Source organism: Amphiura filiformis, chromosome 12 (genome assembly GCF_039555335.1).
Source record: "Amphiura filiformis chromosome 12, Afil_fr2py, whole genome shotgun sequence".
Classification (NCBI taxonomy): domain Eukaryota; kingdom Metazoa; phylum Echinodermata; class Ophiuroidea; order Amphilepidida; family Amphiuridae; genus Amphiura; species Amphiura filiformis.
In genome coordinates this window covers 55583906-55655994 of record NC_092639.1, presented here as the reverse complement: position 1 = coordinate 55655994, position 72089 = coordinate 55583906, and the positions used below count along the sequence as shown (strand labels likewise).

At 37.6% G+C, this 72089-nt stretch overlaps 4 protein-coding genes across 4 annotated transcripts in view; 2 read left to right on the top strand and 2 right to left on the bottom strand.

Annotated features, from left to right (window-relative positions):
* LOC140166446 (interferon-induced transmembrane protein 1-like) overlaps positions 1–4273 on the top strand; it is an 8749-nt gene extending 4476 nt beyond the window's left edge. Inside the window, exon 3 of the mRNA XM_072189922.1 lies at positions 1730–4273. Within this exon, the coding sequence (XP_072046023.1) occupies positions 1730–1882 (153 nt within the window). The 3' untranslated portion in view covers positions 1883–4273. The remainder of the gene's footprint in view (positions 1–1729) is intronic.
* Positions 4274–11958: 7685 nt separating this feature from the next.
* Positions 11959–14829, top strand: LOC140166928 (uncharacterized). The gene is made up of 2 exons (XM_072190412.1): positions 11959–12408; positions 14773–14829. Exons 1-2 carry the CDS (start codon positions 11959–11961, stop codon positions 14827–14829), a joined length of 507 nt encoding a protein of 168 aa, XP_072046513.1.
* A 30246-nt stretch (positions 14830–45075) lies between these two features.
* On the bottom strand, positions 45076–47688 carry LOC140166927 (uncharacterized). Its single transcript, XM_072190411.1, has one exon. The coding sequence runs from the start codon at positions 47686–47688 to the stop codon at positions 45076–45078; it is 2613 nt and encodes an 870-aa protein (XP_072046512.1).
* A 15274-nt stretch (positions 47689–62962) lies between these two features.
* Positions 62963–65086, bottom strand: LOC140166925 (uncharacterized). The gene has a single exon (XM_072190410.1). The coding sequence runs from the start codon at positions 65084–65086 to the stop codon at positions 62963–62965; it is 2124 nt and encodes a 707-aa protein (XP_072046511.1).
* Positions 65087–72089: the final 7003 nt, after the last annotated feature.

The following is a 72089-nucleotide window of genomic DNA, read 5'->3' as shown; positions in this document are numbered from 1 at the left end:
AGAACTTCGCGCTTCCAGGGTAGCCCCATCCCTTTTTGTATTAGTTTATTGAATAATTAGCGGTTTTTCATATTACATGCCCAGGACTGTCCTGCTAACTTAATTCATTCAGCCCCCATCATTGTTTTTATATGCCACTGTGTTGACTTTTATGAAATTTTACCCCTTTTATAATTTTTATTTGCATGACTTATTTACTGCTCTGTGATAAATTGTGTTTTGAAATGTGCAATATTGTAATTTTGATTGTTGTATATACATTGTAATATCATATATTTTTGATGTGTTTTAAAATTGTAAGTTTCCATGTAATTCAGCCTTAGGGCTGCGATATGAAATAAAATAAACATTACTACTTAAAAAAAACCCACCTGAATACGATAATGCAATGTGACCTTAGAGAGACAGACAAAGCCCTTCTACGCTACTGTCGCCTTAGACTATTCATTAGAAAAGATTGGAGGATAGGCAAAAATTACATATTCATGAACTTTTACAGTCATAGCTCATTAGCTGTATTGATTATTGATATAAAAAAGATACAAAGAAACTATGTATACATTTATATAGGCCACCCTATGGGTTACGGTTCGCTATCTCTAAGGTTCGCTATCTCTAAGGTTCGTTATCACTAATTACGAAAAAGGTCCGCTATACCTCTAATTTTGAAAAAGGTTCGGTATTTCTAAGGTTCGATATCACTAATATTAAATAAGGTTCGCTATCTCTAATTTTAAATAAGGTCCGCTATCACTAATTTATTGAAGGTTCGCTATCTCTAAGGTTCGCTATCACTAATTTAAAATAAGGTCCGCTATCTCTAATTTTCACAATCCCTGTATCCCTAAGGTTCGCTATCTCTAATTTTAAATAAGGTTCGCTATCTCTAAGGTTCGCTATCTCTAAAGTTCGCTATCACTAATTTCAAATAAGGTTCGCTATCTCTAATTTTAAATAAGGTTCGCTATCTCTAATTTCAAATAAGGTTTGCCATAGCGGTCCTTTTTAAAATTAGAGATAGCGGACCTTATTTAAAATTAGAGATAGTGGACCTTATTTAAGATTAGTGATTAGGTATAGCGAACCTTAATCGAAATTAGTGATAACGAACCTTAGAGATAGCGAACCTTAATTAATTAGGGATAGCGAACCTTAAACAAAATTAGTGATAGCGAACCTTAGGTATAGCGGACCTTGATTGGAATTAGTGATAACGAACCTTAGAGATAGCGAACCTTCAATAAATTAGTGATAGCGGACCTTATTCAAAATTAGTGATAGCGAACCTTATTTTAAATTAGTGATAGCGAACCTTATTTAAAATTAGTGATATCGAACCTTAGAACTAGCGAACCTTATTCTAAATTAGTGATATCGAACCTTAGAAGTAGCGGACCTTTTTTAGGTATAGCGAACCTTTTTCTCTATTAGAGATAGCGGGATTCTGATCTCCATAGACTTTACACGTTAGTGATAGCGAACCTTAGAGATAGCGAACCTTAGAGATAGCGGACCTTAGAGATAGCGGGATGTCACCACCCTATGTCCGGTTTGCTTCAAACAAAAGGCATATTGCTGAAACTGTCATTGTGAGTGGGCACCCCAAACCGTGGCACATTACATACCCGTCTGACCATCAAACAGAGACGAGAACCCAGTCCCACTTGCTCTTATGCCGGACCAAAATTATTTTATGGTGGTGTTTTACTTTCTTCTTGTATTTTCAAAGGTTGATGATCACTTGAACAACAGGAATATGGTGGCTGCACAAGCGGCTTCAGCTACTGCTCGGACGTTAAATACCGTCGCTACTATCTGGGGAGTACTAAACCTGATTGGAACTATCGTTGCAGTGATAATACTATACGTGCCACAAGAGTAGTGTCAGGATCAGGATCCATGGGAGCGATGGAAAAGGAGCTTTAATCTTATTTCATTCAAGTTTAGCCTCTCAGCTCCCGGTAATTTGATCATTTAAAAAAATTCCTGATGGATCCACTCCTGTGTATGAACTCTTATGATCCTTTCTTGAATACGTACAGTTGCAGATCGGCAAACATCAACCAGTGTGAACTTTATAATATTTCATCAACATTGCAATGAGATTAAGCCCTATAAATTGATTTATTAGGTTAAATGAACTGTCATGTAACAAGACTCTAATAGAAGCAGCTTATTACGTGAACTGAAGCAATTAGTGCCTTAAACAATCGAACCAGAAAGACCTGTGAAAAAAATCAAAATCACACTCATGTCATATATATTCGTCATCCTAATCTTTCACCTGTTTTAACCAGTCAATAACGCACTAGGACTTGGTTCTCAATGTGCTATTGACTGGTTAAAAATAGGTGAAAGATTAGGATGACGAATATATAATTATGACTTGTGGGTTTTTTTACAGGTCTTTCTGTTACGAATTTTTAAGCCACCGTCCACGTAATGGTACAGAAATACAGATCCAACTTCGACAAAAAATCACCAATTTATTAACTTTACGCTGAAATTATTTTGTCCAAATTTTACATGTTATTATAGGAACGATATTAGATAAAATAAGCAAGAGTGCGGAGAAACTTGGAAAAACTACCCTAAGTACGAAAGAGCTCCAAAAACATACCCTTTTACACCAATTTTACATGAATTTGATACCCTATTCACGTTACGCACGTAACATACCCTAGTCTGAAAAAATACCCTTTTTACGTGAATTTACGGACGCGCCTGATACCCCCTTCACCATTACAGTGGCCCCCGGGGGTAACCTTGGAGTAAATAATAATTTTAAGCAGGAACCACTTGTCAAAGAGGCCCAGCAATGTAACAAATAATGTATGGATAATTAATTATTATTATAATATTACAAAGTAAAGCATTACTTTCCAAATTGAAGACCTCACAGGAAAACCTACATCAAGTCCTACATGTAACTCGACAATGGGACTTGATGGTGTTGCTGTAACTCGCTTGCAGGACTTGATGGTGTTGTCGTAACTCGCTTGCAGGACTTGATGGTGTTGTTGTAGCTCGCTTGTGGGACTTGTTGGTGTTGTCGTAACTCGCTTGTGGGACTTGTTGGTGTTGTTGTAACTCGCTTACGGGACTTGTTGGTGTTGTCGTAACTCGCCGATGGGACTTGATGGCTTTGTCGTAACTCGCCTTTAGCTTACTTTGTGGGGGTAATTGACAAAAACCCCAATCTCTGTGGGGGTGACTCGCCTTTTTAACTCGCTTTTCTATAACTCGCCTTTTTTTAACTCGCCTAGTTACAGCTCCCAAAATTCGCAATATATCTAATTGTTCAACTTAATTTCTTATACTTGTATATTTTATATAATGTAATGCAATAATCTGTGTGTTCTGAAAATGTGTGATTTAATGATTTAAATATGTATAATATGTGGTTTTCGTAATATGTATAATAAAGGCTTATGCCTGACAACTCGTCAAAAAAATAAAAGAGTGCGGAGAAAAATCATTAGTTAGGGCCTTTTGGTCCAGTGCTCCAAGTCGGCGAAATTTAATATATAGTTTAATACTTGAAAGTTACGCCAATTTGGCGTGGTGAGGACTTTAATAATAATAATAATGATCTGCTCCTCTCATATTTTGCACTTTCACCGGGGGAAGACAGGTTTTCATAAAAGTAACGAAAGTTATCTGAAAATTGTGTTTACATAAATTATTTAATAATAACCTAATGATTAAAGAAAAAAGTATATAAGAAAAAACAACATCGTAAAAGAAGTTCAGTTTTGCTGTTGCCTGCAAGGCTATCGTGAGTGACACTTACGAAAGGTTTATATTTTACTCTCATTTTATATATGTTGAGTGCAAGATTATTATAGCTGCTGCACTTACATTGCATCGACCATGAGGAAGGGGGGGGGGACACTCAACTTAAAGTGGGTGTGTACTCTAGACATTATTTCTTTGGCGAAATTGAGCTTTTTTGAAATGTATTGGCTTTGTTATGTTTTTTATAAATACAAGGAAAGAAAATCCAGATTTGTTAACTCTAACTGCTCTATTATTTCACTATTTCACTCGTTTTTGCAAATTAAAACGGAAAGAAAATCTTTGTTGTACCATCGGGTACACGCGCGCAACAACGCATCGCGTTTTGTAGTCCCGCAATTTGTTAACGCACAGATACGCTACGCATACGCAACGCGTATCTGCATGCGAGGCGCACCTTATGGAAGCACTGATTTCACAAAAACCTAGTGGCATAGGCGTAGATCCCGGGGGGATGGGGGGGGATTTATCCCCCCAATATTTTGCCAGGGAGGGTGCTCCATACAATCATCCCCCCCCCAATGTTGACGCCTGAATATAGGTTTCTGACCAAATTAACCTCATATTTGCCCATTTTAGCCTCCAAAAGTGCAAATTTTCGCGCGCTTCGCGCGCATTTATTCCACTTTTGCACCATATTTCATCAGTTTAGCTTCAAAATAGCAACATTTTTCGCGCGCTTCGCGCGCATTTGTAACATCAACTTATTCTGTCGCCAAAAGGTGCTGGATTCACTATTCTTCAAGAATTGTTTTCAACACCATGTGAATTTTTTCAAGTTTTTTCCCCCCGATTTAAACATCAAGATATGAATAGATTTCGCCCAAACTTCTCAAGGGGCTGTGGATTTACCCGATGTTCACGTAATGTAAGGTAGAAAAACGAGAAATGCCGCATTCTCCTGTGAGCTTCAAAGTGCAAAATGTGACCACTTTAAACTTCAACGGCCTTTATTTCAATGTTCATTTTTTCGGTAAAATGACGATTTAGGTAAACGATAACTCAATAAATACAACATCTACAGGTAAGCAATTATGCTCATCATAAAAAGCATGATCGACTTAAGAAACGGTTTCTCATTTTTTATGTATTGGTCAATTTCCGATTTTAGGCATCATTTTGTGCAAATAGGCGTTTGTGAACTTTAAAAAGTTCATTTTGATACCTTATATGGTCAATATCTCAAAAAATAAGGCCAATATCAAAAAACTAAAAAAAAAGTTTTTGGAATGGTGCCTCAAGACTAAGAAAAAAACAAAAATTCAAAATTTTTTGAAAAGAGCTATTTGTGATTTTCTTCATAATTGTTGTTTTTACACCAAATCTGTATTTATAATGAGATTCATTGATGTCTTGCCTTTATAAAAATGTATACTTTTATTATGCCTTGCGTGAATAATTGCAAAGTTATGGCACTTTTACTACATGCATGTCTGAGAGTACACAGCCTCCTTAAAATGAGAGTAGAATAATAAGACTATCGTAAGTTCCACTTACATCAAAAACAAATTTTCGCCCATAACCTCACTTACGATGGTCTTGCATTCCCACGGCATAATGTTTTCCCTTATTTAGTTTCCTTGGATCTTTGGAAGTATCTAAAGCAGAAAAGAATTACCAGACTTTGTTCAACTCCCATTGGTTTGCTCACACTGTATTCAAGAATATCAATACTTTGACTATATTTGATATTCATAAAGTACTTACGGGTTTATTCATATTATACAATTATACATTTAATCATCTTCCCGCAATTTGACCGATTATTTTGTTCAAACCTAATCACTTCACGGCTAATCTACGCGCATATCTCAACCGATACAATGTGTATCGGCCTCACAACTTTAATCTAACAAGGAACACAATCACAGACAGGGACCATTATTATGGATTTCAAATGATGTTACTTTAAGGGCTATGGTAGCAACATTTGCACACTATGTTTTGTGGGACATATCGAATTATATTCTGACTACGAGGAATGTCCTTTGTATCATATCGCGAATTAAAAAAAAAATCAAAATTATTTGATATAGAAGGACATTCCTCGTATTCTGAATGCAATTCGATACGTCTCATGTGATCTCATTTCCAACAAAAACTACGTTGCTACCCCAGCCTTTAAGGAATACCAAATTCCAATAACACCTTCAAACGTAAAATATGAGTTGATTCTTTTATCATCGAATACGCTTAAATTTATCCAATTCATAATTTTTTATTATCAATGTACAGGGTGTCCCAAAATGATTTATACCGCGTTTGAACAAAATGTAAAAAATATATAGTCAACAGCGTATCTAATTTTAGTAAGTGCAATACAATGCCACACATGTCTCCTACTTATTCTGTGACTTTCATGGAAATAGCTTGATTCGTTTTGGCGTGACATTGCTATTACTGAAAATGGACGAAACTGCATGTGTGTAACAGTGCAATGGCATCATGACACATGGATCCTTTATCACCATCGTCCAGCCGCACTGTGCAATATATAGGAGAAATCCTACATTCTTTGATTGGAAATACACCAAATTTGGCACATATGTAGAGTTTACAATGCTACATAGTTCTTGATATGGGATTAAGTGAAACATTTCAATATGACATCAGATATTTAGGTTGCAAAACATACTTTTCATGTGATTTTTACCACAATTTTTACCCAAAAATGTCATTATTACAGAGGATATAACTTCCTTAAGGATCCTCCGCAGTAAATTTTAATCTTCTTCGTTACGTAGCTGTGGGTTTGCCCATATACTGTGGACATAAATGCATGCTGTGACACTAAGGACGAACCTTCTCTATGCTTTTATAAAAAAATCCATCTCTGCCGGCATTTCAAATGATGAAACTCACACACCTCAATAATTGTTTCAAAACTACCGCCAAAGAAAGAATAGTTTAAGGTCACGCAAGCGTAGAAAATCCTTTATTCCATACAATGATTGCCTCGTAACATCATAAATAAACGATAGATATCGACTATTTAGTAGAAGTAAGAACAGGACACATCAATACTGCATAACATTACTTTGTGCTGAACGGTTAGTAATTTTACAGATTTTCAAAATAGGTTGCTTTGTCAAAGCTTGAAATTCACCATTTTTACGCAATCTTCTCTAACTTCTACTAGAAACGTCCAAATTGTAAAATTTAAAAAATCTGAGAAAGCTAAATATATGTAGAACTTAAAATGCAAAACAGCATGGCCAATAGAAATGCTGTTCATACCTAAAAAATTCTATCTTTCTCGGTATAAATCATTCTGGGACACCCTGTATTTAGTATGTAAGTTCGATTTCTCTACAGACATTTGTCTTGCACTCCTATCGTGTCTCGTCTGTCTCTTCAGTCATTTGTCTTGCACTCCTGTCGTGTCTCGTCTGTCTCTTCAGTCATTTGTCTTGCACTCCTATCGTGTCTCGTCTGTCTCTTCAGTCATTTGTCTTGCACTCCTATCGTGTCTCGTCAGTCTCTTCAGTCATTTGTCTTGTACTCCTGTCGTGTCTCGCCTGTCTCTTCAGTCATTTGTCTCGTACTCATATCGTGTGTCGTCTATCTCTTCAGTCATTTGTCTTGCACCCCTATCGTGTCTCGTCTGTTTCTTCAGTCATTTGTCCTGCACTCCTATCGTGTCTCGTCTGTTTCTTCAGTCATTTGTCCTGCACTCCTATCGTGTCTCGTCTGTCTCATCAGTCATTTGTCTTACATTCCTGTCGTGTCTCGTCTGTCTCGTCAGTCATTTGTCTTGCATTTATGTTGTGTCTCGTCTGTCTCTTCAAACATTTGTCTTGCACTCCTATCGTGTCTCGTCTGTCTCTTCAGTCATTTGTCTCACATTCCTGTTGCGTCTCGTCTGTCTCGTCAGTCATTTGTCTTGCATTTATGTTGTGTCTCGTCTGTCTCTTCATACATTTGTCTTGCACTCCTATCGTGTCTCGTCTGTCTCTTCAGTCATTTGTCTTACATTCCTGTCGTGTCTCGTCTGTCTCGTCAGTCATTTGTCTTGCATTTATGTTGCGTCTCGTCTGTCTCTTCAGTCATTTGTCCTGCACTCCTATCGTGTGTCGTATGTTTCTTCAGTCATTTGTCTTGCACTCCTGTCGTGTCTCGTCTGTCTCTTCAGTCATTTGCCTTGCACTCTTATCATGTCTCGTCTGTCTCTTCAAACATTTGTCTTGCACTCCTATCGTGTCTTGTCTTCTTCGTTTGTAGCTTGTCACTATTATATATATATATATTTATATATATATATATATATATGGGTTGCCAGTTATTTCGAGCTTTGCTCCTTTTGGATTTCCCGCCATGTAATTACTTTTTTTTCATTCTTGTACTAAGCATTGTGAACCTAATGAAACTTGAAATGAAACTTGTATTGGAATAGGTAACTTATTAAGGGGATGTTACTTTTAAAAATCAATATAACTATTATAATTATATATTATAATTAGAGAGGGCGGGCTAATTATAATAAAAATTACATTGGCCGTGAGACATTTTCGAGAGAATAAAATCATTACATGTTCAATTCGCCGGTAGATCCGCCATGAGCTGTAGTGGCGTGTGGTGGTGAGCTATACGACATGTAATCGTTAGTGCACGCTGGTTCGAATCCGAACGGTTCTGATTTTTTCTCTCCTTTATTATAATGCCAGTTTGTCTGAGCCCCGTTTCTTTAATAATTATATATTGTGTATGTTAGCGCTGGGTATTAATAATTACAATCAACACATCCTCTTTGTTCGTTTGATTCGTGAGCTAGAATCCAATCACACATTTTCGTCCAAGAGCTCTCAAGCAAGTCGTGACTTATCTCCGCACAGTCTTTGATTACACTACACGGTTGAGTGTATAGCAATGTAAGAGCTGTGGAAAAAAAAGCTGAAAAATGGGCCTCTTTGAGTGTTTTTTGTCCCTTCATCCAATTTTTGGGGCGCCCTCTACGGAGACGCCACCATATAGGCATGGCTTTGTGAAAAGATTCTAATTTCACTCTTGCTAGATTGACTTCGCAATTGTTTTGCTAAAATTATGCCCAGCTCAGAAATAAAACCACAATTTGCTTGGATTTTATTTTATTATTGTTTTCTGATATGCACGGGATAAAATGGTGAGCGTATATTCTTTGTTTAAAATACAAAATTAGGATTTATAAAAACACCAAATAAATCCTGACCTTTGTATGCGTTCAACCAGTTTACCGTGTGCCTTAGAACCCGATACACGGTGACATTTGACCATACACTAGGATCCACAACATGCTCATCTATCATGGGAACAGTTCTTAAACCCTAATACAATTTTGTACATTCATCCTTTGAAAATTTGGGTACACAAACTCATACTCTGCAACTTGAGGTCAAATTTTGCACTATGATTATGTAATTGAGGTTATTGGACTATGCCATTGGGATGAGACTCTTGTGGTTCATAGTGATAAGGTCAATTAACGAGGCCTCTTAAACTGATGGCTCTTGTTTGTTAATTACCATAGAATCTATATAGCGGTTATTGCCAAAGTTGCAATATGGTGGCACAATTGGGCGGCAAACTGTAGGCCTATGCAAACAACACGGCATACTAATTATACATGTTCTACATTGTTGTTGTATTTTAAAACACTGAAGACCAAAATTGACGTTAATGCCATGATTGGATCATGGAGGTAGTACTAGCTACTACCTCCATGATTGGATTAAGTAAATAACTAAATCCTGTTATATACCCAGCAATGTTTGCTTATCTTAATAATTGTAAGAAACTGTAGTGTACTAAATGGTACAAGACAGAAAAGGCAAACATACAGAAATTTAGAGTCTTAAATTAGAGAGTTGACAGGAAGTTGTAAGAGTTAAATTGTTATGGATATGATTGGTGTAAGCGCGAAAATGTTGAATGTCAGATCAAAGTCATCCGAGGTGAATTAAGTAATGTCAATCACAAATTGTTACAGGTCATTTGAGGTGGACTAAGTTTATATTTGGATTATCAGAACACCTACCCCAATCAAACCCATTTCTCTTGCATTTGATCATCTTCTACTCTTCCCTAGAAAAATCATTATAATACCAAATCTACACACCATGGAATTCACCATATCACGTCCAAGCTCACATTGGGCGCCCCATTCCTTTTTTAAAGGAATTTTTATTTATATCAAACGAAAGCTAACACTTCCCCCTAAAAACACTTTTCGTCACTAGGTCGGTCACCAGATAACGCATTTCAATTTTATAGCGAGGCGAATGTGGAAAATGTGTTGAAAACTATACCTATCCAAGCACAAAATGAAATAGCATACTTATATTGTCCATATACTAGTGTCACTAGAATTAGCAATGGCCAATTCTCTTTAAATTGCAAATCTTGTGCAAAAAATAACTATTTTCGCCTGTTTTGTCATAAATTGTTTCGCTTGCCCAAGATCGCAATAGTCATGATAGTAGGAGAAAGCTATACACCAATCCGAGAAGCGTTTACTGTATTTGGCCCTCTATTGACGGCAACACAGATGTACCAGAGCGGGAGATTTAATTCGTAATTCAATACTCATGATTGTGTATTGAATATCACTGTTGTGTACAATTCCCGGGTACAATTCTGTAGAGCACACAATAAATAATGGATAGAACCCCCGACCTCGGGACACCGCAGTTTTACATCGGGGACACCGCAGTAATGGCGAAGTCGGATAGGTGTATAGTCGCCTGGTCCGCAGCCGACTGATGACAATGATGTCATACGGTTGTAAATTCAATGAACTATAACTTTGCTAAAGAACGCCTACAAATTGATATGAGTGACGTAGATTTCTTTCTGACATGGGAGGGATGGGGTTGGAAATTTTTTTTGAACTATAGTGAATCCAGCACCAGCGCGACAAATGTTGGGATATTGAAGCTAAAGTGGTTGCTTCAATAGTTTAGGAGTTATCTGGTCGAATAGATCAAATGTCAAAACTCTCATACACAGAGATCAAAATTTAAAAATGGTCCAATTTCATCAAAACTGGTGTCAAATTACTCCCCTTAACATAAGAAAGCTCAAACATATACTTAATTCACAATTTTGGTGCAATTTGTATTGTCATGTCCCCCTTCAGAGTTAATGCAGCCAACGCCCTTAGGAGGGTCAACACTTTTAAGGCCTCCCATTTTGCATCAGACCCCCCTAACAAGTATTTGTGAACGGTCACAAATTTTAAGGGATAGCACATTTTGCCTCTTTATGGCTCGGATGTTTTCAAAAGACGATTTCGAAGTTGGTGCAGTAATATATAATATAATTTACTCCGTCGCAAACTGATTAAGTTAACTTTACAATAATTATTATAACGTGCGTTTATAGATTAATACATTTTTGTGCACATAGCTTAATGATTTCCAAGACGATTTCTGTTGGCGCAGTAACATTATGCATAATAAAGTTTACTTTTGCAATATAATAACGTATATTGATAGAGTAATATGCATTTAGCGTAGGTAGTACATGGTTGAAGTACATTTTGAGTTAGCATTTTGTCTTGCTACATTAGTGGAACCAATGTTGAAGCATGTTATTGAGATACCGTAAAAGCTCGTCTACAAGCATAATATAGTGCTTTTCGTGAAAGCTAAATTAACCCTCCATCCACAAAATTATAACATTTTGGACTTTGAGCAAAAAAATGACCGCTACAAGCAGATACAAACAAGTATTATTGTTAGACCCATCTATTGTATTGGCATTTCTACGGCTGCTTCGTATTAATAATTTAGCTTTCATCAAAAACACTCTATATGCTCATAGACGAGGTTTTACCGTATACAATTTATTCATTTCTGGCCAAGTCAGACGTGAGATTATTGTGTGGTGGAATTGAAACAATATATAAAAACAGCGGAATAACGAAATTTACTCAACTCCAGCGGGAATAACGCGCAAAAAGCAGGCGAATTTATTAATGCTCGTGAGGGCTTTCAGATAAACTTTTAGATTAAGATGGTCTTTATTATAACGTACGTTTATAGCTTGATACATGTATTCATAATATACATTTCATCTTGTCAAAACCAAAAGTTATTTAGTGACCTGACAGTTTCGACCATCTTGGGCGATGGCCATCTTCAGAGTGATGTTTTTCTCTCAAACTTCTGTTTACCAACAGAGGAAATGCGTGCTATTCAAGATCTCAAGAAGGATGAATCTATACTCGTTCAACCAGCAGACAAAGGTAAAGCTACGGTGCTTATGGATACAGCTGAATATGAGGACAAAATTCATGCAATGTTATCGGATGAGCGTACAGATGAACTGTTGCCATCTGATCCCACTCAACGCTACAAAAGAGACTTGGTAGCCATACTTAGTAAGTTGAAAATAGACAAATATCAATATGATCTTCTGTTACCTACGGCGGAGAACATACCGCGAATCTATAACACGCCAAAACTACACAAACCCGGTAATAAAGTGAGACCGATAGTAGACTATACAGGGACCATAGGCTATCAAACATCGAGAGCCTTAGCGGACATTCGGTCGCCTTTGGTGGGAGGAACTGAACACCATGTCACCAATTTCAAGGATTTAGCAGAAAGTCTAGCAGAAGTCATGATAGAGGTAGGAGAAATCTTTAACTCGCATGACGTCGTCTCCCTTTTAAAAAAACGCCAATCGACGAATCGCTTAATGTTATCGCGGAAAAATATACAAGCGGCGATTTGCGTAAAAAAACCTTGGTTTTAATGCTAATTATTGCATTTTCTAGGGAAGTCTGATTATCTTTATAAAATAGCCGAGTGGGCGGGTTTTCGCTGAAATATTTTGTTTGTAAAGACTGAAGCTTCCTATGTATAAAGGAATATATGAATATTAACTACATAACATGTAGAACGATTCGTGATACCCAATTGTGGCACAGTTGGTGTTGTTTAGTAGGGGAGAATTTTATTTCTATTTTATATACGTCAAAATATTTTTTTAAATTTAGTGAAAATAATTAGCTCAAAAAATGATGAAAAATCTATGTAATTTTTACTTAAAACTCCGATAAAGATTACTGTATCGTTTTTATGGTAACCTAATCTTCCATTTTCTAAAAACATCTTAGTATGCGAAAATCTTGAATAAACTGGGGGAAACCCCGGGGATACATGGAACGGACCGATAAACCATGCACGATGCAGTCAAGATCGATATTATGTATTGTTGTATTTCTATTCTATACCCGAGAAATGTTGCAGTTGCCTCTAGCCTATATGTTTAAAATTCAATCTGGCTACCAACAAATCATGCGGTCCAATGGATTAGCGCGCTGGACTTGGGGATTCTGTATGTAGCTGCGGCGTGGGTGCGAGGCCCACCTCTGCCAAACTGAAATTCACTTTATTTAAATTTCATATTTGGGAAATGGGATTGGGTGAATTTAGGTATGGCGAAAGGAGGAGTGACCCAACAAAATCATGCGATTAATTGGAAAGATGCCCAAGTACTTGAGAAGGAATGTAATTCGGGAGCCCACCGTATCAGAGAAGCCATCTGGATAAGGAAGAGAGCACCGAACACAATGAACAGAGACGAGGGGTCCATTATCTTAGTCACGTATACGACCCACGTCTGGGCGCTGGTGCGCCCTCTGTTGGTAAACAGAAGAAGAAGAAAAAAATATCACTCTGAAGATGGCCATCTCCCAAGATGGTCGAAACTGTCAGGTCAGTAAATACCAAGATGAAATGTATATTATGAGTTTCTACAAACCTAATGAACCTCTTCAAGAATTGATACATCCGCATAGGTTAATGATTTTAAAGACGATTTCGAAGTCGGTGCAGTAATATTTAATATAATTTACTCAGTCGCAAACTGATATAACGTACGTTTATAGGTTAAGACATTTATGTGCACGTAGTATAATGATTTCAAAGACGATTACAAAGTTGGTGGAGTAACATTATGCATTTAGTTTACTTTTGCAATATTATAACGTATATTTATAGAGTAATATATGTGTATTTGCGTAGTTAGTACATGGTTTCTTGAAGTACATTTTAGCATTTGTCTTTAGTGAAACCAATGTTTTTGGCATCCTTACACCTCAAATTATAAAATAGGATCGGTTCAATTTATCGCTATGTTTATTTGTCTTATCATGCTGTAATATATCTTAAATTGCTCCTCTAATCGCTGGGAAAGTAACACACACTACGGTGCTTAGTTCCGTAGTTCAGTTCAGTAGGTCAAATGTCAAATATCTCGCACAGGGGATTACTTCAATCGTACACTGTATCAAATTACCCCTCCCGGCAAACAAAATAGGAACATGTTTTGTTTGAGAAATGTATAACCTCAGAATCTCTGCTCAGAATCTGTAGATATTAAGGGTCAAAGGTTACACTTGTACACATTCCAATTGGACTTTGGCTGCATTAATTGCGAAGGAGGACATGACAATAAAAACTGCACCAATGTTGTGAATTACGGTAGGTGTAATTATATTTGATATTGCTAATGTTTATGGGAGCGATTTGAGACCAGTTTCGAAAAAATAGGAATATGTTTAAACTTTGACCTCTGTGTATGAAATTTTTTGACATTTGGCCTATTCAATTTTATTCATAACCCCTGAACAATATGATAATTGACTTTGTTTTATTTAAAGCGATGAGAGGAGCAATTTGAGACACGTTACAACGTGATGGGGCCATTATAAAGTTTTGGCCCCATTTTAACCTTCGACTCATCCCAAATGCATAAAATCATACAGTAAATGATTTGACGATTTCGAAGTTGGTGCAGAAACATAATTATTTGTGCTATTTTTTAATCTATTCTAAAATTAATTAATTAATTAATTAATATTTATCAGATTATTAAGTCCATTCATAATATAATTTACTCCGTCAAAACCACGTGGGTTAGATTAATTTCATTTGTTATGTTTAAGAGACCAAGTTGATGTACAATGATAGTTTATCCCATCCACAGGTGACGAGCCTTTTCATTGAATCCAAAGGAGAGAAATATATAGACTCCTTGAAGTGAAGAAAACACAATAGCAATCCACCAGATGGCTTCAACATCTGCAGCACTTGCAAACAACATCACAACCCAACAAAGCCCCAGAACTGATGAAACCTGGATCAAAATGGTGAGACAAAAGACAAAAATATTTACTTTTATGTATTAAAATATGAACTCACATTCATGACAACTTCCAGGCTATGCTTAAAGCGCTGCACGCTACCCTTTGCTTAGGGTGGTACTGCTCTTACTGCATAATTCGGTGAAAAGCTGTTTGTACTTTTCTCCATATCTTGGCAGGGCTGTCGCCATGGGGGTGTGGGGATGCGACTCCACCCTGGCGATCCCTAAAAAAGGTAAAAGAGAGAAAGGAAGAGAGAAAGAAAGGGAGAAGGAGGGGAGAGGGAGGGAGAGAGAAAGAGGGAAAGAGAGGGAGAGGGATTGGGAGATGGAGAGGAGAGGTGGAAGGAGGCGAGGGCACGTACATTGCATGAGAGTGAGGGGAAAAATCATAAGTTCGTAATATAGTCCCCTGGGCATTGTGTCGGTATATTGGGCTTACAATGATGTTGGCCAGGCGCGTTGAGGTGATGCAGACAAAGAAGTAATGATTTTCCAAGATCGACAAAATATGAGCACATCCCATCACCTCCCCACACCCGCGCGGCCACGCCCATCATCATAGGCGTAGATCTCGGGAGGATGGAGGATAAAGCCTTCCAATATTTTGCGAGGGGGATAGTCCATAAAATTATCCCCTCCCCCTGTATGTGGGTTTCTGACCAAATTAACCTCTTATTTGGCCATTTTAGCCACAAAAGTGTCAATTCCACTTATGCTCCATATTTGACCAGTTTAGCTTCAATATGGAAAACCTAAACCTATTCTGTCGCCAAAAGGTGGTGCTGGATCCACTATACTTCAAGATTTTTTTCCAACCCCAATGTCAAAAAGAAATGTACGCCACTGTTTATCAGCACCAATTGATATTAGCCATAGGGCAGGGTAGCAAGTCACTCCCTCCCCTGCTCAGTCGACAGATATGTTGTGACAAAATTTACGATTTGCATCTTCCTTGTGGTGTATTTTTAGACACAAGTTTAACTCTGTTTTTGCCCATTTAGTGTCAAATTTCCACCCGCTACGCCCGCATCTATCTCGGTAAAGCTATTCTATTCAATATGGAAAACTTTTTCTCGCGTTTCTCTTGCATTTATAACATAACTTATTCTGTCGCCAAAAGGTGCTTGATTCACTATGCTTCAAAGAATCTTTTTCCAACCCCATGCCTCTCAATGTCAAAAAGAAATATACGCCACTGTTCATCAGCACCAATTGATAGATACGGCACGATTTAGGGTGTAAAAAAAATCGAATCTTTTTTTTCTACAGCCTCACATTTCTATACAACTAAAAGACTGTTGCCTCACAAAACAATCAATAAAAAAGCAGAAAATATATTAAATACATCAATGTAATTATGCAGCATTGGAAATGGTTGCGACATTGTAACCAGTATTATACAGGGTGTAACAATAAAATTTGTACAATTTTGAAAATAGAATGACACAAGTCGTCGGCTGTATTCCATAGTGGCGTATAGTGATTTTTGGTCATATTTTTGAAAATTGGCACATATGTTTTTAATGATGTTCTCTTTCATTTTTTCTAAGTCTCATCAATCATAATTAGCTAATTAATTAGTAATTAATTAATTAAATGTGGCGTATAGTTACAAAGTGACATTTTTGTATTCCATAGTGGCGTATCGACCATACGCCACTTTTTATACACATTTTATAATTATGAAATATCGGCAAAATGAAAAACATCGTATGTCATAGTGGCGTACGCGTATCGGACCTATACGCCACTATGGAATACGAACGACGAAATGTAACGCCATAGGGATTACACGGCGACCGAGGTGGCGTACGGTTAACGTAAGGTTAGGGTATTGCGTTTTGTTCGTTTTCCATAGTGACGTATAGTTTTATTGTCAGTTTGCCAGCAATAGTATGTATTTATTTCTTTTGAAAAATATATAACAATAAAATCTATTTAGTTTACTACAGAAATTTCACATCATTTACAAAATATAATGAATGTCTGATTTACACAACTCGATTTTAAATTGGCATTTCTTCAAACCCGATTTTCTCGAAAAGTTGTTTATTCGCGGCGCCCCACTATACGCCACTATGGAATACGGACGACGAAGTGTGCCGCTTATATTTTGGTTTGATATTTATATATCTGTCAAGATAATTTTTGTAGCCATCAGATAAGCTTTGTTCCAATAAAATCGGTGGCTTACAAGTGAAGATATGGCCAATTATGTAACCTAGTCTTAAAACCGCTTGGGCCACTTTTGTCTAAGTGTTACAAAAGTGACTGAATAGAGTTGAACCATGGACCAGTTGGACAGTGCTCTTGTGATAGGTAGTTTTAAACAATGGGGTTTTCGAATTGGTAGAAATGATTACATAATTGAGTTTTCGGAAATCACAACTAAGCACTGACATAACGACCTCATTTACTAGAAATCGTGGGTGCAGCTCAACAACTTCAACACCAATTCACGTTGGAAGAGCGTATTTTATCCCTTTTTATGGTTGTGACATTCGGTAACACATGGAGTCAACCAGAAACCATAAGATTGTTTACGGCTCATTTTCTAAACTCACGCCTCCCATCAAGGCATACAATTACATATAACTGTGAGAAGTATGTAGCATTTGTTAACAGAAATACTGGCAATAGTGGTCGCCCTAGAAAAGCTACAAGCCCAGCTGAACAAAGTTCAAAATTTTATTGTTTTGGATGCAAAACTGTTCTCAGTTTTACCAATGATAAATTATCTCAGGGTTATGAGAAATTACTTTATTTATAAGATTAATTGAAAGAACTTTCATGACTTCATTTATAGATTTTAAAGAAGTATCATAATTATAGTTTATGTTAAATATACATGTAAGTACAACACTACTTATAATTCTTTTGTGTCAGTTCTTTAATGTTTAATGCATGATTTAGCATATATACGCGGTTCAAACTTGATATGCGCAAACATTGCAAAAGTGGCCCAACACGTTTTCTAGACAATTTAATTAATCGGACATAACTTTTGAACCCAAACTAGTAAAGAACTCAACTAAACGTCTTCTTTTAGCCAAGATATTACTGATTGTATTGCATATAACATTTGTGCCATAACTCTTTTAGTTTTTTCCTGAGAAGTCAAAATGCAATTGTATAACTTTTATTGTTACACCCTGTAAATCATAACAAAGACTGGAGGGAAATATAGTCCAGTTTCGATAAGCAAAAAGGTTTTAATGCCCAACCTAAATACATAGACCACTCACAAAATAATAGAAAACATAACATTAAGATTTTTTTCTTTTTCCTAAAAACGATCGCCTCACAATACAATATAAAATAAAAGATAGCCACTCACAAAGTAATAGAAAACATAACATTTAGATTTTGTTTCTCTCTCCTAAAATTGACTGCCTCACAAAACAATATAAAACAAAGAAAACTATTCACAAAATAATAGAAAACATAACATTAAGATTTTTTCTTTCCTAAAACGATCGCCTCACAAAACAATATAAAACAAAAGATATCCACTCACAAAATATTAGAAAACATAACAAATAGTGGTTTTTTACTCTTTCCTAAAAATTAGTGATCGCTTCACAAAACAATATAAAACAAAAGAAATCCAATCACAAATAATACAAAACATAATATAGTGGGGTTTTTTTTATCTCTCTTGCAAATGATCGCCTCACAAAACAATATACAAGAAAAGAAATCCAATCACAAAATAATAGAAAACATAACATAGTAGTTTTTTGTATCTCTCTGCAAATGATCGCATCACAAAACAATATGAAACAAAAGAAATCAAATCACAAAATAATACAAAACATAAAACAGTGGTTTTTTTTTGTCTCTCCTGCAAATGATCGCCTCACAAAACAATATAAAACAAAAGAAATCCAATCACAAAATAATACAAAACATAACATAGTGGGGTTTTTTACCTCTCCTGCAAATGATCGCCTCACAAAACAATATAAAACAAATGAAATCCAATCACAAAATAATACAAAACTTAACATAGTGGGTTTTTTTACCTCTTCTGCAAATGATCGCCTCACAAAACAATATAAAACAAAAGAAATCCAATCACAAAATAATACAAAACATAACAGTGGTTTTTTTTAAATCTCTCCTGCAAATGATCGCATCACAAAACAATATAAAACAAAAGAAATCCAATCACAAAATAATAAAAAACATAACATAGTGTTTTTATCTCTCCTGCAAATGATCGGATTTCTTTTCTTTTATATTGTTTTGTGAGGCGATCATTTGCAGGAGAGATAAGAAAAAACCACCATGTTATGTTTTGTTTTATTTTGTGATTGGATTTCTTTTGTTTTATATTGTTTTGTAAGGCGATCGTTTGCAGAAGAGGTAAAAACCCACTATGTTATGTTTTGTATTATTTGCAAGAAAAATAAAAAACCCACTATTTTATGTTTTGTATCATATTGTTTTGTATCACAAAATAATACAAAACATAACATATTGTTATTTTTATCTCTCCTGCAAGTGATCGCCTCACAAAACAATATAAAACAAAAGAAATCCAATCACAAAATAATAGAAAACATAAAATAGTGTTTTTTTATCTCTCCTGCAAATGATCGCCTCACAAAACAAGATAAAACAAAACAAATCAAATCACAAAATAATACAAAATATAACATAGTGGTTTTTTTTTAATCTCTCCTACAAGTGATCGCCTCACAAAACAATATAAAACAAAGGAAATCCAATCACAAAATAATACAAAACATAACATAGTGGGTTTTTTACCTCTTCTGCAAATGATTGCCTCACAAAACAATATAAAACAAAAGAAATCCAATCACAAAATAATACAAAACATAACAGTGGTTTTTTATCTCTCCTGCAAATGATCGCATCACAAAACAATATAAAACAAAAGAAATCCAATCACAAAATAATAAAAAACATAACATAGTGTTGTTATCTCTCCTGCAAATGATCGGATTTCTTTTCTTTTATATTGTTTCGTGAGGCGATCATTTGCAGGAGAGATAAGATAAAAATTCCCTTTAAAAGGGAAAGCCAGCCTCAATGTAGAAGAGGTCTTGTAATTAGTTTTGGTCAATGTGAAAGGCATTTTAGGATCACGCTTACATCTACATGACAGTCCACCAAACCATCAACGATGAGAACATGCACACTGAAACAGCAGAAAACATTAATTCCTAATCTCATGTCAACTCTTTTAATTCATTACATGTACTCCAAATTGTTCTGGTCTGTTTGTTTTGTTGTTGTTGTTGTTGTTGTTGTCGTTGGGTTTTTTGTCTTTTCAGCTTTTTACCCACGATATCTCAATTTCCAATTTTGTAATACCAGAACTTACGAACTCAATATCTTCGCTTAGGAATGTCCGATTTCACTGCTTTCGATATATACACTGCCGGTTTGAGTTAACTTACATGTACATTTTATTTTAAAATAACTTTATTAATTCGCAATGTATAGTTTAAGCCTACTATATTATAATAGATAGTGGCCAGCACATTTATAAAGGACTGGTTACTCACTACAATCTTCACTCTTAAACTGTGTTTTTCTGAATGTGCTGATCATGTTGATTGCTAGTCGGAAACTCCTGCGAAGCTATGGACATGGCATCTTACATACTCCATTCTATAACAGTCTGCCTAGTGCCTTGTGTGTTTTCTCTTCAATCATTTTGTTGAATGTAATTTTATGAATCAAATAGTTATGTGTCATTTTATTTATAATAAAGAAGTTATTAAATTAATAAAGTAAGACAATTTATTTATCTATAAGTGCATGTCAAATGGGGTACATTGTTCAATACTATATGCATAAATTATGCCCATATTATAGCTAGGCCCTAAAAACTTTATTTTGCATCGGATTTTTCCGTTGAAAAGACAAAACTGATGTTTATGATAGCAACCATTTCATCAATAACATTTTGAGTCATTTTTATCCATAAAACGACACAGGATATGATGGATAACTACTTTCACATCAATATGGTCCATATGATCACAGATTGTTGAGAATCTGTGATATGATCCGGGGATATGATGAAGATTTTGATTCTATAGATCTGTTATCAACATGATATCACGCTGTTCAGTGGTCAAGGAGTAAGGACCCCGGTCAAGGACACTGATATGACATCATAGGTGATGTCAGATTTTCTTCTGCTGACCATATGATGCTATATATATTAACTATTATTGTTACATTTAGGCCTTTAAACTTTTAAAGTCATAATTAATTAGTTCAAACATAACTTTGGTAATACTCACTCGTTTTCGTTCGTTGAAACGGCAAAACATACTTACTTTTCCTAACAAATCGAATTAAAATATTTAAAAAAAATTTAACCACAAAAAGTAAAAAAAAATCATTCCAATACCACTAAAATATAATCTCTTGAGTAAACTGACCCCAAACCTGAAACAGGTACCAGCCCCTGAATGGGCTGGCGAAAAAAAACACTATGTTATGTTTTGCTTTATTTTGTAATCACAAAATAATACAAAACATAACATATTGTTATTTTTATCTCTCCTGCAAGTGATCGCCTCACAAAACAATATAAAACAAAAGAAATCCAATCACAAAATAATACAAAACATAACATAGTGGGTTTTTATCTCTCCTGCAAATGATCGCCTCACAAAACAATATAAAACAAAAGAAATCCAATCACAAAATAATAGAAAACATAACATAGTGGTTTTTTTTGTATCTCTCCTGCAAATGGTCGCATCACAAAACAAGATAAAACAAAACAAATCAAATCACAAAATAATACAAAATATAACATAGTGGTTTTTTTTTATCTCTCCTACAAGTGATCGCCTCACAAAACAATATAAAACAAAGGAAATCCAATCACAAAATAGTACAAAACATAACATAGTGTGTTTTTTTACCTCTTCTGCAAATGATCGCCTCACAAAACAATATAAAACAAAAGAAATCCAATCACAAAATAATACAAAACATAACAGTGGTATTTTTTTAATATCTCCTGCAAATGATCGCATCACAAAACAATATAAAACAAAAGAAATCCAATCACAAAATAATAAAAAACATAACATAGTGTTGTTATCTCTCCTGCAAATGATCGGATTTCTTTTTTTATATTGTTTTGTGAGGCGATAATTTGCAGGAGAGATAAAAAACCACTATGTTATGTTTTGCTATTATTTTGTAATCACAAAATAATACAAAACATAACATATTGTTATTTTTATCTCTCCTGCAAGTGATCGCCTCACAAAACAATATAAAACAAAAGAAATCCAATCACAAAATAATACAAAACATAACATAGTGGGTTTTTTTTTATCTCTCCTGCAAATGATCGCCTCACAAAACAATATAAAACAAAAGAAATCCAATCACAAAATAACAGAAAACATAACATAGTGGTTTTTTTGTATCTCTCCTGCAAATGGTCGCATCACAAAACAATATAAAACAAAAGAAATCAAATCACAAAATAATACAAAACATAACATAGTGGGTTTTTTTATCTCTCCTGCAAATGATCGCCTCACAAAACAATATAAAACAAAAGAAATCCAATCACAAAATAATAGAAAACATAACATAGTGGTTTTTTGTATCTCTCCTGCAAATGGTCGCATCACAAAACAATATGAAACAAAAGAAATCCAATCACAAAATAATAGAATACATAAAAATGTGGAGAGACTGTAGAGGGCGGTAATGTGAGTGCGGCACAAAATCCGCACACAGAAATTACACCCTAAATCGTGCCATAGCTGCCAATTGATATTAGCCATAGGGCAGGGTAGTCACTCCCGTCCCCTGCTCAGTCGACAGATGTTGTGAAAAAATGTATGATTTGCATCTTCCTTTTGGTCTATTTAAGACACAAATTTAACCCAGTTTGGTGTATTTAGTACTTAAATACCGCGCATTATCTCGGTAAAGCCATTCTATGAGTATATCTACGAGACGTGCCCTTGGATATTCCTTTTTGTTTGATCTTGAACTTGAATAATGTATCTCAAAAACGAGATTTATATTCCATCCTTTCTATAATGTAAATCATAAATAATATGGTAATCAATCCTGTTACATCACTTCTTCTACTTCAAATGTCGAAAGACGAGTAAACGGGAATCATTTTCGTGGATTGTTTAACTTTGTGTATTAAAAACTTGTTGCCACAATTATGAGAAGCTATAAGATGTGATATGGAATTAAGTCTTGAGATTACTTCTTACCTTGCCAAACAGTACAAACTCTCTCCATTCATTTTCATTTTTTGACTTCTGTTGCATTACGTTTGATCGCTGTCTGGCTTTACGAAGCTGAATTAGTGTAAAGGTGACCATTATGATATTGGTAACTAGGCAGAGACATACTGGTATTCCAAATGCAAGCAGATTCACATTACCTACACGAAGCCAGCATGTAGTGTTGTCGTAGACCTGGACGGCCAAACTTGGTGGCAGACATTCGCAGAAATGTAGGATTACCGACAGTGCGACAATAAGCAGTGGTAGTCCCCAACCTAGCAGCTGCTGCAAGAGGCGAGACGTTAAACCCACGTCAGATGTATCCGTATAATTCAATGCAAACTTGTGGAGCAGAATCGCACCTAAGATGGTTGTCCACATGAACGTAGCCAGCCAATAGTAATGAGTTATAGCGCCAAATATAACGCAGTGTGTGTCCGATAGGGGTACAGTTTTTGAAAACACTGTAAATACTTGAGCCTTAAAAAGCGCAACGACAAGTGATATGATTCCGTATCCAAACATATTATTTCGAAGTTGCTTGAATCGCGTGTACGTAACAAGAGTTCCCAGAGACCCACAAAGCGAGAAACAAGTGGTAACCAAATTAACAATATCAAGTGGCTTCAAGAAAAGCGAATATGGCGTTTTCTTTTTGACCTCATCTGGTATTGAATCAATGCAAACTTGTGCCTTTCCATCAGGTAACTGCAAGAAGTCACCTTTCCTAATGTCCTGCTTCCTGTAGACCAAAACTGTCTTGTTAATGTCAACAATATATTCGTGTTTCTCCAGTGTAATGAAAACGCATTCAAGAAAGTTACGCACTTCTTTGCCACATACAAGCATCATCTTATTTGGCTGAAACAGATCACGAGTCTCTAGTCCGAAGCTTTCGTAGTAGATAATTGATTTTGAAACTATGTATATATCTTTGGTAACGTGATATAGCACATTTTGTCGTTGTGTAGTTGAGCTATCCCAAAATTCAAACGGAGTCCCTGAATACCAGCTATCTCTGCATGCATGTGTCGCATTAATGGAGCGTTTATCGCAAGATATGAATGCTTGTACTTCAGTAACACCGCAAAAGTACTTCTCTTGTTTAATGAACTCCGGTTGTATTTTTTCTTCAATCTTCTGCAGGAGCTCAAAACTGTATGTGTTACTAAATGTTAATACTGTCCACTTTATTCCAATGTCTTCAAACTCCATATGAGCGTAATCTAACATAATCTGTTTTCCGATATCTAAATTGGCTATTTTGTCTTTGACACAGGTACTGATGTAATTCAATGATTGACCTTTGAAGAAAATCATCATTTTTTGATTAATGCAATTCCAGTTGTTGGTAGTAGGTAAATTGGTATCGTTATTTAAAACACACTGTCCAAAATAAGACACAGAAAATCCAGGTCTACATGATACCTTGCGGCATAATTGCGTAGTCGGATCACGAAATTCACCCAATAGGCATGGGGTGTCTGGTGCTGGTGTTGTTGTTACTGCAGAGTAAGATCTGAATTTCCAACTGTTTGGAGATATGCCCATAGGAAAATAGCATTTTTCTTTTATGTAGTCCATTGGACGGTCTTCAAACTCTAATTCAAGCAAATCGTCGACAACGCATCGGCTACAATGATGATTTTTAAATATTCGGCAATCTTTGAAACCAACGTATAGCACACAAATGCATCGTAAAAGGAGATAGGATCTGCATGAGTTGACCAAGGATGAATTTGACAACGGGGTACAAGGATCAGCATAACACCACCGGATGCGATTGCCTACCACTGCGTCATTCTCTGAAATACGTAAAAATGTACCTCCAATGTTAAGTGATGATTCAAAACAATCCCGCGAGTCTAAAGGTATTTCATTCCAAGCGTGTATCATATTGAGTTCACGGTAATGACAAATAGCACAGAAAATGTTGCGAAAGTTGTAACCAAACTCGTCAAAAACAGGCATTCCGTCAGCCTGATTCACACATTGGAATATAATGAAAGATTCCTTCCATGACGATGGACAAGTTGAAACCAATTGCAGGCTGATACGAGGAGCATAAAGGTCCTGTGAAAGTAACCCATGATGTAATCCACGTTGTCTAAGAGCGAAGATAGAATGGCACTTGTATGATATGGGGTTAATCCAATGTTCTGATGTTATGTTTGCAGAAACTGCTGTAGGACAAACAGAGTTATAATCTACACAACAATCTCCCAATTGTAGGCATTCGATATCACATCGGCATGAATGGTGGTCATCATGGTTACATCGCCCATCACAACTCTCCGTGTACTCTCCAATAGTAGTCTGTATTCCAAATACATCATCACTTACACCTGAATCAAGAGAAACGATAAAGCAAATAATTTAAAAAAAATAAAGACGAGATTAACAATAATGGATCGATTAGAAGCGCAGGATCTAATTCCAATCTCGTGTCTCGGTTCATTGAAGGTCGCGGCGGCTTTAGACTTGTGTTCCGCAAGTCTCTTTTCCAACTTCCTGCCCGACTCTCTGATGTATGTGGCGTGACAATCTGAACATGTAATTTTGTAGACTGTTCCCGACTGTTTCAACTTATCTATCTTGTCTTTCGGGGAGACTAAGGTCTGACGTAATGTTTGATGTGGTTTAAATGCAATTGGAACACCTGGTGTGTTGGACGCTCTACGCAATTGTTCAGATGTGCTTTCATTGTAAGGCAAGGTGACAGTGAAAGCCCTACTCGCGGACTCGGACACAGTTTCCTGTGAGATGGATATATCTTTCTTTTCGCAAGCGCGTCCAATCTTTGTATCCACAACTACAGAACGCTGAATTAATGTACGATACCTCCTCTTCCTTATCCGAAAGATCCGTCACTATTTCACTTCTGTGAATCAGCGTTCTGACCACACTTTGTGTTCCAGAGGGTGGTACGACTCAAAACTCAGATATTGGTCAGTGTGCGTAGGTTTTCTGAAGATTTTAATCTTCACACTGCCGTTGCTAACCCGCACGATTAGAGTATCGAGGAAAGGAAGTTGCCCGTCTTTCTCTTCCTTCCTGGTAAATTGAATGTTCTTATCCTGCTTATTGATGTGATTCGTAAATTCTTCCACGCATGAGGTCTTTAGCACACAGAATGTATCGTCGACATATCGAAGAAAAAACCGCGGTGGCTTCGGTGACGTCATCAAGTGTGATATCCACTACATATGAGTCTGCAATTCTATGTATCTATTATATTTTAAATGAGTAATCTATACACTCAGAACGATGGTCACCTGTTCTTTTGTTATGCATAGTCGCGCTAAAAGTCGATCGACACATGTTAAAATCAGCACAATTCACCTTTTTGCTATGAAATTAATTTTCTCGGTCAAATATAAAGCAATATTTTTTTCCTTCAGAAATGTCAGTTAAAAACATAGTGCTTGGATATACATTTAAAAAAAAAATCCTGGTGTTGAAATCAGGCATAATATTGTGTCTTTTAGTGTGATATATTTTATTTTTATAATAAAAGTTCGCCCGCGATTTTTTTTCGGATTTCATTTATTAGCGCTTCAAACCTTTAAATATAGTTTGTTTAAGAAAGATATTACCCACCTCTGTAAGGCATAATGAGAGAACTACATTGGTAATGTTGGTATGGTATTTAACCAGATTTACCAACTGTACAACCGGGGAAACGAAAGTTAAGCGCCTAAGTGCCACCCTACTTGAGGTCATAGCGAAATACAGCAGGATGACAGTCGGTTGCCTCCATTATCTGATTATTACAATACTTACTTTTGCTGCGGTAGAAATGACTCTGGACTAAGCCAAAGTTTGAACAGTTTCCCGGCGCTACAGTAACATCGGCACGATCGGAGTATCTAGATCCACCCCGAAGCAGAATTGCTACATCTGTTACACTGGAGTTACTACAACCCGTTTCGCACACGTTCAACTCATGCTGATAATATGAAAAACGTTCTTGAAAGTTTGTTGCACACAACTTGAACCAATGAGTTGATTGAGTTTGAACTTCAACGGCAAATAAACCACCCGATTGGTTATTTATTGGTATTAGGCGTACCTGCCAGTCTGTCATTCTGACCAGATCATTTTCACCTTTATATAAAATGTAAAATTGGTTAGAATGAGCATTATTTGCAGGCAGGTGTCGGATTCTTTTTTAGCATAATTATAGGCTGTTTAAAAGTTTGATTATAACGCAGAAAAATGGGCCAACATAATGGTTTACATATATGTGATGCGATCAAGCAAAATCAGTCGGAACTCGGCAATAATAAATTTAAAAGTTTGATTATAACGCAGAAAAATGGGCCAACATAATGGTTTACATATGGTGTTCATACTGTAGTGAATTTGCCTAAACTGGTGGATTTAAGGAGGTTGAATTTGAGATTTGTGTGGGGCAAAATGTTTGAATTAATGGCAACATTCCTCTGTTATGATCCAATTCATTGGGGTGTGAGTGGATAATTCCTTCAACTTTAAACCCCAATAAGTGGTCGTCAGAACTGAAACACGGTTGTTTGATGGGATCATTTATTAATTTTTCAAACAAAACATCATGTTGAAGGAATTGACATTGGAATTTACTAAGTAACTTGACGTTCATGTAAAACCAAATTTTAGGCTTAAACAGCTAAAGGTGATATCATGCTAATGTATATAGATGCTTTTGAGTCATTCTCAAGTTTAATTTCCCCTCTTTTATAGCATTTTTATAGCTTTTTCGGATATAAAATGTATCTATTAATGACAAAATTGGTGGCGCTATTTAGTTACTGGAAATTACTCTTTCAATAATTCCTTTTATTGTTTGATAAAATATGTTTATAAAATTGCCTTTTTTGCCGTTTGGTCTGTTCAATTTGCTTGTTTTAATCTCGAGATATGTATAGTTAACAACGAAAGGGTAAAATCACAATTGTGCCAGTTTTATTAGGGAAGAGGGATGTACGTACATGTTAATCAATGATAGTTGATGTTAGTGCGTCTAATGCACTTCCCCTTCGGGGCTCGTGCATTAGACGCCCGGTTAGACGCATCAAAATCAGCCCGCGTGCATTATTTTGCGTAACTTCTTTCCCAAAAAGTAAGACGCGTTCATTAACCTATAAGGGTGCAATATTTGTTAGTCTTTTAACATGTCTTGAGTGACAAAGAAAACAGTATTTACCATAATAAAATCATTGACATGCACATGTATTTAATTTTACAGCAGAATGTATTTATCTTTTAATATGTTTTAAGTGGAAAAAGAGAGAGAATCATTGTACCTGGATCATGATAAAACAGTAAAAACAGTAAAAACAATTTTATATTGAATTAAAGTTTTAACTTCAACACTACACTATTTTTCGCTCACCTGGAACGTTTTCACTAGTCCGACTAGCGTCTTCAGCAGATTGTGATGCTGTGTTGATATCTTGTCTACAGTCGGGATATCTCTCACTGATGACGTCATATGATTGACAGAATGACGTCATAGGATGTTACGATGTAGCGCCGCCCCCCTGGGCATCAGCAAGTTATCCCAAATAGGATCTATTTCTAGTCCTTGGTCACGATTTAGTCTCGGTTTTTGAGTCCTTATTTGGATGGCTTCAAGAATTATCTTTTTGCTCCCGTTCGAGCACCTTAACGTTTTCCCAATCAATCTGGTGACCATTAGATCTCACTACATGTTCTCTGACCACTGATTTAGAGCTGCCGGCAGTAGACTTGTGTTCACTAAGCCTTTTCTCAAGTTTCCTGGCAGACTCGCCGATATAACTCGCATCACAATCAGCACAGTCAATTTGATACACAATCCCAGATTGTTTAACGGGTTCTGTCTTGTCTTTAGGGGCTACAAGTGCACTCCTCAGTGTATTTTGAGGTTTGAAGGTGGTTGAAACTCCCGCAGTCCTGAACGCTCTGCGTAGCTTCTCAGAAAGACCTTCTATGTAAGGTAAGGTGACAAAACCTTTGTTAGCTGTTTCTGTGTCACGGTTCTGAGAAGAACTGTCTTTTTCTTTGGGCTGACCACGAAAGAAAGTCCAGTCTTGGTAACCGCAGTCCTTCAGCTCTTCACATGAGCAATCTCCTCTGCTTTATCTGTCGGGTCTGTGACGACGGTTTCCGCACGGTGGAGTAGCGTTGTAACAACACTGAGATTGTGCTCCAGTGGATGATGAGAGGTAAAGTTCAAATATTGCTCTGTGTGAGTAGGTTTTCTATAAACCTTGACTTTAAGAGTTCCGTCCGGCTGGCGACAAACCAAAGTGTCAAGGAAAGGAAGTTTACCGTCTTCCTCTTCCTCCCGCGTAAATTTGATGTTAGGATCAATGTTATTGATATGATCGGTAAATTCCTCGATATGCACAGTTTTTATGACCACGAAGGTATCATCCACATATCTCTTCCAAACACGCGGCGGGTGGGGGGCAGATGTTAGTGCCTGGCTTTCGAACTATTCCATATAGGCGTCAGCGGAAAGCGGACTGCAAGAACTTCCCATGGCACATCCATAGCGCTGAAGATAAAAAGTATCACGAAATACGCAATACGAGGTGTCAAGACAGAAGCTCAGACAGTCAAGCACTTGCTCAGGCTCAAGATTTTCAGCCTCACCTTTCTTCCAGCTGGTATCACTCCTTAAAAGTTCACCGACGACTTCAAGTGTCTTGTCAACAGGGATGGAAGTGAAAAGCGCTGACACATCAAATGATACAAGGGATTCATCCGATTCCAACTTCAAATCGCGAATATTTTCCACAATTGAGTATTGGTGATATGGTGATCAGTGTTGCTAATGAGAGGAGAGATGATCCTAGACACAAACCGCGCAAGTTCGTAAGTAACCGATCCGATGCTAGAAATGATCGGTCTGAGTGGGGCACCGGCTTTATGGATTTTAATTAAACCATAAAATTTTGGTACGTCACACACGGTAGGATACAACTTCCAATAAGTTCTAGAGTCAATGGCACCTTTCTCCTTGAGATCTTTCAATAATTTGATGAGTTTGGTTTGATATTTCTGTGTAGGGTCTTTCTTTAGCTTTTCATAAACATTCTCATCTTGTAGAAGAGCATTAGCATTCTCCTCATACGCTGTTGCGTCAATAACACAAGTGGCCCCGTTTCACCTCCTCCTGTTCGCGACCTTCGACCTGATTGATGGACTCGGTCACTCGCTTCCACGCTACTTCCGGTAATTCCCCGCGAAGTTTACCTTCAACAATACGATGTTTTTCCTTCAAAATATCCAATGTAAAATTGGTCTGACGAATACACTCGTTAAGTAATGATCTTTCTGCCCGCTTTATGATATTATCTGCACGATATCCTTTCATTACATATGATGGTAAAAGTAGATATTTAGGTGTTACCTGGCTATTAAAACAAGTCAGATTAAAACGCAGATGATTTCTAAATCGCGTTAGTTTGAGTGATGTTTTCTCATGTTCTCGTAGTAGACGAAGGCAATCACTGCCAAATTCGTGTAAAATATACGAGTGGATATTCATACGTAGTGGTAGATAAAATAAATTAAAGTTTTAACTTCAACACTACACTATTTTTCGCTCACCTGGAACGTTTTCACTAGTCCGACTAGCGTCTTCAGCAGATGGTGATGCTGTGTTGATATCTTGTCTACAATCGGGATATCTCTCACTGATGACGTCATATGATTGACAGAATGACGTCATAGGATGTTACGCTACACCACTACGTATGAATATCCACTCGTACAATTTTATATTGTTGTGTAATTGATGCATTCTTTTGATTTCACGAAGAAACCTTTGATAAACTTGATACTATCATTGATTTACATGAACAGCCCTCCTTCCTAGTACCCGCACTAGTAAATGTGGCACAATTGTGAATTTATCCTTTTGTTGTTAACTAAACATATCTCGAGATTGAAACAAGCAAATTGAAAGAACAAACGGTATTTGAGAGCTAAGACTACGCCCTTGACGTTGGTGTAAGCATCATGCCACAAAGGTATTTTCTAATTGCCAAAGAGGGCACTTTTCACTTGCACAATTTTTTTTGAGACAGGCTGTATAGCTTCAAATTTAAAGATGGCTACTTATGAATCGGTGGACGACCGGTCTAGCGCATTGGTACTACTATATAATACTGAAATTAGTTCGATAGCTTTGATAGCGGCAAGGTGTGGCATGGGTTCGAGGCCCTCCCCCGCCAAACTAGGTTCCTTTTTTGAAAAAAATAGATTTTAGGGAAATGGTGCTAGGTGAATTTATGTATGGCGTAGGGTGGTATACCTCTGATGGGCGACTTTAGCCCCTGCCTTGGACCAAGGCTAAGTGACATGTTGGCCTTATCATAGTGATAACAAATTGAATAGCTAGGAAAGTGACGCTTGTACTGCGGCACCATTTAATTTTCGCCCCAGGAAATGACGAAATGTGGGCATTTTGGGAAGTCGAGAAGCATTTAGCAGATAACAATGGGTGGCTATATTTGGATTTCATAACTCGGGAAATATGTTTTCACTCACGGCATATAACACCGGCATTGTCGCTCCTGCAGTCACAATATATAGTCACCGGGTGTTTAATACAGGAATCAAGAGTGTTTTTACAATTATCCGTTGCAGGATTGTAAATCACTTCCTTCTGTTCATCTATTGGGCCTTCATAAGGAATGGTGAGGGCCACCAATGCCCCATCGTATCCAAAATGTCTACATACAATATCTGCATGTTTATGATTCCAATTTTCAGTACAGATTCTACCCCAAGATATGCCATTGGAGACTTCTACGATGGCTGTTTTGGTTGCGTTGCCGATTAACCTCAACGGTATGGTATCATCTACAAAGAAATATGACAGCGTCCTATTAATTTAAACTCACGGACTATATAATAATACCAGCGATTTTTAAAATTCTTAATACAAATGATACGTTTTTTTCGCTTCTTTGAAATAAATCAAGATGTTACTTTACATGATCTTTCAAGACAAAGGGGTGCCGGTGTCTTTCAAACCATCTCAAGGATAAGCAACCAAAGGAAAACCAAAGTAACATCGTTTACGCAATGCAATTCAGTGTCAAGACAGTGGATGCGAAGAACTGTATATCAGCAACACGAAACAAACGCATGGAAAACGGACGCACTGATAAATTTTTACATAACGTTATGTAAGTATAGAACGTCATAATAGTTAAGTAAAACGTTTCCCAGAACCAGAGAAGATGAGAGGAACTATGTAATGTTTACCAAATTAATATGTAAAATTTTATATCAATGTTATGTCATTTAAATCAATGTTAATCAGTTCTACCCAAATTGATTAATATTATATAGTTCTGAGGTAAATTGTACTTATTATTATGAGGGTTTATACTTTCATAACGTTATGTAAACATTTCTTTCAGCTGTTCTTTGTGTGCATATACCAGCATAGACGAATCAGCACTGGTTGCGGAGATTGGCTGTCTATACGCATTTGGACATTTCCAAACATTCTGTTGACAACAAGGATGTTAAAATATTGGATAACCATACCCTGCGCCTCATGGAAGAACAGAGGATACCTTAAAACATCCACTGAATCATGCAAATCGTGTTAAATTTGCTGTTTTTGGCAGAGATATAGTATTTATAGCGTTGATCATGATAAGCTATGGAGCATTTCAACTTTCCACCTTATTTGGTGGGTAGAGGTCATTGAACTTCAAAATCAGAGCAAATTTTATTTTCGTCGTCTGTGTGGGCAAAATTAGACCTATGACGTCACCATGTTGCTCTTTGCCCATTACTGCATTAATGTACGTCAAAGATGAGTCAAAGTATACTCTTTCTGAATCCTTATTGCTAGAAAATTACGATGTTTGGGTTTAGAAAATGTTTAAGTAATTATGAACTTGACCCTCTGTGCAAAGTTTCAATGTCTTTTTCCATCTCAATGGGGTGTGGGTGGGGGTGATACAATGCATCCATAGCCTAAAATGATCAGCTCTAAATTTGCTATTTTTCTGCCACATATCTAACATATGTGACCTGGCAGCACAAACGAGCCGTAAATTCCCTAAATCGTCGTATTTAGGTCGTATTCATTGATAACTTAAGCTGGCCCGACATCCGTCTTATTTTGATAGTCAAAAACTAATCAATAATCCTATTGTTGAAGTGGATAATAAGCTTCTACCTTAGATGGCCGGCTATAGAACTTTTAATAGCTCTGGTCTTTGTTTGCTTTTCCTAAATCCTGTTCAAGTGGTGGGTTACCAGGCATTGTATTTTGTACAGGTATGCATAACCAACAATTAACAATGAGAGAACTTTCTTAAACCTCGTTGACTTGGGGATGATTTGAAATGACCGCCAATTATGACTGTTTGATATATATTGCCAGCAATGTGGAAAAAGAGACACATGTAAAAACGTAAAAAGCTATAATTTTGTTGAAGGAGCAAAGTTTAACAAACCATAACCCCGCTTCTGGATATCGTTTGAAGTCAAATGATATACCATTTTTAAGTTTATGATGTTTATTTTTAAACACGAAATAAAACAAAATTGACCGGGGAGGAATTTACGGCTCATTCGCCGTGGACGGTCACATATGGTCTCTTTAACATGATTTGCATGATTGTAGTGACAGTTTGCGGAAATGAATTGCACTTAAAGAAATCAACTTACTTGGAGAACATAGAATGTTCAGTGGGTGACATTGCTTTGTAAAATCAACGTTCTTGTATCGTGTTACTATTGGAAACGATGACATTGTAGGACTCTCATATTTATTGTTTAAGTAATATGATAACAAAGATTTATATCCGAGATATGAGCAAATATTATCTAACAGGCCGCTGCTTGCCCACTTCTCGTATGGTGTATGGCAGGTAGAGCTCCAATCGTCTTCATCTTCAAATCTATGTTCTACTTGTCCTCCATATTGGTTAGTGCCATTAACAAGACGCCATTTCCCTACCCTTGAATCCCCTATCGTAGAAAGGTAAACAAAAACATTTAAACTTTGATGACATAGCTTAAACTATGAAAGACGAGTTTACAATATACTGGTGTATGTATTATTTTTGTTAAGCGTCCATATTGAAATACCCTTACGACATTGCCTAAAATGACAAATTGTATCCTCATGAAGGGGGTTGCACCACCCCCTAAAGGTTTTTCATCCGTCACCACTCAAGCTAATCGTAGCTCCATCCATTTAAGTGATAACATTGTTACCGGGCATTGTTACTACAGCACCTTTGCCGGGCCCGGCCTGTATGTGGCTCAATCACAAACATGCACGTCAAAATGGCTCAGAAGTATCAAAGAGGGCATTTTATCATTGGATTCAAAACGGGGACTGCCCGTGCCCAATAATATGGATGTGTGTGGGTAATTTCTTCCTCATATAGATGCCCAATCTTTAATTCTTCGTGAGTCTAGGATTTTTCTTGTCTTACTTTAATCACTTATTCACTTAATTTTATTTCATACATATAAATCTCACCTGGAACGCAAGCAATGTAGACTACACCTTTTCTTCTACATTGTGCATTCATCCAAGAACCTGAAAGATATCTGTAATGAATCATTTCACTTGACAAGCTTCCATAACTATCGGGCGGATAGAGTTCACTCCATATGACAAAGCCAGATCCCTGGCCTTCCCAAGCATATATGAATGGATTGTTGGATTGATATCCAAGAGACTTGCAGATGTTCTTTATCCTAATTATAAAGATCGATTCGTCTCTGCAGATGTCTCCCCATGGTCCCGAATTCCTACGTATTTGAAGTCTTCCATAATAAGATGGCTCGGAATCATTATTTACAACTCTCCACTGAAAAGTATCTTGCTCTGTAATTATTGGAAAAGAACTTGATGGTTTACTGATGAATGGTGATACTACAAAATATTTAATGAAAGCATAATTCAATAAAAATACAACATCTAATATCACGGACATTTGTAATAAATCTAATAATTGTCCACTTCTGTCCTATCCATGTATTGCATTCTTGCGCGATCAAATTATGGCATCAGGGAACTTATTACTATCCGGGAAGGGCGTATTCCAAGGCGGTATATCAAATCTATAAGGCAAATTGACATAGGTCAGTTCTTCCAGCCGGTCATATGTGTCATTTTAGGCTCATTTTGTTTGCTATATACCTATATGATATTATCCACTTGTTGTATTACCTAGATATAAAAATACCTTTGTTAATATAAACTCCTCAACAAAGGTTTGGAAAGTTTTTTCAAGCATCTGTATTTCAGATTATTTGTGACATGTTCATATCGTGCTGCATAGCAATAGATAGCTACTTTACTCCGCTTTACAATGACACCTCATTTGAAACAATCACCATTTTTACGCCTGAGTACACGTCTTGTGAATGTAGTGGGTCTCAAACAGAATTAGCCGAATTAATCATTCTGTGCAGACGCTGCAATTTTTTTGCAACCTTCCAAGATGATAACGCCCCTCCCCCGAGCCAATGTAGGCAATGTGAGTAGGGTGAATGGAATGGCCTGCCATCAGACCAGACCTCAACCCGATTGAACATTTATGGGACCAGCTTGGTCGTGCTGTGGGTACCAGAGTAGCCAATGCAACAACATTGAATGACCTGCGACGAATCCTGGTTAAAAAATGGAATGCCATCACACAGAAACGTGTGACCAGGCTTGTGAGCAGCATGAGGAGAAGGTGCCAGGCTGCGTATGGATGGCTTTTCAACCCACTAATGAGGTTTAGTGACTGGTGTTGTTTGAGAACAGAATAATGGTCAATTTGGTACATTGTGTTTGAGACCCCACTACATTCATAAGACGTGTACTCAGCCGTTAAAAAGATGATTGTTTCAAATTTGGTGTCATTGTAAAGGGGAATAAAGTAGCTATTCATTGATATGCAACACGTTTAAACATGTCACAAATCATCTGAGATATTGATGCTTGAAAAAACTTTCCAAACTTTTGTTGAGGAGTTTATTTACAATTAATTAGTAAAACGATGTGATATGGGGGTGATTGTTGGGCCCGGGTATGCCCTATTATATGCTTGATAGAATCCGACCGTCTATCTCGTGTGATCATTAGTGTAATGAAGGGCTATTCATCGAGCGGTACCTTTTGTTCAGGACAAAAGGGTTCCACCAATAAATCGGTTACTGACAACGCTTTACACGGCAGGCTACTGTCAATAAGTGATCAAGAGAAAGTCATGTGAAAGCGCCCACGTCAGCGAGAGTTACCCTTTGTTCTCATACAGCTTGCTCGTTGCACCTCCTGATCCAGATGGATCAGGGAGGGGCCAAAATTCTTCATCGTGAATGTAATAAGATTCCAAGATGGATAAGGGAATCAATCTGGATCAGGAGGCGCAACGAGCAAGCTATGAACAATGAGAGGGGCGCAGCTTATTTTCTCAGTCATACATACAACCAGCTTATCCAGGAAAAATCAACTGGCAACACTATAGATAAGACAGCAAGTGCTAGTACTGGATACAGCTCAGTCAAGAAGAAGCAGCCAGCCAGTAAGGTTGCGAAACGTCACTACTAATTGTGAGTACCTGGATTTGTTAGAGAACTCGAGTAATAATAAACTCTGATTACCCGAATAGCAAGAAATGTAAATATTTGTAGAGGAATCACATGCTGGCTGTGACCAATTGCTGATTGGAAAATCCTCTATTGAAGATGCGTCAGGAAAGGTAGCGTCAGTAAGCCCTAAAAACACCGGTAAAGATTCCGAATTGTCAGACTCTTTGAGTCCTATGCTGTGTGAAAGATATCCTCTGAATCCAAGAAGTTTACACAATGCTCTCATTGTATATTTCAGGTTCGCATGTGAGGTCAATTCATCGACGACACATATAGTACCCCATTGGCCATTCAGTTGTCGTACTTCTAATCTGCTTAGGTTCGAAGGGCTGGTCGTTTCGATTAATCTTACTTCAGGCGGCGCTGAAAAAAAAGTTTTGTCTTACTCGTAATTTAAATTTCGACAATATAATACAGGGTGTCCCAAAAAAAGAGGCCCTTCATTGTGCCATCTTTTTCGCCTATTTTTGACAAGTTGATCAAATATATTTTGGTATGTTAAGAAACCTTTAATTGTTAGCTTTAATAAATCAAAACAATTATTTCAATCGGCTCACAACTTTTGAAGATATGCTCTTTTAAAGACAATTATCCGTTTTTTACTCTGTCCACGGATAGCAAACAGAGTGGTTGGGATTGGTCATGCTGTGGAGTGGCCTGCAAGATCACCAGACCTCACACCACTTGATTTCTTCATTTGTGGCAAAATTCAAGATCTTTGCAAACGTATTACTGCTATATTCGCAAGTATCCGGCGCACAAGGTTGGTACGCAACGCAATTGATGCAATGAGGACTAGGAGGCAACCAGGTAGAGGGCAGAGCAACACAGTAAACTCACTTCAAAAGAACCAAAGACAAACTAACCAGCCCTTTTTAGGGTTACCTTTTATTCCAAAAAGAGAAATGACTTATGTTGTCAATAAAAAGAAAGCAAGAAACAATAAAGTAAGAAAGTAGGAAACATAATAAAACAAAAGGCATAAAATAACCGAGAAAAACATACATGACATAAAGTAATTGCAAGTATAGTAAAATAAGTCCCATCCCACATCAATTTCGCCCAAATTAATGACACTTAACAAAATCCATAACCCATAAGCCCACCGTTAAAGTCCATTCCCTAAATAAAGTTGTTATTTTATAAAGTTATCATCGAGGAATGTTTTATATTCATGCATGGTATATGCACTTTTCAATCTTTGAAGTAGCCAAACCTCCTCCTTTGACAGAGTGAAAAACGGATACATTTCTGTAAAAGGGCATATCTTCAACAGTTATGAGCCGATTTTAATAATTGTTTCGGTTTATTAAAGCTAACGGGTAAAGGCTTCTTTACATACCAACATATACTTGGTTAATTTGTCTGAAATAGGAGAAAACGAGGGCGCAATGAGGGGCCTCTTTTTTGGGGACACCCTGTATTTTGGTGAACATTAACTTTAATATACGTCGGCACGGGCACGGATTGAGCCACCAAAGAAAATCAGATACAATCGTCTTCTTCATCATCTTCATATTTTACCGACATACTGATTCTGTATTGAATATATCAGAGGATGATTTAAGGAAGCCCCATCATGCACTGCAAACGTGTTATCACTAGAGTTTCAACTGCCACTTTACTTTTCAAATCCCATTGAATTCTGTGCAAAAGATGTTGTTTAAGAATTGTGCGTGTGTCATTATTACTTGGTCGATTTCAGAACAAAAGTGATGTATGCATAAAGGATAATTCACACCTTCTGTAGGTAACATAAAATGTGAAATCGACTAGCATTTTGAATGCGTTTTTATTGTAAATATGTCAGTCCAAATTCAAATTTAACCATGCCCGTCAATGCAATGTGCGAGCAGTGGTGTCATGTTCACTCACACAGCTGTGCTAACCGCAAGTCAACACAGTGGCGTGGTGGGAAGTGCTTAAATCATCCTCTTGAATATATTATGCATTGGCGAGAACAACAAAATACTATTTTAATTATTCCGTTTTAAACATAACACAACCTTTTTCTTCACCATCTTCATGTTTTCACTGATTTATTTGTATTGAATTCATTATGCATTAACGAGGACAACAAAATACAGTTTTAATTATTTAGTGTTAAATTGAATGTAACCAAGATACCTTTTTTTTGCTTCTTCAGTGTGTTTGTTATTACACGCTTTGTTGGTGCGTGTTGGGGTGCGTCTTTTTGTGTGAGAGATGGTAGTGTTTGTGTATGTGATGATATTCCTATACTGATTTAATATATTTTATGATTTTTTAAAGCCTTAAGGGGGTACTACACCCCTGCCTCAAAAATTATAGCGCATTTGTGACAAGTAAGATATGTATATTATAGGGGCAAGAACTACAACTACTGCACTGGAAAGTTTATTTCAACACAGACAGCAGTTGTGGGGTTACAGTCAAAAATGAGGGAAAACCAATATTTGATCAATAAATCAATAACTACTTGCCTTGAGTTGCTGAATTTTCAATGCAGTAGTTGTGGCCCTTGCCCCTATAATATACATATTTTACTTGTCACCAATTCACTATAAATTTTGAGAAAAATGCAAAATAAGCACAAAATTGGCCAGGGGCGTAGTACCCCCTTAATGTACGATTTCCGTCAAATTTTAATTGTGTTATTCTTTATTCAAAATGTTGAAATAATATTAGTAATAACTGCCAGGAATGGTTGCTGTCCAATTTAAGTTGAAATAATAAGGTAAAGTGAAAGAAACGCCACTGGTAATTTTGGTCATTTAACATTCTGTTCTATGGAGGACATATTATCATAATTTCTTAAATTATGATAATATGTCGAACTTTGCTCTTTTGACCTACAAAGACAAACAAATTTGGCCGATTCCATAATAGGTGCAAGTTGGGACATGGGTAAACATTACAAATATGCAACAATAAAAAATCAGGTTTGAAAAAAATTAACCAATTTCATATTATAAGATCGTACTAATTTAATTTAATTTAATTAACGACCCATTCAGTGATCCCAGCGCAAGTGTAAAAAATAAAATTGTTTATAAATTGCTTAAAAGTGAAGGATAAGTCGTTCAAATTGTCATTTTGATTTTTTTTAATTAAAAATTTGGCAAAAAACGAAGAAAACAGCGGTATTGACAAAGTTGGAGCCCCATTCAAATACATAAAGTGTCAGTATATAAATTACTGATTCATGTAAAATGTGTCTTATTTTGTCTTAAATACACAGCTTCCGGCTGAAGCACTAGCAGGCTATGGTAGCAGATCTATGACAATGACAAAGGTACCAAAATATGAATTTTGATGATTTTTACGATCGTCCGGATGAGAAAATTACTGAATGGGCCTTTAATGTACCCCTTGCTACCAGCAGACTAGTCGACTCGGTGAATATCCAATCTATTATATATAATTCCACAAGTTCTTATGCTGGTTTCATACTACCCTGCCGCTTGCCGCTTGCCGCTGAGCGGCGTGGCGCACGCGCATTGCAGACAAACGGACACAATAAAGGCTTGTCATTGGTTGAAACGCCCTGCCGCTTGCCGCATACAGGAAAGTATGCTGGAGGCTTACCTTCCTGGGACGTCTGGTTAGTTGTGAATTATATAGAACATTATAGAATATTATAGAACATAGACCTCATTTTAATTGGTTTTGACAAATCGACCCTCCCTAGATTATGATTGATTTAAAAGTGTAAAAACATTTAACGAAGTGCTCAGGCTCATCAGACTCATTAAAAAGCCAAACGTCATTTTCAATCTTCAGGCAAATAAGGTTGTATAACAACTGAAATATGCATTTAATTAGAGCATTGATATGATCTTTTAATGCATTTTTCATGATTATGAGTGAAATGACTTCTGTAATACATGTGCTTTATGCAGATGATAAAACTAAATACTCGTACATCTTACGTGATTCGCATCCCATTATTTCAAATTTCACACCACAGTCTGTACAATGTCGTGGCAGGATTCGAATAACGCTGCTAAATACGACCTCATCAAATATCACAAGTGATGTTGAATTATTGGCAATACCATAAAATACCTGTTAACATGGTTAAAAACATAAATATAATTATACATTTAGGAACCACATCCAATTTGGTCCTATAGAACTATCGGTGCCCGGTTAAGTACCGATGCCTATTACCACCACTCCTTGGAGATGTAATAAATTGTATCAAGCATAATAATTAACAGTTGCATAGTATTATTGTTTTTCATTTAAGTAAAAAACTAAAACACTGTACAAATGTTCAGGGTACGATAAAAAGTGCCACAGTACCTCTTCGGGCACCGATAGCGCTACAGGACCAAAAACGATGTTGCGGTTTCTTTTGTGGTTTCTTAAATGTCTGGGTTTAAATGATTTTCACATACCAGTATTGCTACCAAAATCAATGTGTACGTGTCAGACATTGGACGTGCGTTTTCCGTCTTTGTAGGCAAAATGTATGAATGCCTCCTCACGTGAAAAGCATATTACGCATTGCATTTTGGTCCTGCGTTATATACTGGGGTACCCAAAAAGCTGGTTTTGTTACATTTTGATGTGCAGCATGAATTTCATTTAAAAACACTCTCTTGAAGATTCAATTAGGTCTTAAATTGAGGTCAATTTATTCTATATTGCTAGTGTAATATCATGTTTTAAAATAAATGACGTTTGAAATGAAATGTGTCAAGGGTGGTTGTGCATTAGGGGAGGCGGATTAAGGGAAAGTACTCGTATCGTAACTTTGATCTCCCCTTTAAATATAAAAAATTGAATCTAGTAAAGAAATGTCTAAATGAACTCCCAGACCTCTAGACCAAGTTAATAAAATACATTATAATACTTTCTTACAATGATTGTATATGGGGACAAAGGAGAGGAGGGGGGTTGAATATCCCTCTACTTTGCTATTGTTTTTACCTTTACTCTCTCATTTGGTAACCTATTTTCATAAAAAAGGTGTCAAAATGAAGGATGGACCACTTCAAATGAGACTTGTAAGTAAAAAGTTTGAAACATATAACTTTTTTACTATGTGACACAAAAGCACCCCAATTTATAGCACATAACCTTTTCCACGTAAAGGCTGCAAAACGCACCCATACTAAAGAAGATACGGTTGTATTTTCTTAAGTGTGGAAGGTATTTTTTTCAAAGGTCTAGAATATCATCATTGTAATTATTAAGCATAGGGTTATTTTCGCTAAATAATAACTATAACTTACTTTATGACTACTGCCCGTGGTGTTGTAATTCAGTGAGGACTCATTGATATACCGGAGTTCGTCATCATCGAAGTTGTTCACCATGACATAAAACGTAATATTTGCATCGTGACGGCATCCTTTAATGATGATTCCACTGAGGAGCTGACGTGTAGGAAAGGAAACTTGTATCCATGGGTCATAGTGGGATTCTGGAGGTAACCAACATCTTTCTGACGTAATTCTCGCTTCGGTTATTTCGTGATATTCTTCTCCAGGGTGTGATGCTGAGATCTGGTCATCTCTTATCATAGATTTATCTTTCATTCCAAGTTCAATCGAACATGATACTGTGAAATGGTAAAGAAAATACTGATGTTAATTAAAACAAGATCCTAACCGGGTCCTGAGCATTATATCCAACGTCCATTAGCAGTGACGTAGCTTGAGATATTTTCAGTGGCGGCACCGTACATTTTGTCGGGTGGATTGTGGGGAAAAGTGAATGTCAGGGTAAATGTGTGTAATATTTGTGGTCACTGTGTCTGGGAGTAAGAGGTGTGCTTAGGGGTGGGTGTGTGTGAGTGTGGTGTGATGGGGTGAGTGTGGAGATAAGCTTTTATAATTATGTGCAATATAATTCTGAATATTATATGTTTTTCTTATGTTTATTTCTTGTAATATGTATTTTTTTATGTATAATAATAGTAAATAATTTTTTGATGCTTTAATATATTGTAAAAAGTGACGCAATTTGGCTATTTGCCACGATGTTATTTTCAATAAATATGAAATGAAAAATGAAAATGAAATGAAATGAAATGAAAATGTGTGTAATTTTGGGGTTTTGCATTGAAAGTGTGGGGGAGACAAACATGGGCAGGACGAGATTTTTTTTTTTTGGGGGGGGGGCAAATGCCACCCCTTGACACCCCCCTCGTAGCGCCTCCACTGGTTATTTTGTTGGGAGGGGTACCAAACCTGATTTGCGGAATATCAATAACGACTTTATTTTCTCAAATAAGCAGCCATTTTCATTATCCTCAAAATATTAGTTTTCCAATGATACAATGTTGTCCGAGCAATAATGCCCTTTTAAAACCTTTTATTCAAAACGTTTTGATGACATTTAAATGTCGGGTTATAATAGAAGTTATGGAAACGTTTTTGAAACCTTTTAAATGCTAAAACACTACAAAAATTTTACAAATGTTGTCAAAGTGTTATTCTCGTGTATGAAATAGGTTAATAAATGCGTATCACTTGTTGCTCAAAAAATTGTACAAAATAATGCACTTGTACTGAGATGTTGGTGTGTCTAATGCACCCCTAAGGGGCTCGTGCATTAGACGCATCAACATCTCAGTACAAGTGCATTATTTTGTACAATTTCACTCCCAACAAGTGATACGCATGTAATAACCTATAAATCAGTAATATATTTGGTTCTGATAAATGGTGACATTATTCATAATTGCACGGAACGCGTTTTTGGTCTCGTTTACATGGTGCGTAAAAAGGATATTTATAAACGAAGGATTTTTCAAACGGATTCTAAAAATTTGTATAAACACACAAAATAATATAAAGCTACATCAAGGCGGCGAATGGCATGATAGCGCCGGCAACTTGCGAATCCGCCGCGCCCGGCCGTATGGCATTTTCCATATACTCGGTTAGTTTTGTGGGGTTCATTATCGTCATGACGGTTTTAGCATGTATTTATATTATTTATTAACATAGGCCTATTTGTTTGTGATATTTCAAGCGTTTTAAAATTTCAAAATAATCCCATTCAATTACACGGTTGACGATGAAAATTTACTGAATTTAGAGAATGCAATGCGACCACCACCTGGCTACATCCAACGCACCAACATTTCTCTCACTGCGATATTTAATTGCTGAGAAAACTTGATTTTAGAGAACAACTTTATACGTTTTTTATACGTTTCTATGTCTAACCTTAAAATGTTTTGCATCTAGTTATCAAAAAAAGTATTAGAACGTGGAATATTAAAACGTTTTATACCCTTTATATAAGGCGATAATAAAACTTTTTATATAAAACATTCAACTGAGGAGTGTAGGTGTGACAACACCTATACGCAACAGTTCTGTATTGAATGATGGTGTAAATATTAAATTCACTACATTTAAATATATATAAAACATTATATATTTTCTGGGTACTTACCCTTTGAATTAGGTATGAAGTCTAATAGAGACGCAACTTGTGGTAAATCAAACCATAGAGAGAAGAGCAACATTAAAATTAATGAAATCTTCATCATTGTTCCTTTTTCAGTAATTCCTCATATTGCTATAACAATCATGATTATGTGAGCTTTATCTGAAACAAGCAATCCAGAGAGTATTGACCATTTGGTTGACGTTACCGAGATTGAGTGTTATCCGGTTGTTCCAAGTGTCGGTGTACAAATGGACTCACAAAGCTTCACAATCAAATCAACTGTCAGATCTATGCAAAGCAATTAAACAAATTATTTTTGCAAGCTGAACGAAGTGGTATACAAGGACCGTTACAAACGTCAATCATCTATATCATCATATACAGTGAATAACAAATTCTGGTCATCACTTCAAGTACTTCAAGTATTGTTTTAAATTGACAGTGCTTCTTAGAAATTTAAGTTTTGATTTATTTTATTACTCGGTATTATATTAGAATATCTTGAAAAGAACGTTCCCGCAAACTGAACGAAGTGGTAGTTTTAAAAGAAACCATTTAGAAACGTCAATCATGCATATACAGTCAATAAAATTGTTTAATCTTGTCTTCATTTCAAATCAGTCTTGTTTTTCAATACTTTCACGTCCTTTTATTTTTATTATCTTTTTCTATAATCCTTTTATTTTTGCCTTTTCTATTATCTCTTTCTTTCCTACCTTTCTTTATGTTTTTCTTTTATTGATTGACACCTCTACCTCTACCTCTACGTAAATACTTGGCAAGGTCCATAAGTTTGGATGTAGTGCCAAGGAAGAAAACTTGTTGCTCCCCTGCAGTGCAGGTAATGAAGGTGCCGATATAATTATACAAAGTGCGAGTAAAAATGGACTTACATTGAACCAGTAACTGCTCCCCTGAACACCTCGTAAGTTGGAGAAGACAAGGTGCTCACTGGTAGAGAATTCCACCAGGCGACTGTACGCGGGAAAAACGAAGCTTTGAAGAGCTGGATACGGGCTGGTAGTGGATTGAATTTACTGGGATGGTAGGCTCTTGTAGAGGATGGAAGCATTGGAGTCATGTAAAGAGCTGGGTTGACTGCCACAAGGTTGTTACATATCTTGTACATGAGAATGAGGCTGGATGTTTTTCGCCTTTGCTCGAGGGAGACCCATTGTAATTCTTGAAGCATTGATGAAACACTGTCTTGCCGTCTGTATCGGTGGAGGACGAATCTTGCAGCCTGCCTCTGTATGTTTTCAATTTTATTGATGTCTTTTTGATGGTATGGAGACCAGACTGGACATGTGTATTCAAGATGTGGTCGGACCAGCGACATGTAGGCTTGTTCCTTCAACTTGCGAGAGCAACCTCTCAGATTTCTGTGGATGAGCCCCAGGATTTTATTTGCACGGGCTGTCACACCGCTGATGTGTTTGGACCATGACAGATTGGAGGTGAATGTCAAGCCAAGATATGGATAGTCGTTGTCAACAGATGTCAGAGCACTATTCCCTAAATGATATCGGCCGTCAATAATATTGCGACGTAGGGTGAATCTCATAGAATGACATTTGTCAGTGTTAAATTTCATTTGCCAAATAGATGTCCACTGGTGAAGCATGTCAAGATCTTTTTGCAATGCTAGTGTGTCTTCTGAATTGTTGATAGGTCTGTACAAGAGGCAGTCGTCTGCGAAGAGCCGGATATTTGAAGTAATGCCTGATGGAAGGTCATTTATGAATGATAAGAACAGCAGAGGACCAAGCACTGTGCCCTGGGGCACTCCTGAGGTGACGGGGACCCATTCCGATGCCTGGCCATCGATGACGACTCGTTGCGTGCGTTGTGTTAAGAAGTTGTCTACCCAAGCGAGTAATGAACCTCGAACTCCGTAATGTTGTAGTTTCAGGAGGAGGCGCTGGTGGGGAACGCGGTCGAACGCCTTGGAAAAATCCAACACAATGGCGTCAACTTGGCCTTTATTGTTGAGGGCACTGGCTAGATCGTGTGTGGTTATCAGAAGCTGGGATTCACAGGAGCGGCCTGGGCGGAACCCGTGCTGGGCGTCTGTAAGGATGTTGAAGGTGTCATAGTGGTCCATCACCTGACTGAAGATAATGTGCTCAATTAGCTTGCTACATATGCTCGTGATTGAAACAGGGCGGTAGTTAGAAGCTGTACTCCTGTCCCCTTTCTTGTATATGGGAGATATGTTGGCTATTCTCCAAGCATTGGGTACAGTACCAGTGTCTAATGACTGTGGGAATATAGCAGTTAATACTGGAGCAGTTTCAACAGCCAATTCCTTCGAAAAACGGGCAGGGATAAGATCAGGCCCAGTCGCTTTCTTGACCTGTAAGGACTTGAGCAGCTTTAACACCCCTTCGGTTGAGACGACAATGTTGTTGATAGATGGGTAAGCAGAGCCAGTCATCTTAGGCAAGTTAGATGTTTCCTCAGTTGTAAAAACTGACCTGAACTGGTTGTTGAAGGTGTTTGCTTTCCCCCCGGGCTTTCCCCTTGCTGTCGAATATGACCTTGGAGCCTTGCTTGAGAGAAGAAACGCCAGTAGAATCTTGCTTCTTGGACTTGATAAATCTCCAGAAAGCCTTGTTAGATTTATCCTCTGGATTATTGAGCATGTTATTTTGGAAGGACCAATAGTTCTGACGGACTTTCTTTGGGTCAACTTCCTGTAATCCTTGTATGCTTCCCAATCAGATTGTTTTTGAGTCATTATAGCCTTATTGTAGAGGCGCTGTTTTTTTCTGCTCATCTTCCGCACCCCTTTAGTGATCCAAGGGTTTGTATGACGGGTAGCAGAAATCTTGGATGGGATATGATTCTCCATAAGCTCAAGAATTTTGGAAGTAAACATGTCCCAATTTGACTCCACGGATCTTGAGTTAGGGTCGCTAGATAGGAACACTTGCTGAAAATTAAGCATGTCAGCTTTCAGGTTGTTAATGTCGGCTTTATCAAACATGAACACTTTGCGGGGAATTTTCCTGTTCAGCTTTGGCTTAGTGTTCAATGTGAAACAGACTAACTCATGGTCACTGATCCCGGAATACACCTTACACTGCTCAATGAATGCGGGATGGGTGGTGAGAACGAGATCAAGGATGCTTTTGGTTGCACCCGAAATGCGTGTTGGTTCCTTTACCATTTGGTCCATAAAAAATTCATTGCACATATCAAGGAGAAAAGCACATTTTGAAGGTTCTATGGCATAAGGTTTTACCATTCGGTCGATCCAATCGATATCGGCTAAATTTATGTCACCAGCAACGACGATGATTGCGTCCTTGAATTTCGATTGGATATCGGACAGAGAGTTTGCAAGTTGTTCAAGATTGGAAACAGGAGATTTTGGTGGACGATAAAAGGAGCCCAGAATTAACGGCTTCTGATGCTGGATGTGGATCTCGATCCATGTCAGTTCAGCCTCAGATTCTATAATATTACACTCAGTGGCAATTATGTCGTCTTTGATCATGATAAAGACACCGCCTTTCCTCCCATGGGCGCGATCTTTCCTATAAGTAATGAAGCCAGGAGGGGTAATTTCTGTGGTGAGGATAGCACTACTGAGGTTCCAATGACAATGTCTGCATTATGATGCTGAATCATGTTCTCAAGCTGGGGAACTTTTTCGTATAAACCATCACAATTCACCACTAACACTTTAAGTTTCCGATGACCTTTGTGGTGAGATTGACTGGGAACCTGTTTGGAACGGTGAGGATTGGTTGAAGGGGATGATGATGCAATCGGTAACCCAATGTCCTCAGAAAGGGATAAGGTAGTGTCATCCAGGCAACTGAAGGAGTTTGATAACGAAATGCTGGAAAGCGTGTGGAATATTGTGGGGCTGATGTTAGGCAGGCCACACTGGCAACAAATCCACGCTGCACTACTATGTGCATTGGCCTCGTATAGAGTTTCTGGCATGTTCATACACTCGATGTGGTACCAGCCGTCACATTGATCGCACTGGAGACATTGCTGGCCCCATTTAGCTGGTTTTTGGCAGATAAGGCATGGGTATTTCACCGGGCGTGGCCCAGGATTAACCTCAGTATCACCTGCTAACAGGAGAAGAGCCATGGCTAAGGACACATTTCTTTTGGGGCTGAAAAACATTTTCGCCTTCATGTATGTAAGTTTCAGTGAAGTAAACGTGGTTGATGGGCCATAATTGTTCGACTCATAATCAAGAACAGAAAAAAATGAGCATGTGTAGTCATCAAAGTTCAGACCCATTTCTTCCAACCAGAACACAAATATGTTGGGAAGGTCAGCTTGCCTCCGTAGTACTTTGTGATTGATTGAAGCTCTAATATCATCTGTACGGCCATTGGTCAAATTGTTCGGCCTGTGGAAGATTTGAAGAACACTCAGAGTTATTATAACTAAGTAGAGGGTGAACTGGTATGACTGCATTGTTCAGTAACAGTAGTACTACCACTAGTACCAGCAAGTAAGCAGCCAAAGTCGGATAGTTAAGCTTATAGAATTATTTGCAAATTGAAGGCAGAATTGATGCAGAACAATAGGAACAATCTCACCATGTTTTGAAGAGATGAAATACAACATAGCATGAGAGAACATGAAGTCCAATTTCTTGTCCATGCAATGGGCGTGGCATGACCATTGTGGTAGCTGTGTACAACCATAGGTAATGGGTGCAGAATGACATGTGGGCTACAACGAATAATCTTCGTTGACCAGATCTGGTCCAATAGTCGGCAATAATGAAACTGAGATATAAGCAAAAAGTGAGGAGAAAAAACAATTAAAAACATAAAAAATGGGCATATAAAGGGTTCATAACTTTGCAACCAAGTATTCAAGAGACCCGTGGATTGAAGGTACTAAGCAAGTTACTAATGGTAGTAACTTAATTTTCAAAATTTCTGACATTAGCCTGAGTGGATCAGATTGGGTCCCAAATATACTCCAGAGTAATAGAAATGAGAAAGAATAAAGATCGATGTAAATAAGTATCCAAAAAATAACGTTGAAGAAAGCAGCAAGTTTATAAAGCCCCCCCCCCACCTCGGCTCAAGTTTTCAAAACATGGTCCCATGGTAAAAGGTACTGATTAAACGTTATCATATTATCAACTTAACACATTTTCAGAAGTGTTTATTTAGCGAACTATATTAGTCTTTGATGTCGGAAAACCTCCTCCGTGAACATAGTAAAAACAAAAAGGCATAACTCACCGAGAGAAAATACGTAATTGCAAGTATAGCAAGAAAAGTCCCATCCCACATCCATTTTGTTAATGACACTTAACATAATCCATAGCCATACGCCAATCGGTAAAGTCCATTCCTTAAATAAAGTTTGTTATTTATAAAGTTATCAATGAGGAATGTTTGATATTCATGCATGGTATGTGTACTCCTTTTCAATCTTTGAAGTAGCCAAACCTTCTCCGTGGACAGAGTGAAAAACGAGTACATTTCTTTGAAAGAGCATATCTTCAAAAGTGGTGAGCCGATTGAAATATTTCTTTCTGTTTATTAAATCCAACGAATAAAGGTGTTTTTACATACCAAAATATATTTGATTAATATTTCAGAAATAGGAGAAAAAGAGGGCGCAATGAGGCCTCTGTTTCTTTTTTGGCCACCCTGTATATTACTTTAAAAGCTAAACGGTTGACACCAAAAAAGCTCACGGGCGAAGTTAAGGCTTTTCAAAATAGAAAATCTTACACTAGAAGACTAAATTTCACGCACAAGTTTAACACTAGGATTTAAAAAAAAAAAGATTTTCTGCTGATATTTATTGAAAAAATGAAAATCATTGCTTCTCATCTAGTCGAGAAAATATAGTTTAACGTAAAAAAGCGTAGCTCACAATTTAGCTCATTTCAACACCGAATTCAATGCCTTATTAAATAACTGAGTGAGCTTTGTACATGATGTCCCTGAAAGAACTGTATCGTCGGAAACTGATATTTTTGGTACTTTAACGCTAAACCAAACGTAACTAAATAACTGATGGTGTTGAGGAACATATCAGCTATCACATACCTTTTCAGGGACACCCTGTATAATAATAGACATCGAATGACTACCGTGCTGAGTAGTATATTCGTAGCAGATATCAGGATGATCTTTGCCAGGTTTAATATTGATTTAAGAGTGATAAAAATAATTTGACCTAAAGGAGTCGGTACGGGTAGATCACTCTGCCTTGCCATATGTGTCACGATGCTTTGCCAAGTTGTTCTCTGTTTTGCTAGCCTTCCAGCTTCTACCAGGGATGTCAGGTTAATGGTTGAGGAATCTGTCTTTATGCAATCCATCCATCTCTTTGCTGGTCTTCCTTTTGGTCTCTGTGGGAGTATACTTGCTTCCAGGAGGACTTGCTTCCAGGAGGTTATCTTGTGTTTGACATTCTTTGGATGAGTCCAAAGAAGCGCAGTCGTTTCTGAGTTTAATACTCTGTTTAAGACGATGTGGTTCATTTCTAGCGATTAGCGGATGGTTGAGTTTTTAATTTTGTCTAAACGAGATACTCCCAGGATTTTTCTCAGACACATCATCTCGAAGACAAGCAGACGGTTTCTGCACCATAGAAAGAACAGCAGGATAGAAAGAACAAGTACTCTGTACAGTTCAACTTTGGTTGAGCGGCGAATATCCTTTGCACTCCAGATTGGTTGTAATCTTTGAACTGCACTTAGTGCTTTGCCTATTCTGTGTTTGACATCCTCCTAGGCTATTATGTTGCTCTGCCAGATATTTTGCCCCGAGGTAGATGAATTCGTTTACTTGATTTAGATTTTGTCCATTAATATTGATGTTGAGCTGGATATCTTGTCGACTGATGACTTGAACTTCTGTTTTGGAGATGTTGATCTTGAGCTTAATATACATGTATGTCCATTTAGCGTTGTTAGTACATGGTTGCTTGAAGTACATTTTGAGTTAGTATTTTGTCTTGCTACATTAGTGGAACAAATGTTTTGGCATCCTTATACCTCAAACGATAAAACTAGGATCGGTTCAATTTATCGCTATGCTTATTTGTCTTATCATGTTGTAATATATCTTAAATGGTTCCTCTCATAGCTAGAAATAACAAAGTCCATTGTCACAGTGCACTATGGTGCTTAGTTCCAGAGTTATAAAGTTTAGTAAAACAGGGGATAGAGGCCATATTTTCATGTACATATTTCTACTGGACTTTGGCCGCATTAACACTGAAGGGGGACATGACAATACAAATTGCACCAAAATTGTGAATTAAGTATATGTTTGAGATTTTTTTTGTTAAGGGGAGTAATTTGACACCAGTTTTGATGAAATTGGACCATTTTTAAATTTTGATCTCTGTGTATGAGAGTTTTGACATTTGATCTATTCGACCCGATAACTCCTAAACTAAGCACCGTAGAAAAAAATATGACATGGCTTTTTTCTTCTCAGTGATAAGAGAAACATTAATTTGAGATTTGGTCAATTCCAAGCAATCTCGCCCAAATTGTCAAAATTTAATAATCAACTCATGTATGTGATTTTGGTCTCATATTGTAGCTGAAAACGTACTTTTTTTTGGAGGAAATGGTGTTCATTGTTAGAAAAACATCCTAATTTGTATAAATTGCATATTCTTGACTGGGAAAAGCAGCAAAACTAAAAACACAGCAACTGCTCTGTACTTTGAAATTTTGGAAACAAATTATGCATGTGAATATAAAGTTTATAAGTAACTCAAAATATAAACACCAGAAATTTTCATATTTTATAACGTTTAGCTTCGTCAGCATTGTTTGAATACCAATTTTACGATTAAAACATCATTCCGCAACGCAAAAGTATCATTTATTACCACTGCAATTTTAAAATAAGGTTGATTTTTATTGAAACTAGAATGCAAAGCAAATTTATTCACCCCTATCCAATGAAACAGAAATGATTTTCAAAAAGTCTAATTTGCGGTGGTAACGACCAATTAAAGTTGCATAATTCCGCAACGTTGCGGAATGATGCATAATTCATAATGTACCCGTTTGAAAAAAATTGTAGACAATTTTGGGTTAAAACTGTCTGAAATGCATTGCAACAATCTATCTTTACAGTAATTGATGTTTCAGCATTGCCTGAACCATTGTCTTTAAATTTACGATAAAATAAAAACAGTGATGATTATTTCTTGATAGATGGTGACAGTTGTTGTGTTACATCATATGGCTAACATCCAGTGCTAAATTTCACTTCCAAACATTTTAGACTAGCAGAATGTTGACATCATTTTAATTTAAAAATATTACCATGCAACACAAGTTATTGGTTTAAAAAAAAAATCGGTGATAAATATTTTTGGATAAATATTGATATTTGTCAGCTAAGTATATTAATCACAATTTACTCATTGATATATTTATTTTTATTTTCAAACATGTACTACTTTTAATTTTCTATGGGGTTTTATACACAGCATCATTGCGCAGCGCTCCTTGCATCATTCCGCAACGTGACCTAGCACATGCCTAGTGTCGGCAAATTTGGCATAAAGAGACGATGCCCAAGAATGTTTTCAAATGGATACTGACAATTGTTAGTTTACATCTTAAGCTTTACATTAAGTGGCAAATTTAATATCTCAGATTACTAAACTCACAGAGTTTGCCAAAATGTTTTAATGGAAAAAATACTGCTCCCGTGCGCATCATTCCGCAACGCAAACTTTGCATATGCAAATTAGGAAATTAGAGTGGTTTGGAAAACTTTCTCCTACTTTAATCATTCACTTACCAAAAATAATTGAACATTATGCTATTCACCTGATGCTGCATTAATACATATTTGGCTGATGCATTAAAAAAAAATCGTACAAAGGCAGTTTGCATCATTCCGCAACGCTTGGAATTGCCCATTTACAACATGATGGAACTCATTCATTCATTCGGCTGCGAAGCAGGCGACTACAAAGTTTCTCCATGTACTACGATCTGAAGCCAAAGTAGCAATGGCATCTGGCAGTAAAAAATTGTCGAAATCCCCTAACAGTTTTTTGCACATAAGACAAGTAGGATGTTCTTTGCCTTCCAGGTCTTCTTTTACCATGTAATGGGGTGTAGAGAGCATATCTTCTGCATGGTTTATCTTCCTGCATCCTCAGAATATGTCCCAGGAATCGTAGTTGTCGTGATCTGACAGAGTTGATAAGAGGCACAGTGTTGGTGATGGTATAGACCCTTTCATTACTAACATTGTCAGTGCGCTTGATGTTCAGCATTATCCTGTAACATGACGTACCAAAAGCATTGATCTTATTTTCCATGTCAGTAGATATCACCCAGGACTCGCAGCCATAGAGCAATACTGTAACACAAGTGGTGTGAAACAGCTTGACTTTTGTTGCAACAGTGATTGTTGGACTTCTCCACAGATGCTCCAGTTTCCAAAATGCATACCAAGCAAGCGCCTTCCGTCGGGAGAGGTCACTGGTGCCAGAGCCCATCATGGAACCAAGATATTTAAAATCGGTGACATACTTGATGGGTTCTCCGTATACTTGGAGCGGTGGCTGAGGATTGCAGTTGATGGTCATGTACTCAGTTTTGGGAACACTGATGATGAGACCCAGGTTTTCTGCTGCAGCCGCTGTTCTGGTCAGCTGTGCCTGTGCCCTCGGGATGGAAGATTCAAGTAAGGCAATATCATCAGCGAAATCCAAGTCGTTCAAAACCTTGGCATGATAACGCCTGGAGCGACACGGGTTTCTTTCAACACCACTTTTAGTCCCCTCGATAGCCATCGTCATCAAACATGTCAAATAGTCGATGAGAACAATGAATAGGAATGGGGCTAGAACATCCCCTGCAATACTCCAGTAGTCACTAGGAAGGGATCCGAGATGTTGCCATCTACCAATACGGCACCTTGCGAATTAGTATACAGTACTGTATACACGTATTGCCTTTACGATTCTTTCTGGGATACCATAGTGCCGCAAAACTGAAAACATCATCTTCCTGTTGATTGAATCAAAGGCTTTCTTGAAGTCAATGAATGTTATAGTTAGTGGAAGTTGGTAACTATGGAAAGCCTCCATGATTCTACGGAGGATATGTGTTTGCTGCGAACAGCTTCTGCCTGGTCTAAATCCGGCCTGGTTACTTCTTATTACAGGATCAACATGGTCCCTAATTCTATTCAATAGTATCCTATTATGCACCTTAGCTGCAACTGACATCAGTGTGATTCCTCTATAGTTGTTCATGAGGCTGAGGTCTCCTTTCTTTGGAAGGGGAACAATAACATAACGCAGAATTTATGGATGATGTCTACCATAGCTTCACCACCACCCTGGAGTGCCTCAGTGGTAATCGCACAGTCCAGTCCAGCAGCTTTGTTTGTTTTCATTGCTTGAATGGTTTTTCTTGGCTCTTCCAGGGTAGGGGGGTCAGCACAAATAGGCAAGTCCTGGTCGGCGGGTGGTGGGAGATCAGATGTTGGTGGTCCATTGTCATTGTTCAGCAAGGCACAGAAGTAGTCCTTCCACTCAGCAAGTAGTTCTTTGTCACTTGAGGGGATTGTCCCATCTCTCTTCTTCACTTTGGGATTTGATCTCTTCTTCTTCCCCGAGATGTCATGGATTATTTTCCATGTGGTGTTGTAATTGCCATTTTCATTTGCGTATACAGGCCTGTGTATAGAGGCAAGTTCATCAGCCCTATATGACTCGTTGAGCTAGGTGTTGACCTTTCTCCACACTTCTCTGGCATGGTGAGTTCTAATAAGTAGATATGTCTTCTTGGCTGCATCTCTTTCTGATCTTAACTTGAGGGTCTTGTCTGTCACCCAGCTTTGCATTCCACAGGGGCTACATTTTCCCACAACCTTTTCCGCGACTTCTTCTACTAATTTCTCAAACATTTCATACCTCTCAGAAATTGGTGACTGGTTGTTGTCGTCACACTGGAGGACCTGGAATCTGTTTGAAAGTTCAATCTGGAAACGGTTCTTAGTAGGAGCATGAAGCAGCTTCTTCCAGTTGTACTTAGGCCTCTTACAAGGTTTACCTTTGGTGGTTCGGAGACTGATGTGCAGTCGTATGCGGAGTATTCGATGGTCTGAATCCAGCTCTACAGAGTTATAAGATCTGCATTTGCGCAGGGAATTAATCCACTTGCTGTTGACAAGGATGTGGTCCAGTTGGTGTTTTGAGCCCGTTGGGTGCATTCATGTCCAGAGACGACTTTTGGGTTGGGGAAATCTTGATTGTGAAGGACGGAGCTTGAATTCCTGGCATAAATTCGCTAGTCTCTCTCCATTGTCATTTGTTGTGTCGTAAAAACAATGAGGACCAACCACAGCAGGATGAGATACATGGCTATCTTGGCCAATTCTGGCATTGAAATCACCATGCTGAGGTGGATGTTGTGCCTCTTCACCTTTTCAAGATGGTCTTCTAGTGGATTATAGAAACTGTCCTTTTCTCCTGAGGTTGCTGATTCAGTTGGGGCATAAATAATTGTAACCGTAAGCTGGGGGTTCTCGTTAAAAGAAGCTGTTAGTATTCTTTGATTGATGGTCTGCACGCTCTGAAGACACCTATGGATGTGCCTTGACATCAGAAGTCCAACACCTCCCTGCCTCTGGTCTGTGGCAGAACTGTAAATAAGTACCCAATTCTTGTCGTCTGACCATAATTCATCAGTGGCGGATGATGTAATAAGTCGGTGTTCTTGCACACCGACAATGTCGATACCTGCAACGCTAAACCCGTAAATAGTTGATGGGTTTTTCCTTGTTGGTGTAGTGTACGCACATTGTAGGTGGATACTACAAGTGGTTTGAAGGTAGGTAGATGAGACATATCGGGACCAACAGTCTGTGATGGTGTGCCAGGTTCCCGCTGGCCCGTCATAGAGTCAGAAGAAGACGTCTGCCCAGCTACCTTCGATCTAGTATTTGGATATTTGTTTGTAGTTCTCGTAATCATTCGTTTGCCAGACTTATTTTAGTCCGTGTCTGGCAACTGAACGGGTGATCAGACCTGAACAGCAAACGATGGAACTATTGTGACCTTTGACCCCTCGTGGGAACCATAGGAGGCATAAAAATGGAATCAATCAAATATTTATCATTTCAGGTTTAAGGATGCCAAAAAACATTGGTTCCACTAATGTAGCAAAAGAAAATCCCAAACCAATAGCGCCATGTACTAAGGTTTTACTGTAGTCAAGATGAAGCATTTTATTGAGATACCGTAAAAGCTCGTCTACAAGCATAATATAGTGCTTTTCATGAAAGCTAAATTAACCCTCCGTCCACAAAATTATAACATTTTGGACTTTGAGCAAAAAATATTACCGCTACAAGCATATACAAACAAGTATTATTGAGAGACCCATCTATTGTATTGGCATATTTACGGCTGCTTCGTATTAATAATTTAGCTTTCATCAAAAACACTCTATATGCTCATAGACGAGGTTTTACCGTATACGATTTAGGCTATTTTCACGTTTGGCCATGTCAGACGTGAGATTATTGTGTGGTGGAATTGAAACAATATATAAAACAGCGGAAAAACAAAATTTACTCAACTCCAGCGGGAATAACGCGCAAAAAGCAGGCGAATTTATTAATGCGCGTGAGGGCTTTGAGACAAACTATTAGATTAAGATGGTCTTTATTATAACGTACGTTTAGAGCTTGATACAAGTATTCATAATATACATTTCATCTTGTCAAAACCAACAGTTATTTAGTGACCTGACAGTTTCGACCATCTTGGGCGCCTCTGGAAACGTTACGTGGATGACATTTTGGAAATTGTAAAGGAAGATCAAGTTGAAAATCTCACCACGCATCTTAATCAAACGGAGAGTATTAAATTCATATACGAGAAGGAGTAAGAAAGATCCATACCGTTTTAGACACGTTGATTTTGCGCAAACCTGATGGTTCAGTCAAGCTACTGGTCTACAGGAAAGCTACACATACAGACCAGTATTTAAATTTTGCTTCTCATCACCCCGTTCATCACAAACTGGGCGTGGTCCGCACACTTTTGGACAGGATGAACAGTGTTGTTTCAGAAAAGGAGGACAAAGACCAAGAAGAAGGTAAAATAAAGCACGCACTTAAACAATGTGGCTATCCCGAGTGGACTTTTAATCATGTCAAGCTCAAGATGGAATGTAAACAGGCTAAAAAGCAAAGCAAGAACAAAATTCCACGGAAAGAAGCAAAGGACTTATGATCATACCTTATGTTGACAAAATGACAGAGACAGCCACTCGCATTTTTAGAAAACACGGCATAGCCACTGCAGTACATCCCCACACTACATTAAGAAATATGTTGGTGCATCCAAAGGACAAAAGAGAACCCATGAGTACCACGAACTACATTTATGAAAAATTTTTAGCAAATTGTGATAATACTTATGTTGGTAAAACTGGGTGTCGCTTTGAAACAAGACTGGAAGAGCACAAAAAAAGAAACAGAGAAAGTAACGCAAAGTAAATAAACCTTTTTTCGTCAAACAAGAAAACAATCGGTCAGCGAACAGTCCAAATCTGCTACCGCGGACCACAGCGGTATTCGCCATCGAGCCAAAGTGTTTTTAAAATGCGTAAAAAATACCTTGGTTTTAATGCTAATTATTGCATTTTCTAGGGAAGTCTGGTTATCTTAATAAAATAGCCGAGTGGGCGGGTTTTCGCCGAAATATTTTGTTTGTAAAGACTGAAGCATCCTATGTATAAACAAGGAATATAATGAATATTAACAGCACAACATGTAGAACGATTCGTGATACCCAATTGTGGTACAGTTGGTGTTGTTTAGGAGGGGAGAATTTTATTGCAATTTTGTATACGTCAAAATATTATTAAAATCTATGTAAATTTTACATAGAACTCCGATAAATATTACTGTATCGTTTTTATGGTAATCTAATCTTTCATTTTCTAAAAACATGCGAAAATCTTGAATAAACTGGGGGAAACCCAACATCTATACCCCGGTGACTACAGTCCTACAAAAAAATGGCAGATTCCCTATACATTGCACGGACCGATATACCATGCACGATGCAGTCAAAATCGATATTATGTATTGTTGTATTTCTATTCTATACCCGAGAAATGTTGCAGTTGCCTCTAGCCTATATGTTGAAAATTCAATCTGGCTCCCAACAAATCATGTGGTCCAATGGATTAGCGCGCTGGACTTGGGGATTCTGTATGTAGCTGCGGCGTGGGTGCGAGGCCCACCTCTGCCAAACTGAAATTCACTTTTTTTTAATTTCATATTTGGGAAATGGGATTGGGCGAATTTAGGTATGGCGAAACGAGGAGTGACCCAACAAAATCATGTGATTAATTGGAAAGATGCCCAAGTACTTGAGAAGGAATGTAATTCGGGAGCCCGCCGTATCAGAGAAGCCATCTGGATAAGGAAGAGAGCACCGAACACAATGAACAGAGACGAGGGGTCCATTATCTTAGTCACGTATATGACCCACGTCTGGGCGCTGGTGCGCCCTCTGTTGGTAAACAGAAGTTGTAGAGAAAAATATCACTCTGAAGATGGCCATCGCCCAAGATGGTCGAAACTGTCAGGTCAGTAAATACCAAGATGAAATGTATATTATGAGTTTCTACAAACCTAATGAACCTCTTCAAGAATTGATACATATATGTCCGCATAGGTTAATGATTTTAAAGACGATTTCGAAGTCGGTGCAGTAATGTTTAATATAATTTACTCAGTCGCAAACTGATATAACGTACGTTTATAGGTTAATACATTTATGTGCACGTAGTATAATGATTTCAAAGACGATTACAAAGTTGGTGGAGTAACATTATGCATTTAGTTTACTTTGCAATATTATAACGTATATTTATAGAGTAATATATGTGTATTTAGCGTAGTTAGTACATGGTTTCTTGAAGTACATTTTAGCATTTGTCTTTAGTGAAACCAATGTTTTTGGCATCCTTACACCTCAAATTATAAAATAGGATCGGTTCAATTTATCGCTATGTTTATCTTATCATGTTGTAATATATCTTAAATTGCTCCTCTAATCGCTGGGAAAGTAACACACACTACGGTGCTTAGTTCCGTAGTTCAGTTCAGTAGGTCAAATGTCAAATATCTCGCACAGGGGATTAATTTCAATCGTACACTGTATCAAATTACCCCTCCCGGCAAACAAAATAGGAACATGTTTTGTTTGAGAAATATATAACCTCAGAATCTGTAGATATTAAGGGTCAAAGGTTACACCTGTACACATTCCAATTGGACTTTGGCTGCATTAATTGCGAAGGAGGACATGACAATAAAAATTTGCACCAATGTTGTGAATTACGGTAGGTGTAATTATATTTGATATTGCTAATGTTTATGGGAGCGATTTGAGACCAGTTTCGAAAAAATAGGAATATGTTTAAACTTTGACCTCTGTGTATGAAATTTTTGACATTTGGCCTATTCAATTTTATTCATAACCCCTGAACAATATGATAATTGACTTTGGTTTATTTAAAGCGATGAGAGGAGCAATTTGAGACACGTTACAACGTGATGGGGCCATTATAAAGTGTTGGCCCCATTTTAACCTTCGACTCATCCCTAGAAGAACCGTAAGGTGTATATAAACAAATGGTACCAATCCTAGGTTTATCATTTGAGGTGTATCGGATTCCAAAAATTCATTAGTTCCACTAATGTAGGATCCCAAATGCATAAAATCATAGAGTAAATGATTTGACGATTTCGAAGTTGGTGCAGAAACATTATACTATTTTTTAATCTATTCTAAAATTAATTAATTAATTAATTAATATTTATCAGATTATAAGTCCATTCATAATATAATTTACTCCGTCAAAACCACGTGGGTTAGATTAATTTCATTTGTTATGTTTAAGAGACCAAGTTGTTGCACAATGATAGTTTATCCCATCCACAGGTGACGAGCCTTTTCATTGAATCCAAAGGAGAGAAATATATAGACGCCTTGAAGTGAAGAAAACACAATAGCAATCCACCAGATGGCTTCAACATCTGCAGCACTTGCAAACAACATCACAACCCAACAAAGCCCCAGAACTGATGAAACCTGGATTAAAATGGTGAGACGAAAGACAAAAATATTTACTTTTATGTATTAAAATATGAACTCACATTCATGACAACTTCCAGGCTATGCTTAAAGCGCTGCACGCTACCCTTTGCTTAGGGTGGTACTGCTCTTACCGCATAATTCGGTGAAAAGCTGTTTGTACTTTTCTCCATATCTGTTCCAACTCTTGGCAGGGCCGTCGCCATGGGGGTGTGGGGGATGCGACTCCACCCTGGCGATCCCTAAAAAAGGTAAAAGAGAGAAAGGAAGAGAGAAAGAAAGGGAGAAGGGAGGGGGAGAGGGAGGGGAGAGAGAAAGAGGGAAAGAGAGGGAGAGGGATTGGGAGATGGAGAGGAGAGGTGGAAGGAGGCGAGGGCACGTACATTGCATGAGAGTGAGGGGAAAATCATAAGTTCGTAATATAGTCCCCTGGGCATTGTGTCGGTATATTGGGCTTACAATGATGTTGGCCAGGCGCGTTGAGGTGATGCAGACAAAGAAGTAATGATTTTGCAAGATCGACAAAATATGAGCGCATCCCATCACCTCCCCACACCCGCGCGGCCACGCCCATCATCATAGGCGTAGATCTCGGGAGGATGGAGGATAAAGCCTTCCAATATTTTGCGAGGGGATAGTCCATAAAATTATCCCCTCCCCCCTGTATGTGGGTTTCTGACCAAATTAACCTCTTATTTGGCCATTTTAGCCACAAAAGTGTCAATTCCACTTATGCTCCATATTTGACCAGTTTAGCTTCAATATGGAAAACCTAAACCTATTCTGTCGCCAAAAGGTGGTGCTGGATCCACTATACTTCAAGATTTTTTTCCAACCCCAATGTCAAAAAGAAATGTACGCCACTGTTTATCAGCACCAATTGATATTAGCCATAGGGCAGGGTAGCAAGTCACTCCCTCCCTGCTCAGTCGACAGATATGTTGTGACAAAATTTACGATTTGCATCTTCCTTGTGGTGTATTTTTAGACACAAGTTTAACTCTGTTTTTGCCCATTTAGTGTCAAATTTCCACCCGCTACGCCCGCATCTATCTCGGTAAAGCTATTCTATTCAATATGGAAAACTTTTTCTCGCGTTTCGCTTGCATTTATAACATAACTTATTCTGTCGCCAAAAGGTGCTTGATTCACTATGCTTCAAGAATCTTTTTCCAACCCCATGCCTCAATGTCAAAAAGAAAGAAATCCAATCACAAAATAATAGAAAACATAACATAGTGGTTTTTTTTGTATCTCTCCTGCAAATGGTCGCATCACAAAACAAGATAAAACAAAACAAATCAAATCACAAAATAATACAAAATATAACATAGTGGGTTTTTTTATCTCTCCTACAAGTGATCGCCTCACAAAACAATATAAAACAAAGGAAATCCAATCACAAAATAGTACAAAACATAACATAGTGGGTTTTTTTACCTCTTCTGCAAATGATCGCCTCACAAAACAATATAAAACAAAAGAAATCCAATCACAAAATAATACAAAACATAACAGTGTTTTTTTTTATATCTCCTGCAAATGATCGCATCACAAAACAATATAAAACAAAAGAAATCCAATCACAAAATAATAAAAAACATAACATAGTGTTGTTATCTCTCCTGCAAATGATCGGATTTCTTTTCTTTTATATTGTTTCGTGAGGCGATCATTTGCAGCAGAGATAAGAAAAAACCACTATGTTATGTTTTGCTTTATTTTGTAATCACAAAATAATACAAAACATAACATATTGTTATTTTTATCTCTCCTGCAAATGGTCGCATCACAAAACAATATAAAACAAAAGAAATCAAATCACAAAATAATACAAAACATAACATAGTGGGTTTTTTATCTCTCCTGCAAATGATCGCCTCAAAAAACAATATAAAACAAAAGAAATCCAATCACAAAATAATAGAAAACATAACATAGTGGGTTTTTTTGTATCTCTCCTGCAAATGGTCGCATCACAAAACAATATGAAACAAAAGAAATCCAATCACAAAATAATAGAAAACCTAAAATAGTGGGTTTTTTATCTCTCCTGCAAATAATCGCCTCACAAAACAATATAAAACAAAAGAAATCCAATCACAAAATAATAGAATACATAAAAATGTGGAGAGACTGTAGAGGGCGGTATTGTGAGTGCGGCACAAAATCCTCACACAGAAATTACACCCTAAATCGTGCCATAGCTGCCAATTGATATTAGCCATAGGGCAGGGTAGTCACTCCCGTCCCCTGCTCAGTCGACAGATGTTGTGAAAAAATGTATGATTTGCATCTTCCTTTTGGTATATTTAAAACACAAATTTAACCCAGTTTGGTGTATTTAGTACTTAAATACCGCGCATTATCTCGGTAAAGCCATTCTATGAGTAGATCTACGAGACGTGCCCATGGATATTCCTTTTTGTTTGATCTTGAACTTGAATAATGAATCTCAAAAACGAGATTTATATTCCATCCTTTCTATAATGTAAATCATAAATAATATGGTAATAAATCCTGTTACATCACTTCTTCTACTTCAAATGTCGAAAGACGAGTAAACGGGAATCATTTTCGTGGATTGTTTAACTTTGTGTATTAAAAACTTGTTGCCACAATTATGAGAAGCTATGAGATGTGATATGGAACTAAGTCTTGAGATTACTTCTTACCTTGCCAAACAGTACAAACTCTCTCCATTCATTTTCATTTTTTGACTTCTGTTGCATTACGTTTGATCGCTGTCTGGCTTTACGAAGCTGAATTAGTGTAAAGGTGACCATTATGATATTGGTAACTAGGCAGAGACATACTGGTATTCCAAATGCAAGCAGATTCACATTACCTACACGAAGCCAGCATGTAGTGTTGTCGTAGACCTGGACGGCCAAACTTGGTGGCAGACATTCGCAGAAATGTAGGATTACCGACAGTGCGACAATAAGCAGTGGTAGTCCCCAACCTAGCAGCTGCTGCAAGAGGCGAGACGTTAAACCCACGTCAGATGTATCCGTATAATTCAATGCAAACTTGTGGAGCAGAATCGCACCTAAGATGGTCGTCCACGTGAACGTAGCCAGCCAATAGTAATGAGTTATAGCGCCAAATATAACGCAGTGTGTGTCCGATAGGGGTACAGTTTTTGAAAACACTGTAAATACTTGAGCCTTAAAAAGCGCAACGACAAGTGATATGATTCCATATCCAAACATATTATTTCGAAGTTGCTTGAATCTCATGTACGTAACAAGAGTTCCCAGAGACCCACAAAGCGAGAAACAAGTGGTAACCAAATTTACAATATCAAGTGGCTTCAAGAAAAGCGAATATGGCGTTTTCTTTTTGACCTCATCTGGTATTGAATCAATGCAAACTTGTGCCTTTCCATCAGGTAACTGCAAGAAGTCACCTTTCCTAATGTCCTGCTTCCTGTAGACCAAAACTGTCTTGTTAATGTCAACAATATATTCGTGTTTCTCCAGTGTAATGAAAACGCATTCAAGAAAGTTACGCACTTCTTTGCCACATACAAGCATCATCTTATTTGGCTGAAACAGATCACGAGTCTCTAGTCCGAAGCTTTCGTAGTAGATAATTGATTTTGAAACTATGTATATATCTTTGGTAACGTGATATAGCACATTATGTCGTTGTTTAGTTGAGATATCCCAAAATTCAAACGGAGTCCCTGAATACCAGCTATCTCTGCATGCATGTGTCGCATTAGCCGGACGTTTATCGCAAGATATGTATGCTTGTACTTCAGTAACACCGCAAAAGTACCTCTCTTGTTTAATGAACTCCGGTTGCATTTCTTCTTCAATCTTCTGCAGGAGCTCAAAACTGTATGTGTTACTAAATGTTAATACTGTCCACTTTATTCCAATGTCTTCAAACTCCATATGAGCGTAATCTAACATAATCTGTTTTCCGATATCTAAATTGGCTAATTTGTCTTTGACACAGGTACTGATGTAATTCAATGATTGACTTTTGAAGAAAATCATCATTTTTTGATTAATGCAATTCCAGTTGTTGGTAGTAGGTAAATTGGTATCGTTATTTAAAACACACTGTCCAAAATAAGACACAGAAAATCCAGGTCTACATGATACCTTGCGGCATAATTGCGTAGTCGGATCACGAAATTCACCCAATAGGCATGGGGTGTCTGGTGCTGGTGTTGTTGTTACTGCAGAGTAAGATCTGAATTTCCAACTGTTTGGAGATATGCCCATAGGAAAATAGCATTTTTCTTTTATGTAGTCCATTGGACGGTCTTCAAACTCTAATTCAAGCAAATCGTCGACAACGCATCGGCTACAATGATGATTTTTAAATATTCGGCAATCTTTGAAACCAACGTATAGCACACAAATGCATCGTAAAAGGAGATAGGATCTGCATGAGTTGACCAAGGATGAATTTGACAACGTGGTACAAGGATCAGCATAACACCACCGGATGCGATTGCCTACCACTGCGTCATTATCTGAAATACGTAAGAATGTACCACCAATGCTAAGTGATGATCGGAAGCAATCCCGTGAGTCTGAAGGTATTTCTTTCCAAGGGTGTATCATATTGAGTTCGCGGTAATGACAAATAGCACAGAAAATGTTGCGATAGTTGTAACCAAACTCGTCAAAAACAGGTATTCCGTCAGCCTGACTCTCACATTGGAATATAATGAAAGATTCCTTCCATGACGATGGACAAGTTGAAACCATTTGCAGGCCGCTGCGAGGAGCATAAAGGTCATGTGAACCCATGTTATCATGTTGCCTAGAAGCGAGGATAGAATGGCACTTGTATGATACGGGTGAACCCAATCTTCTGATGTTATGTTTTAGAAACTGCTGCAGAACAAACAGAGCTGTAATCTACACAACAATCTCCCAATTGTAGGCATTCGATATCACATCGGCATGACTTGTGGTCATCATGGTTACATCGCCCATCACAACTCTCAGTGTAAGAAAGAATAGAAGTGTGTATTCCAAATACATCATCACTTACACCTAAATCAAGAAAGCAAATAATTTATAATTGTTAAAGACGAGATTAACAACGGGATCGTAATAATATAAACCCTTCCTCGGGTCCGTGGATAACCACTTGTTATGTAGACTATAGCTGTATCCTCTGAGTCTGTAGACATTTCCCCTTCCAGTTTCGACAAGTTTATGGGAAGTTCTCTTTTACCGATCCAGGGTCAGACGAGTTTTCTCTCACTGCCTTACCAGTAGTCATGTTTGTGTAACCGGCTAATTAAGGGTACTTGCCCATGAGTTTCATTCAGGGGCGTGTTTGAAAAACGGCACAGCGCATTAGTAAAAAGAATAAAAAATACTAAAATTTTCACCGGGGTTCGAACCACTGCCAATTGCACTATGAATGCTAAAGATGCCTATACTGTGCCACGGTGACTGTGGTTAACATTCGGCGATTTTCAAAGATATACATATCAACACGTTTCTAGTGTATTGAAAATCAGAGTTTGGTAGGAATACGGTCATAGAAAGACATATGACTCTACTTGTCTGTTTGTTTTTCATTTAATACAAATTAATTTTGATGAATTAATTTAGTAATAATAAAATGAAAACGCTGGGTCATTCACGACGTCATTTGTAATTTATGTCAAAACCTGGGGAGGACCACACACATCCGTGCTGTATGTATACGTGCGCAATCGATACTCAATGATCCAGACAATAGCGTTTGAATATACCGCCCTGCTTGACACATCATGTCACTTGCGGGAAGATATACTATAGGCCTACCCTAATAGCTTACAACAGATACCCCACCGTAAATAGCTCTGTTCATTATCTCGCTGTGCTAGTTTATACGCGTAGTGTACGCACTTTTGAACCATATTTTGTTCAAAAATGATAGGAAGGACTGTTTTCAGCTAAAATGTTGGTTATCAGCAGATGCTTAATGATACCGGGAAGTGTTGCAGAAAGGTAAGCGTACTCTTTATTTATTCAAAATATCACATATCAATGAATTTAAATTTGAAATCCAAAAAGGAAATGTCAGGTCAAATTTCTCACCTTAGAATTATTGTGAAATAAAATCAAACCAAATTTAGGCTCCGCAAACAACGTCCAATTATTCCCATTGATGTTTGCTACACGTGCATATAATAAATTATGATTTGGGGCTAATTTGAGAAGAGTTAATGCCTCGAGTTTCAAAATACACCGAGTGATGTTTTTGATCAAAACATCGACAATTCAAGACTCTGTAAAAACAAATCAAGAATTTTCTGGGATAATTGCAACTAAGTACAATGAAAGTTATGATCTAAGCTACCAGATGCATCATTAATTTCCTGACTATGATATTTAGTTGTGGGAACAGATTACTTTAATGTTTTGGCGGGATTATTTCCCGCCAAAAATTTCAACCAAAAAGAGCATGTAGCCTTAACCTCACCAATCTAATCAATGCAGCTCTGAACAGAAATGTCAATTTTTTACATTTGACATTTGTACTTATACCTCTAGAACAGAAGAACTGTACATCAGAAATTGGCCCCCGTTGGAAGTGTAAATTATAATAAGAGGACTACTTTGGTCATAATGGTATGGTATTTAATCAGGGCTGGCTAGTGCTCTCCCCTCCTCATCATGCCCATCGGTACATCTTAGGTCGTCGGTACACGACGGGTCTTGATGAAATATAATTTGGGTTCAACAATAGAAACTTTTTCTGTGTGTGGGTGAAGAAAACCGTACAAGTCGCTCAAATCTTGGATGTGACTCTTCACTTGTTGATTGTTTACGTTGCCACATTGAAGTATATTGATAAAAAGTTGTAAACGCGCGCTTTGAAAAAAATTGGAACAAACACACACCTCCACACATTTTTTAGATTCTGCAGGAGCGGACTTGGCCCAAAAGATTAGGGTCAACAATTCACAACTTCCGTCGGCAAACAATAGTTCAGTCATCCACTAGTCACAGGTTAGGATTTCGACGTTGAATCAACGTTGATACAACGTCGAAGTTTCAACCTAACCTGATTTAAACCTCCTTAATTTTTGCATTGAAAGTTAGTTGAAATCAGGTTGAAATCAATTTTGATACAACGTTAGAATTTCAACCAACTTTCAATGCAAAAATTACGGAGGTTGAAATCAGGTTGAAGTCCATTTGCAAATACAACGTGATTTCAACGTTCAGACGTCAAAATTTCAACCTGCCTTCAACGTGATGTCAACGTCAGGTGTGCCCACTGGGGGTACATTTACAAGTTGTACCACTCCACCCATTCCGAAAACCTGCCTACGTCACAGAGATATATCAGCATGACACTAGGACGCTTCCATCATTCCAATACTTACTTTTGCTGCGGTAGAAATGACTTTGGACTAAGCCAAAGCTTGAACAGTTTCCCGGCGCTAGAGTAACAAAGGAGTATCCCCAATTATCCTGAACCAGAATTGCTACATCTGTTACACTGGAGTTACTACAATCCGTTTCACATAACTCAGGCTGCTCATACATGTCAGTTAAATATTTATTAACAGAATGTTCAGCTGCACACAACTTGAACCAATGAGTTGATTGAGTTTGAACTTCAACGGCAATTAAACCATTCGATTGGTTATTTATTGGTATTAGGCGTGCCTGCCAGTCTCTCAGTCTGAACAGATCATTTTCACCTTGATATGAAATATAAAATGCTGTTGGTTAAAATGAGCATTGTTTGCAGAAAGGTGTCGGATTCAAATAGCATAATAACATGTAGAAACTGAAGCATCCTATGCATAACAGAATGTATTTAAATATTTACTGTATATTATAACGGTTCGTGTTACCCAATCGCGGTACAATAGATCTGGTTTGGAAGATACGACAGACAAAAGCCATCAAAGATGGTGCAAAATTAATGTAGAAATAACATAAAACCGCGCTAAAGATTACTGTTTTGTTTGTATGTTATTAATCTTATATTTTATTTTCTGAAATTAACCTCGGGGTTCTATGTACAATTTGTGTAATAATTGTTAAAATACGGAGCGTATTCACAAGAAAAATGGTACTTTGCATGCCGGTGCGACGACCACTTGAACCGAAATGATCGATATATGACTTGTGTACTGTATATAGAGAGGCCCCTATTTCTATTGTCGAAACACACAATCAACAATATAGCTATAGCGCTACATATTAATGTTTTTAAGCAGGAAAAACTCGAAATTATGGTACGTTTTCTAACATTCTTTGCCCGGCATGTTGGAGTTATGCATTAAGAAACGAATTTGGAGAAAACCTTCTGTTAATAAAATACTATACTGAGCCACCAGCCTGGGTGGCTCACGCTCCAGTAATTTCAGATGATTGAGCGCAGTAATACATCAAAGAATGTCTTCCAATTCATGAAAACAAATAGATAATCAGCTTATCGGATTAAAAGCTTAGAGTGAAGGTCTTGCTGCTCAGCGAGTGTTTGTAATTATCAGAAGGTTTTCTCCAAATTCATTCTCTAATGGTGTATTGCTTCAATTTTTTAAGACGGCTACATATGAATCGGTGAACGACTGGTCTAGCGCATTGGTACTATATATAATACTGACATTAGATCGATAGCCATGATAGCGGTAAGGTATAGCATGGGTTGGAAGCCCTCCTCGATCTGCCAAACTAGATTGGTTTTTTGACCATTTCATTTTAGGGAAATGGGGCTAGGCGAATTTATGTACGGCGTACGGAGGTCTACCTTTGATTGGCGACTTAAGCTCCAGCCATGGACCAAAGCTAAGTGACATATGTGCCTTTATATATAATAGTGATAACAAAATTAATGGCTAGGAAAGTGACGCTTGTACTGCGGCACCATTTGAGCTTCGTCCCAGGAAATGACGAAATGCCGGCATTTTGGGAAGTCGAGAATACACATGATATCTATATTATTTTCCCGAGATGACAGCATGCCGAAATGGTCATACTGTCATGACTGTTGAATGCTCGGATTTCGTAAATCGAGAAATATGTTTTCACTCACGGCATCTAACACCTGCATTGTCATTCCTGCAGTCACAATTTATTGTCACCGGATGTTTATTACATAAATCAAGAGTATTTCTACAATAAGACGTTCCAGGGTTGAAAAGCACTTCCTTCTGTTCATCTATTGGGCCCTCTTGAGGAATGGTGAGGGCCATCAATGCCCCATCGTATCCAAAACGTCTACATACAATATCTGCATGCTTATAATTCCAATGTTCAGTACAGATTCTACCCCAAGATATGCCATTGGAGACTTCTACGATGGCTCTTTTGGTTGCGTTGCCAATTAACCTCAATGGTATGGTATCATCTACAAAGAAATATGAAAGCTTCCTATTACAAACAGAGGAACAGGCTTACGCATCATACACTGGAACATGGAAACATTCAAACATTACAACTAGCGCACGAGATCAAATTAATGATGCTTAATCGTTATTCTTAATATATCAATATACAGGGAAAGAAGAATTACGCATCGCACACTAGCACATTTAAACATGAATTTACAAATGGAAACATAACATGCATAGGCAGATATACCAGAAAAAAACCCCGGACATACAAGCCTGTGCGGGGACTTGAACCCCAGACCTCTCGCTTGTCGGGCGAGCGCTCTAACCACTGAGCTACACAGACTGTCCCTGATAAACAGGACTCAAGTCTGGTACTTAACAACACATTACACACCAGTGTACGAGATCAATTAATGATGCTACGGATTAATTGCGGTGTACCGAGTGGTTGACTTATAGGCACACCATAGTCTGAGGCACTTCGATGGTCCTTCCGTGAAAGGACCTCCACAGTAACCATATTGAAGTAGCAGTGAAGGTACTCTTCCGCGTATCCCGCAGAGGTACTCTGTCACCTGAGCCTTTGATCGTAAAGTTTATTGAATTCAAAGGCGCGCGCCCATGGTACAATTACGAGGACTTACCAAGCCGACTACGCGTTCATCAAGGTTTGCATGACAAACATCTAACTCCAAAACTGATCCTTTTTTCCTTTCATCAGAAAATGGAATATTTTATGAATAATATAACTCCAACATTTTTTTGCTTAATATTTTTTTTTATTTCGTTGTGTACCTGGACTCTTTTGAAATCCGACACTCAAAAATCCAAGATGGCCGCCAATAAATTATGCAAATTAGTTATTTTTTACATTTTCGCTTTTATTCAACTCAAGCGTCCTTGACACCATTATATGAAGTGTTTCATATGATGATGTTTTTTGTGCACACCTTCCCTTCTTCCTCATATTCCTGTGCCATGATCTTTGCAGGATCTGCTCGGCTCGATGAATTTATGTGATAAACACTTGTTTTCTTTTGATCTGCCTAAATTGATTACTTTGCTGCAGTTTTACTCTCCCTTGCTGTAGGCCTATATATTAATTACACAGCCTCAACTTACTTGGAGAACATCGAATGCTCAATGGGTAACATTGCTTTGTAAAGTCAACATCCCTGCTTCGTGTTGCTATTGTAAACGATGACATTGCAGGACTCCCAAATCTATTGTTTAAGTAATAAGTTAACGAAGTCGTATATCCGAGATATAAACAAATATTATCAAACATGTGGTTGGTTTCCAACGAGGGTACAGTTGGTGTGTAACAGGTAGACCTCCAATCGTCGTTATCTTCAAATCTGTGTTCTACTCGTCCTTCATATTGGTTTGTGCCATTCGCAAGACGCCATTTCCTATCCTTGAGTCCCCTATCATAGAAAGGTAAAACAGGAACATTTGAACTTTGATGACATAGCTTAAACTATGAAAGATGAGTCTATAAACTACGACTTTAGTAGCTTTTAGTGCTAATCACTTACGATAATAACACACGTATACTCAGGAGGGTAAGAGTCCATTAAGGGCAATGCCGGGTCGAATGGTTACAGCAATGCTAGACTTAAGATACACACACTAACGCATGCGTGTTCACTGTTCAACTATAGCTAATTAGTCTCCTCCGCCCGCGCGCAGCACGCTGTAGTTTGATTTCATTCCCTATGTGGAGTGACTGGAATCACACTGACGGCGGAGGAGAATACTACAGCTGGACAGACGGTCTCAACATATTATAATACCTAAACAATCGGCGGTTTACACACATCTGAAAGCCAGTTTTTATTGTGTATTATATGTATGGACTTGTGCCACCTAGGAAACCAAGGGAGAACAGTACCAGTGCATTGATTGGTCACCCCAGGTTAAATAAGAAATAAATAAATAAACACAAAGTAGACCTTGAGGACGTCAAAGTCCTCGACCGCAAAGCACGGTTGTACGAAAGGGGAGTGAAAAAACCCATCCAGGTTCGGGCATAACAACTGTCCCTCAACGGTAGGTGGATGACTCAGAAACAATCTCTCACACAACAGGGACAGAACGATCAGAAATCTACCTCGCCTCAGGAGTCATATAATGGCCTTCCATCGATTGTCGTATCCAAGCGATAAGGACATGAATCGATTTTGTTTATAACTCCAGAGTCGCCTCTTTTGTAATATCGAATGCAAATATTTCGATGGTCTTTATTCTTTCCCAGCTAAAATAGCTATAGCTTATTGGATTTTCTAAACCACGTTTTTCAATGTAGAATGACATGCTCAATTTCTCTCCTCATGAATATTGCACTGCGAAATTTAAATAATTCTTTTGTAAACTTAGATCCGGTAACTTCAAACCAATTGACTTTCTTCTTCACACCATTATATAAGAAACTGAAAATGAAAACCGAATCT

Bases quoted from the DNA above. Each gene is read 5' to 3' on its own strand.
- LOC140166928 (XM_072190412.1), top strand. From the start codon at position 11,959: ATGCGTGCTATTCAAGATCTCAAGAAGGATGAATCTATACTCGTTCAA. The intron at 12,409-14,772 runs GTAGGAGAAATC...TCCCATCCACAG, and splicing joins TAGCAGAAGTCATGATAGAG to GTGACGAGCCTTTTCATTGA.
- LOC140166927 (XM_072190411.1), bottom strand. From the start codon at position 47,688: ATGATCAAAGACGACATAATTGCCACTGAGTGTAATATTATAGAATCT.
- LOC140166925 (XM_072190410.1), bottom strand. From the start codon at position 65,086: ATGGGTTCACATGACCTTTATGCTCCTCGCAGCGGCCTGCAAATGGTT.